Below are 53,860 nucleotides of genomic sequence, written 5' to 3'. Positions count from 1 at the left end.
TTCCTTTCCACAGCACCAATAATACTGTCCATTGATGTCTCCTTTAATAATTTCTTCGCTTTATATAGTTGTAACTTACTGCGATATAACTTCTATATATAACAAGTTAACAACTAATATACGCGATAAAAGGAGACTAAATTGAACAAACTATCCTCTGCTGGTGGTTGCGATTTATTTTCAAAAAGTAATTCTTTAATTACTTTCTAAGGATAAGAAATTAAATTCTTGCATATATGCATGATTTTTGCGATTAAATGAACTTAAGCAGTTAATTACTTATGATATGGAGTTCTGAATAAAATGTATTACGCAGTGGAAAAAACACTACTCCTTTAATTATTGTACTTTTTTGGTGTAGGTGAACCATAAAAGATATTTTTTATGCGGGATAATTCAAACACATATTCACACTCTTTTACTTTAACCAATAAAAAGCTAGTTAGTACGGAGTAAAAAAAAAAAAAAAACCACAGTAGTTAACATTCACATTTTTCAAGTTCAGTTTGATTTTGGAATGGTTAGGATCGTTTTGTGATTGTAAACTAAAAAACAAAATTAGTATTTTTTTTCACAAAATTGTTAGTAATTGCTATATTCTCTAATTCCTATATACACGTAGAGTAATTGTTAAACAAAACATATTCATTTTTCTTACTTTCAGGTATTAAATTTTTCAAAAAACCGAGTCATTGGCCTTTGGACCGCAATTTTCCAATAGACCAAATCGAACAAAAAAATTAAACATCAAAATCAAGATTTTTTAAAGATTGGAGAATAGACCGAAATCCTTCATAGTAGAATGAAATGAGCAAACCCTAAACATCAAACATGAGTTAATATTAGGCGTTGATATAAAAAAAAAAAAATTAAAAAGGAAAAAAAATAAATAAATAAATAAAAGGTTTACCAGTATCATTTATCAAGGGGCCGGGCAAAAGTTGCGGAGTACGACCCTGCAATTGCTGAGGAATAAAACGATCAATATGCGGTGAACTGGTGATGTAGTCTTTAATTTATTAACTATTTTAAACAACTAAGGGCTTGTTCTAATTGAGTGAACTGAACTGAATTGATTGAATTAAACTGAACTTATTGGAGCTGAACTGAACTGAACTGAATATTTTATAAGAAAAGGAAATTATTAACTGAAGTGAACTGAACTGAATATTTTATGAGAGAAGAAAATTATTAACTGAACTAAACTGAACTTATTGGAGCTGAACTGAAAATAAGCTAAAGAGGACAGGCTCTAAAACAACAACTAAATATCATGTCCTTTTTGATGCATGTAAATCACATACTTGGACCACTTATACAATAATTAAGTGTTCAAATAAGCTGGGAATAGTACGATGGTCAACACGGAAATGGAGTTATGGTTAAAAAAATCATTAATTTAGGTCCTTTTAATAGTTATTTATCAAGTCAAAGAACCTAATAATCCATCAATTAAAGCAATATATAATAGATAATGTATGTTATACCACTCTTTACTTCATCCTCTGATTTATGTCCCTTTTATCATTTATTTTAAATTGTGCTTCATAGTTCATATCAGATTAATTTTAAGAGAAAAATACGTCATTATTAATATTTTTTCTTATACAGAAATGAAAACGGGGTGACACATATTAGAGAGCGATCAAGATCAAAATTAATCCCCGTATGGCCGAACCTATAGCTAGGGATCATATAATAAGGGGTAACTTTCAGTTTCTCTTCTTGATAAACAAGATGCGTTTCTCATGGGGGTAATTTGGTCCGTTTTTGCTGGGATATGAGGGTATAACTGACATTTTCGTATGACTACATATTTTCATTGACAAAAGCCGTTAAGTCTCAATTTTGACGGAATGTTAAGTGTTTTAACTTGTAATTTTTACCCCCTTGTTACCTACTCCCTTTCAGAGGTCCATATCTGTTCGCAAAACTTGGACAACCCAAAGCAGTGCCGTTTGTGGCGGTGATGCAAACTTCGTATGTAGGTGCTTCAATAGAGGAGGGAAAGCTCAGAAGCATTTAACACCTATCCATAAAGGGTTAAACATACCCTTAATTTCAATATTTTCTTTAGGGTTTTTTGTTAAATTCCGGCGGCGAAGCCGCCATTTAATGGAGGAATTCAAGCTTTAGCGGCGAAGCTTCAATGAAGGACGGTCACCCTTACCCTTTGGGTTGACCATGCCATAAATTTTACCCTTTCTTATAGGGTTTTTAATTTGATTTTGGCGGCGAAGCCGCCTATATTCGCCGCCGATGATGATGGTTGTCGTTGGTGGAGACGATTTAGATGAAAGAGGAAGAAAATGGTGTTGGTGTTTGTTGTCGATGGAGGTGAAAGACGAAAGAGGAAGGTGATGGTGTTGTCGGTGGAGGTGAAAGATAAACCTTCAGATCTGGAATAATCAAGCCCATCTCAGATCTGGAGACTACTACATACAGCGAAACAGCAATTTCGTTCGACTTCTCCGACTGCTCCATCCTCCGATCAAATTTGTTGGTTTGCTCCGACATTGAGAAATAACCTTGAATAGTTGAATATGAATGATGAAATTTCTATTGTGGGGTAATAATAACTTTGACAAATGTTGAACAAACGTTGTTAATTTTACCGTCTAATGTTGTCTACAATGGTCCACCTCACCAGATCAGTGGAACCCATAGCCAACAAATATTCAGATTATAATACTATTTGTTTACAATTCTCAAAGCGTTTTTTTTTACACAATTGCCACTAGAGAAACTCTTCTTGTTTATCAAGAAGAGCAACTGGGGTGCCCCCATAAGGGGTAATTCGTTACTCTATTAGAATTGTTAACTAGAGCATACACATACAGGATAGTTAAGTTAGTTAACTTCAATATTGGTGAGGGTTTCCTTACCATGCATATACGCAACCTAAGGGTATTAGTAGTTGTTAAAGGACCATCTCAACCAAAAGATTAAACTGATGATTGAGGCTCAAAAATATGTTTTATACTCTATCACACCCCTCATGAGATTTGAATCTGCGACCGTTGTGTCACGATGGCTCTGATACCATGTTAAAGGACCATGTCAACCAAAAGTTTAAGCTGATGGTTAAGGCTTAATAATATGTTCTATATATAGAGTATAAAACATATTTCTGGTATTTAACAGTACTATATGCATCCGAGTGAAGCATACAAGATTTGAAACTTATATTATTGACTTCAGAATAGTTCGCGTCTCACTATACATACTCAGCTTAAAACATTTTCATGATTTTATTAAATCTGATTATTCTAGTTTACCATTAAATATTTTCTAATTTTTTGGTAAATAAAGCTAATACGAGTAACTTTATTGCATGCCCTGATATATAATTCATAATTTTCTTCTCATAAAATTTTTAGTTAGTATATTTACTATTTTAGGCCTTATTAAAAGAAAAGCTACCCTAATTTAAATAGGGGTGTAGGTAAAATGTAGTGATGGCCCATAATAAGACTAATTAACTATTACCGTAATTAATAACAAAATAGTCCAGGTCATGTTCGGATAATGATTCTCAATAGCCTCCATGCAGGCACGTAATCAGCACCACAAATTTATAAGATCACCAGTAATCCAGTATACTAATAAATTATTCGCATAATTTATATTTTATAAACTTATTTAATAATAATATTATACTAAAAGTAAAGTTTAATAATATTATTGTAGGAATAAAAAAAGAATATAAAAACAATTATGCTTTGTAGATGAAGATGCAATGTAAGCTGGGAGCGACATATTGGATTGAGAATCTGAGGCACACAAATGCAAATTAAAGTTAGTGAATTATTTGTCATTTCCTGCTTCCGTCGTCCACCCATTTTTCACACATATTTTTTTTTCAATCTTTAATTAAACTATATATTATGCAACATGATTGTATAATAAATTATTACTATTTTTTAGAGCATATTATAATGTTTTATGATGATGTGGGTTGATTCAAGCATTACTACCCTAAAGTATTGATGCTGTTTTATTAGAATAATTATGTTTTATGAGTCAACCCGAATCGATCCATCCAGTTGTAGTCCGCTGAATTTTGTTGTACGTATTAGTATTAATTAATCTAACCTATTTGTATTAAAGACAAATCATGTATTTTCAAAACTTTAATTTTATTTTTTTCATCATCAATCCTTTTGCGATTAAGTATAATCACATATATAAACTCTTAAGTGCGTGCAATTAGATTCGATTGTTAATATTATATTATAAATTAATGGACTTGTAGTAGGAATCAAACCGACTAATTAGCGCAAGTTGACTAAGATCATCAATACCAAAATTATGAATTAAGAAGATAGTACTAGTTCATGCTGTTTATGTACGTCAAATACTATCTTAATTGAAGAACAACTCAAACAACCATGCATATATACTAACTCCTTATTTAGTACTCCGTACTAATATTTAGTTCATTAAATAATTAATTGTAGTAAATCAAAGGAACGCATATAGTTAAGAAAATTCGTTCTGTTGTAGTAAAGAATATGTTGAGTGGAATTTTTTGCTAAAATATGAGTATTTATGCATGTTCTTCTAGATTAACAGCATTTATTCATTTTAATTTGGGATAGTTTTCAAATGGCCACAGTAAAATTGTGGCCATTGTATAAAATCAAATCATATCCGTTTATTTTTATTGACTAATTTAAGCCGTTGATTTCTTTTATTTAATTTTGAAAAAAAAAACAGTGACAAAAAAAAAATCACGTTATCAGTTTCTCTTTCAGTTTCTTTATTGTTTACTCAATAATTTTTTCCCTTCACTTCTTTTTTTTTCGATCTTTGTTCACCCATATCACTCCGCACTTAAGAAAAATGCTGGAGAATAATTGGAAAAATCTGATTGTTTAGAAGATTTGGCCAAGGTCGATTTGTCGCTCGTCAAATTCAAAGGACTTAATGGTGGCCAATTGGTTTGGATCATTGAGATGCTTATTTCTTGCTCTGATCAATTTGCACCTGATTATGATCTATGATAGATTTAACTAATTGAATGGTATGATGTAGAATTTGGAGTATTTTCTTTTACGTATTTTTCTTTAATTAAAATTTTTAAAAATAAAATAAAATAAAAAGTAAACTATATCAGCGGTTCATGTTAATCAATAAAAAATAAACGGTTGTGATTTAATTTAATACAATGGCCACAATTTTATTGTGGCCGCTCAAAAGTCATCCTTTAATTTCCTTATGTATAAAAAGCTAAATACAAACTTAGGTCCCGTTCACTTCACCTAAATTTTGCTGAGCTGAAATTATTTTTACTAAATTGAAATTATTTTTGCTGAACTGAAATTATTTTTACTAATTTGAATTTTTGCTAAACTGAAATTATTTTTTACTGATTTTCTATTATATTTCTTTTTTAAAGATACTGAATTTTACTGAACTGAACTTATTTTTACCGAACTGAAACTATTTTTACTTAATATTATTTTTTAAGGTAAAGTGAACAAGCCCTTACATAGAACCAAAATGCAATAGTTTGTCACTTCTTATCTGCATTATATATGCTAAATAATAATTTTTTTAAAAAAAGTAGTATATAGACGTACTATAATAATAATAAAAAACTAAAAGTATTTTAAAATTTTAATAATTCAGTTCTCGTCCTATCAATTAGAAATATCCATATAGAAATGATACTCCATAGTAATGTAGAAAATTATACTATTGCATTTTCACTCTTTACGCATATATCCACACAGATGCTACAAAATTAAAAACTTTTCCCTTATTCCCCATTAAAAAGTGAGTGAGCCTAAGTGTTGTCTTTCATCCTTTAGAAAAGACGATGCTGCTTGTTTAGTTATAGTGTCTCAAAGTAGAATGACATAATAACGCTGCAAATTAGAAAGATATTTCTTTTTATGTAAATTATACTAAAAGAATACAATAACAAACGACAAACGATCTAGAACTTAAATAAAAGAATACATATTCTCTCTCTCTCTCTCTCTCCTTTTTTTTTTTTTTTTTTTTTTAATTGTACAACTATTGACATTTCTCTCCTATTTTCTAACATAAATAACGTTTATATCTAACTTATCTAATCAATCTACTAGAACTTACTTTATGCTATTTGTAATTCCAAGTAAGTTAATTAGGCCCTATTATACATTCACCTTATTTTCATAAATTTTAGTTCACATAACTTAGAATATTTTTTTTTCATGAATTTATTTTATCTAAACTTATTACTCCGTATTATAATTAATCCAACAAGTGGAATTAATTAAGATGCATACATAGAATAGGACATTATTATTGATCTTAATAGGATTATTAGTTATATAATTATATTGGCAACTTAAATAGCTAGCCCTTAATTATTAATTTTAATTAAACCTTCAATGAATTTAGTTTTCATGAACCTATTAAATGTTATTTGAACTTATTTTTCCTAATTTATGTGAAAATTATACAGGAGGCTAAGAAGTTCCCATTACTTGTATCATTATAATATAAATCAATTTCTTTTACTTATTCAGAATTTTCAAGTAATTAACATGAAAAAGTTTATTATTATTATTATTATTATTATTATTATTATTATTATTATTATTATTATTATTATTATTATTATTATTATTATTATTATTATTATTTTGATAAGGTTCAAATGTTCTTATAACGCTAATTATATTCCAATAAATAATCTACGACGATGCATGGACAAGGACAATTATGTAGCTTGCGTCTAAGCAGAGATTTCATCTTTACACTGAAATTAGAGAGACAAGAATATAATATTATTTTAGCATGAAATTTTCATCAACCTTCCGGTGATTTATAATTTGGTCAGACCAAATAATCAACAGATTTGGTTTACGATATATGTAGCTCCTTTATTGTTCTTTCGTAAAATTTGTGAATGCCTTTAAATGTGCTTTCAAATGGATGAAAGAGATCAACATCATCGTCTTTTTGTATGAGTGGACGACATAGGCAAACTATACGTAACACTACCCTACACATTACTTTTTTTCGTTTGAGAGAACGACAAAATAAATTAGAAAACAATTGAAAAAGTCTGCCATATAGAGTTTATGTAACATATTAAACATATAATTAGTCTAAATACTGGTATTAAACGCGCGTGTAATTAAGGTTTAGAAATCAAAAAGTGGTTAAATTTCATGACTATTAAAACTTTTTGTTAGTTTTTTAAATATATTGATAGAGTTGACCTAATTTATTCATACTCACACCGTTTCTCTAATTAATGATCGAATTGATTGAACTACCAGCATGTGATGATTTGGGTGATGTTCATGTTAGTTTTTATATCCATTATAGCGTATTTTAGTGATTTAATTAAGTTTACTCGTGTGAGAATGACATGCAAATTTATTATAGATTTTGCATTTGTTATAATAATGTTGAAAGCTCGTATAAATTTTAACTATCTAGTTACTTCGTTTATTAACCTGACTAAATTAGAAACGAAAAACAAAACTAACTAAAAGCCTTCGAATATCTCAATTTTACATATATATAAATGATTTTGACACATATATTTCTACAGGTATGTCTCAATTTGAATGTCATATTAATACGTATTATATATACAAGTACAACAACAATACACATCAACATAACATCTACTTTGAATTGATATATGTATTTCGGACCAAAAAAGTAAAAATATTCCCTTTAAATTCCCTGCTAGCTAGGGTTATTCCATTTGCATATTGTGTAGTGCTTTATAAATTTAATCTTTAGTATGACATGAGAGATTTGGTACTATACTATTAGCTAAGCTAAAGGGATTAGTATAAATTTTATGGGAATTTAGCAAGGTTTGATTCTGTTTGTTAGGTCATGTGTCCATGGATATAAGCCGCCCAATCATGTTGTCCCGTTGAAAGTGATTCTTTTGCTTTCTTTTTAAGCCATTTTCAGCCAATCAGAGTCCTTCTTTTTCTCCTCCTTTTCCAAAATCCGTAAACGAGAGAATTTGTAAATTAAAGCTATCTTGCATACGTGTCCTCACCTGTTCAACTCGACTATATTTGCATGTAATGCTCTTTTGGATTATCCATTTTGGTAGTTTTATTTTTTAATTAATTCAATTTTATCTATGTGAATCCATTTATCTCATCATATTCCATATTTTGTGAACACACTATTTTAACTCGGTAAATATGTTATACAGATCATGTTCTTTTGAGCTGTTTTGTTCTATTCTGCGAGCTGTTTTGTTCTATTCTGCTCTACTAAAATCTATTCTGTTATGCTCTATTAACTCAATTTACTTTACTGACACATCATCTGTTAAAATTTGTTCTCCCCTGCTTGTCCAAAAACTCAAAAGAATAGACCTTTAGTATAGTTAGGATTGATAAACTACCATGCATGAGAAGAATGAAGTATCACATACATGTACGTAAGGTAGGATAAAGTTGAACTCTCTTTGTTTTTCTCTTAGCTTACATACATGTAACATATGCTTAAGGTAGGATAAAGTATCACATACATCACGTACGTAAGGTAGGATAAAGTTTGTTGAACGCTAGCTCTTCGTTTTTCTTTTAGCTTACACTGCATAATCTAGATTTATGTTTCTAAATATACACACATCTGACCATTTCTATTTTTAATTTTTATAATTATTTTAAAAATAAATTATTGCGGAGTATTTTAAAATAATCAAAGTATATGTCAAGACAAAACTAATAAAATTCTGCATAAAACGTTTGCACACATGAGATCGATCCATCTATATCTCTCTCTTGTGAGAAATATGTAGATTAGTTAAAATCCCTAATTGACGAACCACATGTTCCTCATTTCCATGGAACAGCTAACCTTTTTCTTTAATGATAGTGATCGAAAAGGTTGCACCTAATTGACCCGTTATCCAAAATACAATAAACATGCACTAACTATTTCTCAATAAGAAAGAAGCCTAAACAATTTAATAAGCCATTTGCCTCTATTGAAATGGACCATACGACTATCATTATAAAGATTTCCTAAATCATCGTACTAATTTTGTTATTATTTACCTAAATCTACTCAATTAGAGTTCTAGAAGCTAGACAAAATGCGTGTGATTTAATTAAATAATTAAGTACGGAGTACATTGCATTCTAAAACTTATCTAAATTTCACTATAGATTGTAAAGTGTGAAATTGATCAAAATCATTTACTACTGTAAATACTAGGAGTATACCCATATTAGCAACGGTAGTCTTAGTAAATCATGAGGTTTTTTTTAAAAAAATAAAAATAAAAATAACTTATTTCAACCCATTGATAAGCGTCGTGTAAAGAAGCTAAAAATCACTACTCTCTTGTAGTACAACGTTGTAACGGTGTATGAATGTTAACTAAAAAATGAAAAATTGAGACACCAAGCTTAAGCAATGAGTTGTAGTCTTGTAGATTGAGAAACTGAGGGTGCAAGTATATGTTGATTATGGCCTAGTAAAGTAGTAATATCATTATTGTAACCTCACTTAAAATCTACTATTTTAATGTTTTACTTTATATTTTACCGCAAAGGGAATATATACATACAAAATTACAAATAAAATGACACATCGAGTAAAGTAAAAAAGGTTATTAATTGGGCAGCAGGAGTAGAACACTAGGCAATTACAATGATAATAGCGTGGACGACGGATAAATGACAAATACTCAAACTATGTAGCTTGGCTTTCATGCCAAGTACGCAGTCATTACACCCTTTTATTCAATTTTCCAATCCACTTCAAACAAATTATGGATACTACTAATTTTAAACTCTATAATTTATTTCAATTGGACATACCACAGTCAAATTATTACATAGTCTAAATTCGTATTAGGGTTTGTTCTGATTTACTGGACTAGTTGAAGTTAAATGAATTGTTTATGAGAGAAGAAAATTAGGAACTAAACTGAAGTAAACTGAACTGAAATTAAGTTGAACAGAACATGTCAAGTTTCTACATTATTGGGCTCAAATTTCCATATAATCATCTAGGAGTAGCTAGTAACTTTGTCCCAATGTTTTCTTTCACCTTTACTATATCAACATACCTTTTATATACATTCTCGATCTATGTGCTCCTTTGGCCTAATAAATTAAAAATTCTAAAAAGTGTCTAGTTAAATAGAAATGACAATATATATTACTCTTCACTTCAGGTTAAGTGTAATACTTTGACTTTAATTTATTTACATGTTTCACTTTTATTGTAATTCTTACCGCATATAAAAATACATGTTAGGGTATGTGATGTTTTAAATTTAACTAATACGTAGTAGTTAATTAGGGATGTCGTCGGTCCATAGTTGAACTATAGATGAGTTGGTTTTATCACAATATTAAAACCATGTTATATATCCTATGTTCAATGCCTACACCACACACTTTTGTTTTCTCAATGCTTTTGTGTATTGTATAAAAATAGTACTTACTACAAAATTTTCTAAGAAGCACTTTGTAATATTGTAGGATATAACAGTACTTTAGGAAATTATTTCTCTTTTCCAAGAAATTATTTCTCTTTTCCAATTTTTTTCCCACTATATAGTTTTTAACTCCTTTTTACTTTTATATTTTAGTGTTTTCTTTTTTTTTAAAAAAAAAAAAAAAAAAACCTTACTTTAATTTTTTAGTTTTCAATACTTGATCTCACTCTTTCTCGCTGGACCTTTCAAAACTATTATATGTTCATGAGATACTAATACATACACATTATATAGAATTTGGCCCCGTTAATAAAAAATTTCTAATTCCGCCACTAATTATAGCGCTCTGATCCTTATTTATTATAGTACTTTATAGTGTATATGAAATGAAGATAACATAAATAGCTAGCCACGAGTTATTAGATTCCAAAAAAAGAAAAAAATGAGTATGTTGAGAGAGACACGGGGGAGAAGAGAGGGGGAGTTACGAGTTATGACAATGCATGCACACTTATGGAAGCTACTCAGAATAAGGATATAGTTTCCTATTTACTTCCCGTACGGTTGTGTTTGTATTAATATGCTATCTGACAATTTCATAGCTGGACTTCTCACACTCTCACCTCTCGTATTAGGGGTTAATTATTTTATTAATTAATTATATTCCAATCTAATCTTGGATTGGCCACATTATTAGCACCCTCTTTCCTTCTTAGACTCCTTTTTTTTTTTTTTTTTTTTTTTTTGACGGGTTCCTTATTGTTACTTACAAAGAATTGTTTCTATTTTTATACGTAGCATGTCAAGATTTTTACTGTACATATATTTACAAATAATTCCTTTTTAGGACAGCTAGCTAAAGTCTAGTATAACAATTTTCTACGAGGTATATAATTTTAAAAGAATGATATCGATGTCAGAATATGTGTTATCTGAATATCTGTGACTGGTCTTATGAATATAATATTAGAAGCAAAATAGAGAAATACAAAGTATAAATCATATATATATAATCCCTTCTAAAGACAAAAGTTTTCTAAAATTTAACTTCTTATCTGGGATCAATTGTAACTTTTCATGATTATCAATACAACTAGTTACCATACTTAGCAATTCTAATTTTGAATGACTTTTCCTATTCTTTAACTCAAGTTGAAACTCTCACGACATAGAATAATTATCTAAATGAAAGAAGAATAATATAGGGTGACCGACCTAAATGTTCCTAACATCAATTGATTAGAGTGGTAGGGGGTGATTAAAAATTAAACATCAAGGGAACCTAGTATATTCTTAAATTGTTTATCCTCCCAAAATTCACACTTAATCCCCTAAAAAAAAACAAATAAAGGGGAAAAGGGAATCTACATTAGTAGAAATGGTTTGTTAAAATTTACCATATACTACTTCTACTAATAGAATAAAGGAATTAGTGATTATAAAAATACAATTAAGGAGCAATTTCTTAATTAAATGAGAAAGAAAAAAAAAGGTACAACTTTTAAAATTGTTGCGTTATGTGGGACCCAATTTCATACTTTACTGGCACTACAAATACCTCCTCCCCCTCATACTTCTCACTCACATTAACCAAGTTTCAAAAAATTAAAACCCCACAAAACTCACAAAATTCAACAAAAAAAAAAAAAAAAAAAAAAGAGAAAGAAAAACAGAGTACTCTGTATTATTACAAGAAGAGAGAAAAAAAAAAGATAAAAACAGAGGTTTATTGTTGTTGTTGGTTGTTTATGATCGAAGTAAAATAAAAGGTAATTCAAATTTGACTGCCCTATGATTGACACCCATGTCCCAATTATATCTCTATCCCACTTGCATGTTTTTCAGAATGCTTTGTAACTTGATACTTTTTTGTTACTTACTTCTTCTTACAGTTGGCTCTCTTTAATGTTTGTTTTCCTAAATTCTAATTTAATTTTTATAAAAGTTTTCATCTTCCTATCTCTAATAAAAGAATCTGTTTTTGTGTTGCAGGAATTCAGAAAAATTGTCCAAATTCAAACAAAAAAAAAAAAAAAAGAAAAAGAAAATCGAACATCTCTCTAAATTTCTCTGCATCTGAAGTAGTTGCAGAAAGAAGAGAGAGATGTCAGCAGGGTGGTTTGACAATGCCAGCTGCCTTGAAACCCCTTATAAAATGGTCATCAATGAAGATGATTCTTTCACACGATCAAAACAGGGCATTGTTTCTTTACTTAGCTCTGATTTTAACAACTCTTCTTCTTTCAACAACAATTCTATTCGGAGAACTCTCTCTGCTGCTGACATGTCGTCGGCACAAAAATGGATCACTCCTCATTCTTCCTCCTCTTCTCTCAAGAGGGTTCATTCCTCGCTCGCCTTAGGCGAGCATCATCACAACAACATTGATGATGATAGTAATTATGATCATGACAACAACAACAACGTGGGTGGTCAGGCATTTGAGGAAATCTGGAGTTCTATTCAAGCTGACAAGAAGAGTTGGGGTTCTATTCTTTCTCCAGGAAAGACTAATGGGTCTGGGTTTAGGTCTGGATCTAAGTCTGGGTCTGAGCCGGGTCAGCTTCCTCCACCGTATGTTCACCCTTTGGCGAAGCGTTCGAGCTCGCTTAGTGAGAAGAGCCTTGAGATTTGTACTGAGAGTCTCGGGTCGGAGACCGGGTCCGATGGGTTTTCCTACCCGCCTTCGGACCCCGATGACGAGCACGAGCAGGTAGAGGAAGAGCAAGAGAAGGAGAAGGAGAAAGAGCAAGAAGAGGTAGAGGAGAAAGGAAATGTTAGTGTAGAAGTGGGTAATTATAATTATAAGTGCAACAACAATAGCAGCAGCTTGAGGGGTCCCACTGTAAAGAGGTCAATGATGGTCCCTCTTGTAAGGCCGTCATTCCCTCCTCCTCTTCCTTCATTGGCTCACCGAGACGATGGGTCCAACCTCCACATCCGGTCCCACCGCCAAGACGGCCGCCTTGTCGTTGAAGCTGTCGCAGTTCCTTCTCAGAACTGCTTCCGTGCGCAACGACAAGACGGGCGCTTGCTTCTAACTCTCAGTACGAGTACTACTACTGATGAACATGAACTGGAACAAAGTGAGGAGATACTCGAGGCTGCTATCGTAGAGAATTATGATCACGATGAAGAGATAGACGAGGAGGAAGAAGAAGAGGAAGGAGGAGGTGAAGAGGTGTTGGCTATACCGAGGGGGGTGATGAATGTACAAAGGTCATGCACGGCATTTACAATGAGTAAGCTCATGGAGTTAACAAATACACGGAACAACTCCACATGGCCTCGCAAATACAACAAAACAGTCATCAAAACTCTTGACGACAATGAGGAAGATATAGAGGATGAAGAGGTGGATGAGTTGGCAGTGACGCGATCACTGCCACCTCAACCAAGGGTGAGCACGAGCACAACCACTGCTGCTGCTGTCGCCCTGAATGCCTACGAGTACTACTGGCGACGGAGCAATAGCCCCGCGGCAGCAGCAGTGGCTATGCTCAATCCACTTGTAGGGCACAAGAATAATAATAATAATAACAAAAATTGTGCCCCGCAAGTGGAAAAGGATGATACCAAAAAGAATAATAACAAGTTGCTTTATGCCGCCCATAATAGAAAGGGAGAAGCATTAGCACAACAAGAGGTGGTACTACTGAAAGCTGCAGGAACAGGTAGAGGAGGAGCAACCGCGGCCGAAAAGGCGGAGTATCTTGTTCCCTTGATGCTTAGAGGCTGTAAAGAACCCAAGAGGTCACTCTTGTTCTGGAAGCCTCCTTGCATTGCTACCTCGTAAACACCCACCTCATCACCTTAATTTCCTTCAATAATCACCATTTTCCAACATCACTAATCACTTAATTCCACCATTTACATAATCCCTAGCTTATTACTATCCATTGCAATTTAAGCCCTCTTTTCAAATTAGTTGTAATTTTATTCCAACCTACGAACGTGATCACTTTAATTTATTGCCATTTTTAGAATTTTTAATTTATTAGGCCATCTCATTGGAGTATCTTATCATGTTGTAGTTCAATAAATTTTGCGAAATCCTTTGTAAAGGAGAAGATTTAGTTTTACATACATATTACTACGATTAAATTTAATAGTACTCCGTAGTATGTATGTATTAATTCTCCGATTCTAAGATTTTAGTTCGAGGCTTGGACAAATATGAAAAAAGTGAGATAATGATTTTTCTTAGAAATTTAAATTTTCTTCTTTTCATTGCATTAATAAGTTCTCTTTTTTTTTTTTTTTTTTTTTTTTTTTTTTTTTTTACGATGATTCAACAATATCTTTGACTCTTTAGGGCTCAATCTTGGGAAGGTTTTATGTGTCCCCTACCCTCCAACCCTAAAGATTTTTTTTTGAAAAATAAATAAAGTGAGAATTAAATTTAAAGAGCTTTATAATTTAAATTTCTTCCATAAAATAAAATGAAGTAATGAAATAAAAGCAAATAATGGAGGTTGGTAATTAAATTGATGCATGTGTGGACCAGTTAGATGCTATTTAAGGAGCATCAAGATCCACCGTCTTCGATTTGGTGCCTGGTCTTGTTCCACTTAAGGTTGTGACTATGACGTTGTAGTATTTTTTTTCTTTCCTTTTAATCCAATCAAAATTTATGATCTTCTTACTGTTAATTATTCTAGATTTTTGGATAGAAGTTCATCTTTTTATTCTTATAATTTAATTTAATCTACTCCATATAATCATTTCCTCATGCTTCATTTAATTGATTTCTTATTGTATAGTAAGTCCAATTGATCAATAAAACGATGTAATGTTTTTGAGATTTTCATCGAATTAAATAAAAGTTTTGAAATTTGAATCTTTTGAATTTGAAATCTATGTCTACGTCCAACACATTGTTTTACTAATAATGTTTTTTCTTATAAAGTTAAACGTCGGTAGATCATGTTTTCAAAATTTATTGGATCCCTGCTCCTTAGTCAGATCTCATACATAATCTCTACGTCATTTTTTTTTACATATATCACGGACTTGTATAATACGAATCTATTTTCTCTACACTTTATCTTCACGTGTGTATCTTATTTGTGCAATAATTTAAATCCACTATTTATCATTAAGAACACGACAAAAACACCGGTTAAATTTATATATGTATTTTTTTCTAATAAGGTTTATTTTAACATTTTCTTTCTCACAAATTTCTATTAAGAGTAATATAAATGATCCAATATCATGATTTCTTATAATTATAAATAATTTTATATTTATTTCATATGTCATCTAAGACTATATACTTCCTCCATTTTTTAATAGTTATAACAGTTTGACTTTTACACTATACATATATTTTGCTTTGACTAGCTTTATCGGTTTATACTTTAGTAAAAATATAGTCATGTGGGATCTTGTTAGATTCATCTCAACTTATACAATTTTAATATCAAATGTTTATAATTTTTACATGTCGGGAATTAAAAGATATTAACAATTGAAAATATACATTGACAAGCGTAAAAAGAGAAGTGTTGCAACTAAAAAAAAAACTGAGGAAGTATATAGCATAAAATCTTGTTATTTCAAGACTTTAGGAATATGTAAGAAATTAAACCGCACAAAACGCAATATCAATGGACGACATAAAGTTATCATGATATGTTTGTGCTAAATGTAGTAAATCTAAAGTTATTTAATGCTTAAAAAAGAAATTGATGGTTCTCATAATATCGATCACTACGAGCTAATGGAAATAATGAATAATACAGTAATAGTATAGAGAATGTTTGTGTATTCTACCGAAATAAGAAAAAATGAATACTTTTTTTAGAGCTCACAAAATAGAACCTTACAATAATAGTACGCAGAAAGATGGACAGTTTTCAATTGTGACCATTATATTAAATCAAATTACGAGTGTTCATTTTTATTGACTAATGTGGAGCTTTGATATGATTTACTTTTATTTTATTTTTAAAAAAAATTGACAAAAAAAAAAAAAAAAAAAAATTCACATTCTTATCAGTTTCTTTGCAGTTTCTTCTTTAATTACTTCTCTTCGATCTTTATTAGTGATCCATGTATACTGATTATATATAACAATTGGCTCCAAGTCCAACCATTCATATATATAGAGTTGCTTGAATTCAAGATTGCTTTTTTTTTTTTTTTTCCAGATTTACAGGTACTTGATGCATGCGGCAATATTGAAAAGATAAGGTCCTTAAAAATGTAGACAACTGGTTTGCAAAAGAACAATGAAGATTAAATTATTTCTATCCACTTCAAAACAAAGAAAACAACGAAGAAAGATTGAAGAGAAGTAAAGGGAAAAAAATACTAAGTAAACAAAGAAAAAACTGAAAAAGAACGTGGTAGTTTTTTTCTTGTTTAATAAAAAAAAAATTATAAATAAAATTAAAAGCGAACTATATTAACGGTTTGCATTAGACAATAAAAATAAACGGTTGTGATTTGATTTAATACAATGTGGCCACTCAAAAGTCATCTCAAGAAAGATATATATTAGATTCTTTTTGATAAAGACATATTATGTAGAAATCACACCGTAAATAAGTTGCGTGATTCACTTAACTATTTTGCCATGAAGAAAATAGAGCTTTGTGGCCAAAAAAATATTTCTAGAGCATCTTATATTCTTCGGCTTTCCACTATAACTTTTAACATCATTATATATATTTATATGATTATTATTAAAAAAAACACAAAAAAAAATTGACAGGGAAATGGATAGAAACGGACCTTTGCTTGATCAAAGTATAGCCAAATTAGGAAGTGGATGTGTGAGAAATGATGTCGTTGATGCTTCATGCTTCACTATTTTGATTGTTAATATCTTAGCTTAGTTTCGACATAGGATTCGAGAAAGAAATTGATGATATAAGTAAAACACAAGTTTAAATGATAGCTAAAAACACCTTAAATCATCATCTTTGTACTACATGTTATGACACCGCCATTATTTAAAAAAAATAAAAAAAATAAAAAAAAAAATAAAAATAGCTCTAAGCCTCTAAATAAATCTAAGGAATTAGTTCAACAAATTTTGGCACAATCACCAACTTTTTTTTAACATTAAATAAAATTAAAATAACAATGGCAAACATACGTAGTAGAGTAGACCTATTAATTCTTGACCCAACTCGATTCCAAATCCGTTTTAATGAGAGAGCTTCCGACCCGTTTGACCTGATTTGACACATTTAACAAGCAATTCAAATCACTCGAGCTAAATGACCAGAACAACCAGAAATTTGACCCGAACCCGACCCATTGATCCGAATTAACAGGTCTATAATAAAGGCTTAAAATTTATAAGTGCATACGTCATTGCCTTTTGTACCTTCTACCAAAGATTAATAAATACGGCGTACGTTTCAAAAAATAAATACGGCGTAAGTATTTTGCAGTTCCTTTATTCCTTTGGAAAATTTGAGAGAATTGGGTTTTTTTACCTTATTCTTGTGAATTTTAGACCAAATTAAACTAGACAATATATTAAGGATCTTGCTAACGAGTGTCCTGAGGCGTTAGTTAAGGAATAATTTTATTGGTTGGAAGAGTATTAAGTTATGAATGTATGACAAAACCACGCGTCGTTCGGTGTAATTAATGTTAGTTTACTCTAATATTTCCACTTTTAATTCTCTTATCTAACGTCCCGTGGACGCTCATTAGCTTTTAAGGCCATCTTTTTAATTTTTATGTCAGGAAAAATAAGTTTAGCGTATGATCAGCAAAATCAATTAATTCCTCGAAAAAAAATGTTCAAATAATTTTATTTTATTTTAATTTTTTTTCAATAAGATAAAGTTCTATAAGAGTTAAATCAAATTTAATTTGAAGGGCTTTATAAAAAGGTCATGGGCCTAACAGGTTAGAAACATAGATTGGGCTTAACAGGTTAGTAATTTTTTAAATTAGTTCGATTCGGGTCGAACTCCCTGAAATCGGCTCATCATTAGTATTCAAGTCGGATCCTTTCTAACCCATAATCGGAATGTTTGTTTGTTGTTCGTTGTATCGATCAAGCAAAGGTTAGAGAGAGAAAGTGAATATGGGAGAAACTGTTTTAGATGAAGATGCTCTTCTCAAAGAATTCTTCGCCGAAGTTGGTGAAGTTGAAAGAGATAACGAAGTTGTCAGGTTCCTTTTCTTTTCAATTTATATACAGTACATTTTTTTTCGCTATTGAAGTTTTTAATTTTCATTTAATTACTAATTTAGTTTATTTTTATTGTATTAGGTTGTTTATATGTGATTGATTTGATTTTTGTTTATGTTCAATTTTAAAATTAAGAAAATTCAGTTGTTAACAATGAAAAACGAATTAAGGTAGTTAAATTTGGTCAATTTGGGTGTAAAAAAGTTCAATTTGATTAGGGTTTAACCCCTTTATGCCTTTCATGTGTGCAAATGGGAATTAAATTGAAGAACTCTATGATTTGTCGAGGTTTCGAGGATGATACTTTGTATTTTGATAGGTTGTTATGATGAATTAAGGTGAATTGATAGATGTTATCGTACATGTGATTGCTTATGAAAACAGGTGAATTGCTTGTCTAATTGGAAGGTACAGATTGTTTCCTAATTTTTGATGCAATCTTTATTGCGTAGAGTTGTTCATTTGGGAGGGATCCCGGATTAGTCCGAAACTAGGGATTGCAGGTTTTTTATTTAATTTGTTTTGTTTCGTTTCGTGAAATTATTGATATGAGTTTTATGCAACTAGTAATTTTAGTTGATTGAAAAAGGTGCTGTTAAACACTGTGTTACATGTTTGAAATGGAGCTCTTTACTTTTAAATGTTTGTCATATTGTCATTTCTGTAGACATTGAGAGAATTGGAGTGAAGGTCTGAAGGATATGATATCAATTCATGGACAATTGGAATTTTATTTACAGCTTGTAGTTCTTTGACTAAGTTTTTTACTGGAAAGATACTGTAAATTGTAGAGTATATGTTGGCTGGCCTGGCGTGATTTCGGTGTTTCGATCTTGTTGCAAATTTATACTGTTTAGCTGGAAGAATTATAAAATAGTGTTTATCAGTTTCTTTTTTCTCTATGACTTACACTGTTTAGGCTACAGGATACTCTCGTGCTTCAAGTTGAATCCATTTGAGCATCTAAACCTATCGTTTGATTCATCAGTAGAAGATGTGAAAAGGCAATATAGAAAGGTTTGCTTAGTATACAGACTTTGGGAATATCTATTTTATACAGTGATTAGTTAATCTTGTATTTTCCATGATTAGATGCTCATTCATTGTGTGACATGCATGTGCAGTTATCATTGATGGTTCACCCTGACAAATGCAAGCATCCACAAGCGAAGGAGGCATTTGGAGGTTTGTCAAAATAACATAGTATAGTTTATATATATATATATATATACCTTGTGGGATTGTAATGAACATATGTGAGGATTATTAGTTATTCATCTTATATTGTGGATGTTTACAATGCTCAAGGCAAGAGGGTGGGGAAAGGAAGGGGTGGGGTGGGGGGTTGTGGAGGGGGGAAGGGTAGAGAAAGCTTTTCACTTTTCTTCCTGGTACAGCTTAAGCTTATAATCTCATATGTGTCTTTCTCTTTTTTAGAGCTTTTGCTACATTGATTTTGCTCTTGACTGTGAAGACTTTTTACTTGTGCAGCATTAGCGAAAGCCCAACAGCAACTTCTTGATTCACAGGAAAGAGAGTATGTACTTAGCCAAGTCAAATCTGCAAAAGGTCGGCAAACAGCTTATTTATGACATCAACATAGTGGCTTTTATGTTTGTGGTGACTCTTTGCCAAAGTAGATTTTGGAGTTAGTATATGGCTCTTAATTCATCATTTGTTGCGTTTCAATTTTTTTCTTTTCTACATGATTCTTTGCTCTTGTTTCTGTATCACACCTTTTGTATATATCTCCTTTGAGATATCCAATATTCAGACTTCTTTTTGCATCCATCAAAGTCAAATGATTGAATTGTTCCATTGGAATTGCAGAGGAACTTCTATCAGTGAGAAAGAAAAAGTTGAAGAAAGAAACTGCTTCAAAAATAAAATTTATTGTTGATGAGGTAAATACACTTGCCATTTTAACTTGACTTTTCCTTCGACGATCTTTTCTAGTTGAAGACATTTTTTTCTAATTCACTTGATGATTTTTTGTTGCTCTATATACTTGTATTTTCGCAATTCCTTTCATTTGCATTTGATAGTTCATATTCATGCATGCTATTGTTTGTTGCTGGTTTTAGATGACAAACAATTATTGCTTCTTCTTCTTAGCCTTGATACATCTTATTGTTGTTTAGATGGTGTTACATTGCTTCTAGTGCATCACATTAGCGACGTGTAGTTTGGAATTATGTTACTCGGACTCTTCATTTCACCTCACGTACCCGTGTCGGACCCTCGACACTTGGACATGGCCCACATGGGTGGGACACTTGGACACTTCATTTTAGTTCAAAATCATTAAAAAATTTCAAAAAATAGCCGGGTCGGACACTTGGACATGTATCCGTGTCGGACATGGGTACCTGAGTCCAAGTAACATAGCACTTTGGATTTCATCTTAAGACCACCCTCCCTCTCGAACTAGTAATAGTAACCACCAGAATTTAAGAAATCGTTGATTTAGAGTAAAAATCGCGAATGCTTTGCGATCATATATTTCAATGACATAATCTTCCTTCTCAACTCTCATAGCCCCTGAAATGGACTCAAAACACAGAAGCACACACACAAAAATATGCTAGCAATTAAACAGAAATGAGAGGGAAAGATTGAAGCTTTCATTAACAAACAAAGGGTTTACACTAGTGATAGGTTAAGCCCATCAATCTCCACTGTGAGTTTAGCTCACAACTCTCCAATTTACACTCAAAACATTGCCTGCCTACTCTATCTCCTTTCTTTCATTATATATTACAAATCCCAAAGGTGATTCTTCTTGATTGGCTTTTAGTGCTCAGCTGGCAGTTGCTCTCCCTGCTCCACTATGGTGTCTGCTGTGACTTCTTGTTGTGCCACTGCTGTGGTCTGTTGCTGCTGTTCCTTTTCTAGCTTCTCTCTCTTTTGTCCCCTTCTGCGAGCGTACGTAAGGATCACTTGTGGGATGCTTCGAATCATTACTTCCCCATTCAACTATTATACATAGTTTGCATATGCTAGCCTCTTTTGTTAAGGGCAACTAGATATTTGTCTTAATCATAATAGACTGATTTGTTTGGCACTTATCACTGTGGGAGTAACATATTTACTCTTGCAATTTGGTATTAAGATTAATTTTGACGATTTTTAATTTATTTATTTTGGTTAAAGTGAAATATGATAAATAGGGTAAAGGGGAAAAATAGGCCATGTATATAAAAAGCTGCAGTGCTAGGAGTTTTGGGGGGGGGGGGGGGGAGTCTCACTCAAAGAGGCGCACTTATGGTGCACTTCAGTCGCTTTCATTATATCATTCTCATTTGACAGACTTTCTAGACTTATTAGTAGGTCTATTGTAGTTTCAAATCAGCTTTTAAGAACCCATGGGACACTCCACCACAAACCCCCCCCCCCCCCCCCCAATTATTGATTTTTTTTTTTCCTGAAACTTTGGTCTAAAAGTGTGGAAAACAACCTTCAGTTTAGAATATTTTTTTTTTTGTCCTTTTCTGTGCCCAGTAAAGAAAGAAGAAGAGATGATTTTCATGGACCTCACAAGATTCTAGGAATCTAATTGGGTGTTTGAAACCTTTCACTTTGTCTCTTAAGTGCATATAATTGATCAATTTTGGGTGCTTGGAACTATTCATTACAAAATATTTCCGTTTATCCGTATATTTGTACCAAACTCATTTTTAGGTCTTTGTACACTTATTGGTATGCATGTTACGTTTTTAAACTTACTTTTTTATATACCTTGGGGACACCCTCCACATCCATTTTAACTCTTTAAAAATTTCCCAAAATTTGTTGAAAAGCGTGGATGCCTTCTTTTTGGACAACTTTGACTTTTTTGAATTTGGAAAACTAGGGCAAGATGATTCCCATGGAACCATCCACTTTGGGTGTTTGCCTCTAGCTATCAATTTTATCTATGTATTCAGTCATTAATTCAATGCCACCATGGGTCTTTATGTGACTAACTAGTTGCCGTATATGGTTTTGATCAATATCTTATGACCCTGAAAATATCCCTTACCATTACTAGAATTTTCGACACCATGTCCCAAAATTTCCAAAAATGGTCTAACATTGTGTATTGTAATCTTCAAATTTAGCCACCAGAGAACATTTTCGTATCTGGAAAGGTTAGGCATTGTGGTGCTTCCTAAGGTTTCCAAAAGACCTCGGGAGGCCTATTTGATTCCTGGAACCATGTAACTCATCTCTTTTGCCTTCCCTCACAATCATTTCTTAAGTTAAGATGCCTTGCCTTGTCTTGGCCTAGGCCGAAGGTGAGCCAACACGCTACCCTTTATTGCCATAAATAGGTGGTTTATAAAAATATGAGGTGTTATTATGCCAGTCTTTGTGTTCAGGCCTTATTTGTTGAAAACATCCGCTGACTTTTTTGTCAGTTTTTGCTTGATTTAATAATTGATATGGAACTAGGGGTAAATATGATATGTACACAAAGAGAAGGGACCTTGAGTGGTAGTATCTTATATTATTCATAATTGATTTTTCTATGTATACAACAGAACAACACTTATAGGTGTCTGACCACCTTACCTAAGTTTTATAGGGCCCATATCTTCAATTTTCTATATTTGGTTTTTGTATATTTTACATTTACTCTAAATGTTTGAGCTACTTAGAAATATGCTATATATTGACAGAAATTTGATAAAGAATACGAGCAGTCAGAGGAGTTTAAGCAACAGCTGAAATTGAAAGTAAGAGAGATTTTAACTGAGCAAGAATGGAGGAGGAGAAAAATGGCTATGAGGGTAATTTTCAAACAAACATGATTTTAATTGTCTCAATTTGTTAGTTCTTCACACTATCATGCTTATCCCCTCTCTGCCATTGCTAGATATCTGAGGAGGAGGGCAGGCTGAAGAAGGATGAAGAGGAACAAAAGGACGTTTGGAAAAGGAAGCGTGAGCATGAGGAGCAGTGGGAAGGAACAAGAGAAACTAGGGTTTGACTATTTTCCTTTCTCCTATCTCTGTGTTTTGTTTAGATATTTGCAATAGTTCTTGTAAACCAAATTACTATGTCATGCCAATAATTTATAGCTATTTAGAGTGCACTATTATTATTATTCACACCGAATCAACTGCTCTTTGTTTTTCAAATCTAGTTCACTTGATTGAGTTGCTACATGCCATTATGCTCAAATTTTTATCTTCTCACTGAATGAGCAGTTGATAAGATTTTATCTTGTTAGTTTTCTATAATATTTGGGATGGCCTGGAAAAAGTCAAGTGTGACATACCTGCTGATGATTGATTATCCTCTGCTTTCTTCTGCAGGTTTCTAGTTGGAGAGATTTTATGAAAAGTGGAAAGAAGGTAAACAATGTTATTTTAAATAAATAAAATAATCTACAAAGTATATTATTTATTATAGCTGTGGTATGAGAAGGATGTTTTTACTTATGCAATATGTTTACATTACTGGCTATGCAGGGAAAAAAGGGTGAGATTCGGCCACCAAAGCTTAAAACAGAAGATCCAAACAAATCTTATGTTCAGAGGCCAGTAAAACGAGGTTAATGTGTCACCTGGAATTAAAGCTACTTTGCTTGGGATGAAAGTTACTCTCCTGAAAGGCTTTTCTAAGTACAGGACTTATAGGCTGTAATTTGTATTCACCCACCATACCCTTGGTAGAGCTTTGTAGAGAATCCATTCCTTTATGTTGAGCAGATAATTGATATGGTTTAAGTTAAACTCAATTCTGTAGATTCTTTTGAGCTCTGACCAGGTATAGCGTAGTAGTGTAGTTGTGATTTGTCACCTGGAACAGAGAATCTACGATGATACAATGTGTTACTGATTTATGGCAGCACAAGTTAGATTATCCATTTATTTGATCTTTGCAACCTTGTACAGAGTAATTACATAATTGCACATATTATTACTTTTTGTTTGCTTGGAAAAAGAATTCTTTTAACTTAATAAGATTGCAAAATCCATATAGAAGGTAAAAAATCTTAGTTTACATATTCTGATTACCATCTCAGCTGTGGAGAAGGTACAAATTACAGTAAGTTAGCTTCTTACAAACTGAAACCGAATAGGAAGTTTCTGTTTGTATTTCTTCCCCTCATCTTTACAATGGAATTGCTCAGATGCCACTCCAAAGCTCTAGAACTGGCATGTTGTTCCTGCTTATCCTATCGGGCTATCGGCTACTGCAAGTCTACCAGTATCAAAACTCTTGACATCCCTGTTGACATCAATCCTACAGTTTAAGGCTGAATTGATTACATTAACAGATAGTACTATTTTTTTTACCCTAATCTGAGCTTCAAAATAATTTACATAGGTCTTTCTTAAATTCTAAGAACCTAAACATGATTGTTATGGACTCAACGCTCAAGGAAGAATTTCTTTTTCTTTTAATAGCGTATAAAAACGATTGGGGCCAACAGGGAAGCCTTAAATGTATAAGAGAGCAACATCTGTTTTTGCATGGGGCACTTGCTAGGCAAAAAACTTTCATACCTCTTGATAAAAAAAATTAAGTTACACAGAAAAATGAACAGAAAATTACAAACATTACCTCTATTATACAAGGACATCTCACCATGGATCTGATATAATGTTACCTCACCAATAGCATACACCCAACTTGTGTGACAAATACACCCATACACCCTAATCGATGACCAAACCAAAAAAAAAATAATAGAAAACTAATCAGAAGAATACCCAAAACTATCGACCTGACTAAAGAAATAACCCAGATTCTGGACTTTCCACCAGCATATTTTGATCAAATGTACACGGGCCAACTCCCTAGGATACCCATGCTGGCAATTCTTATAGCACATCCCACTGAGATGAGTGAACTCCCATTTGCACTGAGATCCATACATCCATCATCAATTGAAGACCTCCGAACGTGTGGTTATCCCAAGAGGGTCTTCAAAATTTTCATGGCTTAAATTGAGTTCAGGACATTCTATATACAGCATCCTGCGATACCAAATGCCAAAACCCCCAGGTGGAAGCAAGATCCAATATGAGTGGCAAACCATTACACTCCAATTAGATCCAAGCAAGAGAACCCCGATCATTTGCAACTTGAGGACGGCCTCTAGTTGGTGTCGGCGGTCGGTTAGCATTAAGCTCCTGCAGCCATCAAAAAATGAGAATGAATTCCAAGAGAAGAAACTAACTGTAGATATCTACAACAGGAAATTGAACAAAATCACCAAACCTGCATCCAAGTATCCTCAATATGTCGATCCGGAGATGTCTCCGGTGATGAAATTGCTGGAGGCAGGGGATGAATAAGTTTTGGAACCACTACTAGATCCCTCCCTAATACCAAGATAGCTCCTGCGTTATTTGCAGTACCTAAGAAGAGAAAAAAATGAAGCTTTCAGCAGACTAGTTTAATGTCAAAAAATAGACTTAGCAAGGCTCACAATATGACGCGAAAAAGTCGGGACTTGAACTTACCACAATAGTTGGTAGCTGAAAATAAAGTAATTAAATGCCCTTGAGCGAACCGCTCAAAACCATCCATAACACATTCGTGTGCACGTACAATCAACTGAAGATCATTGTTGTTACAAAATTCCATGACACGATCAGGCTGCAAAATGAGAACACCCACACCTCAAACACTGTACAGATCTAAGGTCACAGACAAGCTATAATCAGGCAAAAAATAGCATGATTGATCCACATTTTTTAGATCATAGAATTTTATGTCATGATCTGATGCTCCATTCTCACAGGAGAATAATAAAAAAATAAAAAAAAAAACACACACACACACACACAAATTGACAAAAATAAATAATAGGGATTAAATTGGGACAGAGGAAGTAATTAACAAAACCATTGACAAAAATCTTACGTCAAACACAATGCTTCAAATGCACTGGAAACAAATTTAACATATGAGAACTTTGAAAAAAAAAAAAAAAAAACAAATGATAAGACTAACAAAACCTGCACATATGTTTCTAACATTTACAACTGCTAATGCAGCAAAAACAGATAAACAACCATGAGTGATCCCACATGTTAAGATGAAATGGTGATTATTAATGTTGAGTACCTATCCATGGTGGAAACCAGCCAAAAATTAACAAGATAGGAACAGAATTCAATGTGACCATGACTCTGAATGACAGCATCTAAAAATGGAAAGAAAACTGCATGTTTCCGTGCACCTGACCAGCAGTAAACTCAACCTCTGTATGACACATTTAAATACAAGCAACCACCCTATGCCTTTCCCACCAATATACATGAAATGAGGAGACTAGGACAGAATAAAGTAGAGGGAGTATTGTTTTACAAATAAAAGAATTGAACCAAGCAACAAGATTTGCTAACCAACATTGAAGATCTACTCAAACAGATTACACAAAATTACTCACCCCAAATGTGACTAGACCAGGACCTCTGGCATTCGGACGCAAACCCTCCACGCTGTCATTTTCTGTTGGATCCGACCTGCAAAAATTCATTTTATCATAATCTTTCCTGGCTAAACATAGACCCAAGAACAAACTGATCATCTACTTGGATTGGTGCGCCTAACCACAACAAATCCATCAGAACAATTGAACCAGCTTCCATTGTAATAGGGCGTTGAATGTTCTCAATCTGTTCTACATGATTAATTGATCGTCCAATGCCACCATGCATACATATAATTTTCTTCTCAATAAGAGCTGCCAAAGGAAGCCAATTGAATAATCTGTTGAACCGATGCCATGCCCAGATACCATCTCTTTCACCCTATTCAATGCGTATGTATATATTATAAAACCTGAAATTCTAGTAAATAGACATTATACAAAATTTTAATGTTCCATATGCACAAAGGGCTTACCATGCGCTCAATGCACTCAATTCTGAAGCCAAAAAGGGCATTGATATCAGCTGCTTCATGATTACCTCGAATTAAATGTACATTTTGAGGATACTCAACCTAATAAATATAATGACAAAAGACGGCAAATATTAGATAAATACATTTTGAGGATACTCAACCTAATAAATATAATGACAAAAGACGGAAAATATTAGATAAGTAAATTTTTCGTCCCCTGTTCCCCACCAAAAGGGGGGAGAGAGAGAGAGGTTGTACCTTCAATGAAAGTAGGAGTGTAATAGTTTCCAAGCTATGCTGTCCCCGGTCTACGTAGTCACCTAAGAAGAGATAATCTATGTATCTGACATTATATAAAGAAGCATAATCAGCACATGAATGATAAATCCCAGTACATGACACAGAAAAATCACATACAAAACAGATAGACTACACCAACAATTCAAAGCAAACCCCTCGTTTATAAAACAAACAAGTTTCTATAAAATCTATGCATCATTTTCATCAGCATTTTTTAAGACAAATTATAAGGCAAAAAAAAATGCGAACCCTAAAGCTCTACTGAATCTGAAGTCAGTTATTGCATGGCAAGAAATAAAGGAATGTTGTAGACAAGATCTTTAGCAACCACAGCCGTAGAATTCTGAAGGACCTTCCATCTCCCTCACCCCACATCCCACTTCACTAAAAAAATATAAAAATAAATAAATAAAAGGATTGGCCTATTAGGAAGTAAACAGAAGTTTTTTTCAGAAACTCAAGACTAAGCTATATTGCAAACACATTTTAGAACTCCATGTTTTAGGCTGCTAAACATCCGAACATAAATAAAATTAAGATACAGATTATTCAGCTAAATTGAAAATAAGCTACTTCCTCTGTTTTATTTAGATGCATCATTTGTATAAACACGGACTACACGGACTCCTAGGCAATTTTTGGAGATGAGAGAGAAAGAAAAAAAGGGGACCCATGTGATATGTGAGAGATAGAGATAATTTATTAACTAAAAGGAAAGTGATGCATCTAATTTGAAACTTCCTTGTTTAAAAAGTTATGCATCTAAAAAGAAACGGAGAAAGTACAACATTAACACTTACGCTATATCCCCAGCCGTTGATGGAGAACCATATTCATCAAAAAGTCGCATAAGATCCCCAAACTGTCCATGCAAATCACCAAAGATTTTTATAGGAGCTCTAAGTTGAAGGACACTCGGTTCACTAGCAAATATTCGCTCTGCACTGTCACATAGATCCGCTATGTCGTTGCAGTCCAAGAAAAACTGTCGGCGGACCGGAGGTTTCCACCCTCGAGGTTTAAGGAGATGTGCTACAACCTGAAAAAAAAGAGAGGTCAGACAGATGACCAAAAAATCAAGAAAAATGAACACAATCAGAAAGCTGAAATTCGGCTAACATGATTAACATCAGACAAAATCAGCACACACCTACATGACAATCAATTCCAAAGCGTATGTAATGAACTAACTTAGGGGAGGGTATTATGGGCAGTTTAGTATGTTAGTAGTTATCAAATGTAGTTTGGGCAACATGGGAATTCTAGAATTATTAGGTTAGTAGTTGTAGCCTTAGTATAAATAGAGAGAGGAGAGAAGGAAGAGGGTAGGCAAAAATTGGATGAAACTTGTTGAGAGTTGTGACCTCAAGTCACTCCTTGGAGAGTTGTGAGCTAAACTCACTTTTGAAGATTGATAGCCTTAAGCTATTATCCTATGTTTTGTAACCCTTCCACCATTATCAAACAAAATCCAAGCTTTAACCTTTATTTACTTGCATTATTAAATCAGATTATAATCCCAGAGAGTCAGTACATTACAGCGTACTTATGGCCGCAGGGAGTTAGGGAGGTAATAGGAGCTAGGGAATAATAAAATTGGGCTTACTGAAGCATTTAAACTAAATTCACATTTTCTATACACAATACTCAAAGCCAGACTCCCACTATAAATAATATATACATGCTTATTGTTTATCTTTTGTGTAACAAGACAAACCTTACAACAGTAATACAAGGTTCATGGCTTACCCCTTATAGGCTGAACATTAGATACATTGTTTTAAGATAAAAGCAATATATTCTCCTGATGGCCTCGTAATACTACCTTTGAAAGTGGCATGTACTATGAAAATATATTTGTATCATCTAGGGAAGGATAATATGTATATGAAGGCAAACACGAAGCAGTGAAAATTTATTAGTAGAAATATAATGTGTTGCATGTGAGGTCAAATGGGAGTCAGAATATAAAAACCAGGGTTATGATGGAGATCAAAAGGTCAGAATGTGTTTTGGACTCATGTACTAAAAACACATCTTTCCCTTATTTCTAGCAAATGTGTCTTGCACATCTTGCTCTTAATTCTAGCAAATGTGTCTAGCATTTCATAAAAGCTTACCCAAGAGACTCAGACACAATGAGCACTCCGTTAATCACACTATATAAACGCAGACTAAGATGGATCCGGATTTACTAAATGAATGCATGTCATAAGTAAGCAGGGCATGCATGAATTTAAAACTTAAACAAGTTCTGGGATTAAAAAAAAAAAACGCCAGTCTCATGGACTCAATAATTGCTCTGATTTCACTGCTTCTTTATTAAAAGCTTGTAGACTCTGTGGGACTTTCAGAAATCAACTCTTTATTTTATATGCACTTTTATGAAATTAGAACAGAGATATACCTTTTTTGGAACACTGTTGATCGACATTTGCCTATCAAGTAATTTCCTTGCCGCAGTAGCATTCTCTGGCGTCCCATAACTTACACGCCTGCCTTCATTCTCAAACTGATCAATAGATAGTTGTCTAACCATGCCACCCAAAGCACCGCCAGTCTCTGCAGCTACAACTACCTAAAAAACCAAAAGAGGTTATTCAGCACTGATTCGTACATATTGCAAACAGAAAGCTCAGGGTCATTAAAGCACCATTTCTCAGTTCAAAACATACTCCTTCTAACCAGAACCAATAGTCGTATACTAATTCAGGATGTCGAGAAAGATGAAAGATTTAACAACATAGCAATGGTTTATGCTTCTTACATTTTCAGAAATGCCACAAATTAAATTAGATGGAGGGAAAAAAACAGAAATGGCCCTACTTATATAGGCTATTATTTGTAAACTCAGGTTCCATAGGGAATGGAAAATTTGACAACTAACAAAGGAAGGTATCTAGAGAAAAGCAAAATCAGTATCTTCATAAAGACAGGAGATATTTTCAAGTAATTAATTTCTCTTTTAAGCATGGAAAAAGAACCATGAATAACCATTGAAACACTTGAGCAAGATTGGGAATGAAAAACTCACAGCTCTATGATGGAGCCTGACCCCTGGGGGAGGGGTACTAATTGGTACAGAAGAGTCTGGCTTGATCATAGTTGGTATAGGTTTTCCACTAGGTGTCGCCTCAGCACCACGATCACCCCTATCTGGGAGTTCTACTTCACCATTAACCTGACGTGCTTTAGCAGCAGCCAATGTAGCACTGATAGCCTCTGCTTCAGCTGCAGAGGCTTCAACCAAATACTCAACTCCTTTGCTGAGCCTCCTGCAAATACTTAGTGTCAGTAAGTCTCTTAAATTTACAAATATTAAGTGGCCATCTTACAGCTTAAACTCAAGCCAGTCTGTAAATTTGACATTAGCTCACCGGCTTCCCTGCAACATGGCATTTTCATGGTTTATATCTGTATACATGTCACCATTTACTGGGGGGGCAACAGGACTCCCCAGCACAACTGCACCATCAGCCACTGATTCAGGATCATTCTCCCGTAATCTGTCATCGGCAAAACCATACCTTCCAGGTAATCTTCCTGGTGGTGAATTGGAAGCAGCAGCTGCAGCTGCAGCATGTGAAGCAGCACTTGTGGTTTCCGCAGCAGCAAGATCTTCAGCAACAAGTAAGTCATCAAGTAGCACACCTAAAACAAAAATAGGACTCCGTCATTCAACCTATAAAGATATAAGATTAAAAAGTTGACCAAAGAAAATAACACATCAAACAAGAAAACAGAGAGGTGGAAACCAGTAGGAAAACTTCATAATTATAGCAGTATAACTCACAAGGATACAAATACAATTGATTTGGTGCTCATTTCAGCAGTAAAAAAAATAAATAAAAAATAAAAATAAATAAAACACCATCATAGAAACTAAGCTATCATACCACCACGTAGACCACCATAAATAAAAATTAGGTCACCAACTGCAGCAGCAGCATGCCTGCACCGCCTTGTTAACTCAACAGAAGCATCTCCACCGGCTGCATCAGCACTATACCGACCAGTTCTTGGACTAGTAACTACTGACTTTGTATCACACCAAACGCCTGCTGCTGTATCCAACACTGCAATAGCGGGTAAAAGTTGAGAGAGAAAAAGAAGCAACATTTACAAAGAAAAAGAAACGAGACAAATCCAAGTACCATGTAGATGGCAGAAAATCTAGAGAGTACTTAAGGAGGAGCAGAACTGTCAAGGACAAAGCATCAAATTCTTCTGAATCATAATTTGATTAACGAAGAATATATATATATATATATATATATATATATATATATATATATATATATATATATATATATATATATATATATATATATAATATATATAAAGCTTAACTTTTAGCCAGGTCATGAGGTAGCGACACTTAGCGTTCCAACTTTTCACCAAGTGCCGCGCCACGTTGGATAGATTTAAATAGACTTCATAACATAAAAAAGTTAGTTTAGAATTCTTTTTGGATAGAATTTTGGATAAAATTGTTTGTTTAGAGTTTTATTTTCGATAAAATACCAATATTTCAGATGTATCATAATTTTATTCAAAAAAATTATTAGATTATAATTCTAAGAAATTATCATATACATTTATTTTTTATATAATAATATATTTTGGAGCGAATGAAGTAGTTCAAAGCGTAAAACATCCATTTATAATATATGCTAGTCAATTAAAATGATATACTTTACAACCTAATAGAATTTTATTACTATGTAGACCCGTCAATTAGGGTCGGGTCATAAGTCATGTCGGATTGGGTCACTTTAGGTTACGAGTCAAGAAATGTTCTACCCTTGCCCAAAGTTTTGGGTTCGGGTCAATCCAACGGGATTTGAACATTTATTTTATTTATTTCTAATTTTTAATTTTTTTTAATGTATTAAATCGAACGTTTCCACCAACATTATTATTAGTCATTACATATCTACTAGATAGCAAATTGTCACAAAACCACATCAATTCCTAACTAATTTTGCATCAATGATATATTTTATAATTTGATATATAGATTAAAAATTTATCTTAAAATTTAATAAACAACCCGGGCATCGCACGAGGCACAAAACTAGTATATATATATATATCAAGATGTATATGTTGATAAATAGATCAATTCACAGTTGTCAGCTTGAAAAATTATTACACAATATATTTATTTACTCTCCTAGGGTAGAAACAGTATTGCCATATTACCCTTTAAATCAGAATATCAACTTGTAGGACCAACTTAAATATATACAATCAGAGTATGGTCTAGAATAATAACGAAGGCCCACACAGCAGTAACAAAGCAATCTCAAGAATAGTAGATAAAATAACATGTACCTGCCACACTGGATGAATCTTCCACCATACGCCCCCCACCAAGTGCACCTCCAGACACATGCAGTCGTGCATTCACAAAAACCTATAAGTAAAATAAATTTTAGTGGCTGTTTGATAAAAAAAAAAATATACAAAAATAAATAAACGATAAAAAATAAAAGTTAAAGATGACAACAAATCTGAAATGAGATGGCAATGAAACACACCGCAGCATGCTGATATCTAGCAGATGGTGAAACACCAGGAGCAATTGCCCATTCCCACCGACCATCTCTATGCTTAGCAAGTCCATATGCACTTGCCAACGGCTTCAAAAAAAAACAAGCAAGACAAAATTATAGCATAAGAATGAAAATGTAGCCATATATATCAAAAGGTTTTGCAAATGGCCTAACAAGTAAAAGAAGTCACGACACAAAGCACACCAAAGAACAGAAAGAGTGACAACAGCATTAGTGGCATTCTAAATTCTATCAATTTAACAAGACTGCAGCACTTCTAGTTCTTTCTACCACCAGACAGAACATTCATGCAACTATAAGCAGTTTAAAATTCAGGCTCAAACAATCTCATACTTAACAGCTTCTTGAATGCATCCACGTTGTGAAAGTTTCAAAATTGTTGAAAGGTGAGGTCATGGAGGAAGAACAACTTCGCAAAATCCAATTTTGATTTACATAGGTACAGAGTATACAAAAACAACAACAACAACAAATCCTTAGTCCCAAAATAATGTGGGTAGTTTTTAAAAGAGAGAAAGAGAGAGAGAGAGAAGAAAAATCTGCCATATATACAGCTGAAATTGTTCAAGAGTAACATCAGTAAAGGGCATGAAGTAATAAGCAAGTACATTTTCAATATTGAATCATTTGTCAACAAAAATTCCTTTTACTTCTCTATTTCAGTTTACCCCACTTTATTGTCCTCTTTGGTTAATGAAATATATTTAGCCAACTTAGGAACCATTCTCACTATAATGTTATACCTTATACTAATGGTTGCTTTCTATTCAATATTTACACTCTTATCTATTTGTGAAAAGTCAAGACGAAAAAAAAATTAAACTCAAATTTTAAACTTACCACACTGTTCGCATCCCTCCCTCCACAGAGTAGAAGAAGACCATCAGAACGCGCACTGGCAGTTGCATACCTAAACAATAGCACAAAGGAAGTAAGTCAAGCAAGTAAACCCGGAAACACGGACAAAGACGTGATGGAAAGTTGGCAAGACTTAATAGATATATCACGCAATGGCAAGACAGTACATACTAAGTCTAACATCATTCAAAAACTCTGTATAAAATTCAAAAGGTGGTGATTTCCAATCAATGATGAAGTGAACACATTGCTAGCTTCAGCTATGCATAGTACACCACACCTGTAGCACGCCCAAGTTTAAAATAGCTGACTCAATTTGTTAAAAACGCAATGCATGTGGACTGAGGATGCACATTCTAATAATTTTAGTAATCTTTTAATTTTCTAAGTGGGACACCTAACCCACAAATAACAAAATGGAAGGCACGGTCCTAACTGATAGACAACAAAAGATTAGTACAACTTGATATCATATCAAAAAGCAAGACATCAAATCGGAACCATAAAAGAAAAAGAAAATTGTTTCACATATTCTTTATCAAAGTATCCACAAAAGGCAGGTCATTGTCAACAGGTTGTGAAATTGCACCTCAGGTTATCAAAAGAGCTCAAACCAATGCACCTTAAAGTAAGTATTTCCAGCTAGTTGCATCTTCATATAAGATTTGACAGTAAACTCACTACCTCCCCCCCCCCCTCTCTCTCTCTCTCTCTCTCTAAGCCGAATCTAAAATGCATTTGACTTGTACGGCTCTCGTCTTTGCCTCAAGAACATACCCTTTTGTACCTTCTCAAACAAATTCAATGCGAGCCATACAAATGATACAGGCACACTATGTGCATCGAACGATACTAATTCATTCCCAATAAATTTTAATACTAATGATTGTTACGCAAAAAGACTTTTAACTTTTTTTGGGCAAAATAGCCTGTTAATAGATGGATCGTAACCTGTGCTCTGGCATCAACCTTTTTGGCCTTGGACATATAATCCTACATATCTCAACCCCCTCCTCCCCCCCCCCCCTCCCTTCTCTCTCCTCAGTCTAACTCTAAATTAAATTTCTCTTGGCCCATATTCATCCCAATCCAGCACTATTATTTCTAATTAATTTCTAGAAAATCAGCCCTAAAAAATTCTCTTCACCTGAACAATTAAACCCATAAATACAGCACGATATAGATAGCATCTTTCTTCTTACCCTCACAATGCAAGATTTCCTAGAAAATCCACCTATAACCCTTATGGAGATCAATTCACACAATTGCAAGTATTCTGACTCCAACACAACTGCAAATTACTCTACATTCCGGTTTTGCTTAGATTAGGACAAGCTTAAATGGTCTTTGACACAGTGATTGGAAGGTTACTAGCGGGAGATTGATGCACCAACCATACACATACCGGACTCCAGTTGGAACATTCCAGTTCCCAAACCATCTCATTTGCTAACTTCCGTGAAACTGTGAGTATTAAGGGCTAAGTGGCTAACTACCCCCTTTCCCCATATAATAAGGTTAAGGGTTAGGGACAAGCATGTAAATACCATCATACCCCCTCATCAGAATTGTTAGTACCATCATACCCCCTCATCAAGTATCCAAAAGAAAGGAGAGTAAATCATCTTCAAAGCGCCATTGTCCATATCAATAACAGAGCTCATTTGTCAGGAATCAACAACTGCCGCAACGGAGGCCAGTTTTTGTTGACAGTCAGTCAGTCATCAAGCGGATCTTGCCCTCCTTCATTATTGAACCACTGTATCTTTCTTAAACATTTCAGAAAAATCAGGCCCAAAGCATTATCTTTGGCTTAAGCAGTCAAGGCCTTAAATACAGGACAATGTGGATAGCATTTTCTTTTCTAGGCAATAGCATACCCCTCACTGCCCACATGCCATAACCTTTGTAAAAATCAAATTGTGAAATTGTAAGTGTTTTGGCTTCAGCACAACAGCTGTAGGCAACTTTTGCCATCCCAAAAGCAGCACCTGGTGTCAGATTTATTATAGAATGGGTGTTAAATGTTAATAATCTCTACTATCAAGAATGAAAGGTTACCCTTCCAGGAGCATTAAGAACGTTATATTACTTTAAAAGTGGCGTAGAGGATTCTAGTTTGAGCTTCCCAAACTATCTTATTCACACTAACGAAGATTGCCAGTTTACGCTGACTTCTGTACAGCAAAACTCATCCCCTTACCCCAAATAAAAAGGAAATGAATTGGAGATAAACATATTGCCTTCCAGCCCACCCCCTCAAGTACCCAAAAGTTAAGGGAAAAAAGTCAACATGCAAGCAAAACTATGTATAAAAATATAACAGAGTACAATTACAAAGAATCAGACAATGCTAATTAGTTCCTGTTGACAGTTATCAAGGGGGTCACACCCTTGTAAAAGAAGCTAAGTAGCTTTGGTGACAAAAAAAAAAAAAAAAAAAAAAAAGGGGGGGGGGGGGGGGGGGGGGGTAGGTAGAAGATTGATCTTACATGCATGGAGGTGGACCTTCACCTTCAGGTTCCAATTTCCTCCACTCGTATGGTTTTGCTGCAGTATCTAATGCCCACACATCAGCCAATGGTCGCTTCCCTACACCAAGTCAATATTTTGTGTCGCATGAGTGCCAGGTAAGAGCACAAAAAACATTATACAAGTGTCATATTGAGAAAAAGGATCGCGGGAGAGGAAAGGGGGGAATTAAAAAAAAAAACTCACCATCATTCCCACCAATGCACATAAGATATCTTTGTCCCACAAGGGCCATGACATGTCCATAACGTGGCCCAGGTCCAGGACCTTGAACCACCACCCTAGTCAAAACCTCTTAGTTAGTCACAGATATACCTTAGCTAAACAATCTACAGAAACTAAATAATAAATGAAATCGTCATTTAGACACCAAACCTATGCCAACGTGGCCTTTGTTGGGTAAGATCAAGAACATGTAGATCCTCAGCAGATAAACCAGCAGGACCAATACCACCCTACACAAAATTATAGGTGGCAACAGTCAATAATGAGAAGGACAAAGTATGTCATGGCCACAGGTACAAGGTGTAAATAATAACCTACCTGTATAACCACCATAGTGCCAACAGCTGTAGCAACATGAGCTGCCCTAGGTGTAGGAGGCTCTCCAATGGGAGTAATCCTGGATGTTAAAACACACAAATATGTTAAATTTTGTTCAGGTATGAACTTTCATCACTTCATGATATCCCATAATTTGGTCACAGTCAACCCAAACATTAATATAAGACTGCATTCTTGATTAAAAAGCCAAGAAAAACTCCTCTTACCTAGACCATTTATTGGTTAACACATCGTAACAATGAATATCCGCTGTAGCACCTGCCAGCCCTGCAATGCAAAGAGGCATAGTTTCAATCACAACAGACTCACAAGCACACAACTTTTGAAAGTAAAATAACAAATGACACAAAAAAAAAATGATGATGTCCTATTTTCCGATTGAACCTCTTAATCTTTCTATTCCAAGATCAAAAACAGTATGTGCTGGAAAATGACTCTAACTAGTACCCATTCCTGAAAAAAATAAAAAACAACAATGGTCTAGAAATCCTATTCTACTTTAAACACCATCATTGTTCTATTATTAGGGAAAACAGTGTAATTGTTGTTACTGGCTCCTCGGCATCAGAAAATTGATACAAATGGTGATCAGTACAATAAATCCTAAGTCATCAACATCCAAATCATCTTCTTTAAACATGAATAACCCAAGAATCAACCCCTAACCACTAATTAAATCTTTTAATTTTTTCCATTTCCAGAAAGGCGTAAAGTCGAAATGTTGAATAACTAACAACTCAACAAGTTCACATCTGCTAACTTTAATCTCAAACAAGCAGCAACCCTGACTTTAATCTAACAGTATAACCCAAGTAAACCATATACTACAATTATAATACATTAAAAAGAAAGGAAAAATAAAAAAAATAAAAAAAAATGTTGCAAAAATAGAAAGAAAGAAAGAAGCATACTGATGCCAGCACTTCCAGCAGAAGAAGGAGTTCCAGCAGCAGCAGAATTTCCTTCAAGAGCAGTAGCACCACCAAAAAGGATCAACCTCGGCCCAATATAACCTGGACTACCTTCTTCCCCAACCGCCGGAACCGCCGTCAAAGTATGTCCGCACCTTGGACCAGCCCCATCCTCTTTCTTTTCAATTATCGCATTCACCACCGTATAACTCGGCGCACACCGAGGCCCAACTATCTGCCCTTGCCCTTGTCCCTGTACTTGCTGTTGCTGTTGCTGTTGTCCATCTTTCTCCATTGGAGAAGACGAAGACGGCGTCGTTTGAGAAACCGAAGCCGAAACCGAAGAAGAAGACGAAGGTGGCGGAGATGGAGATGGAGATGGAGAGTTACTGCTATTGTTCTGTGTTGAAGAAGGATCTTGATCGTTCTCCATTGATGAAGACGAATCTACCTCCATCTTCTCCCCGATTTCAAACCCAAAAAAATTAAACCCAAATTAAAATTCAAATTAATAAAAACCTAATTGCTGAGATCGCCGAGATAATTAAACATAACTAAAATCCCTAATTTGAAACCTGAATTTAAAATTTAGAAAAAGGAAATGAAACCCTAGATCGTTCCTTCTTTCGATTCAAAATTAAGAAGTTCCCAAATTGAGGAGAGAGAAAATTGGTAATATTATCACACTCTCTTCTCTCTCTCTCTAATCTCTAACAAAGCCACGAAAGTCGAAAGTGAATACAAATCTTTTCTCTCTCTTCTTCGCTGGATTTTTTCTTTTTTTTACTGGTGTTTCTGTGTTTTTCTCTCTCTGTAAAATACAAAGTTTATTTAATTTTTTAAAATGAAAAAGAATTCTTGTCCAATCAGAAGAAGAGAGAGACGGGCTAATTTGACGGCCGACGAGCGAGACGGCGTCAGGTGAGTGGAGCGTGAGAGAGAGTGAATGTCACCGCCTTGTTAGATGAGCGTGGGAGTTTGAATTTTGAACAACGTGAGTTGTTTTGTTTAGCTATTCTTCCTTCTTATACGGGTTATTTTTTTGGAAGTTTCACCACTCGCGTTTATTATACGCGCTCGTTTCTACTTTGGGTTGGTTGTGTCATACTGTCATGTGTGATTATGCTTAGTGACTTCATCACTATATTTTTTTAAAAAAAATTCTATTTAACTGTTCTTTTGTGGAATGCAAATCAAAAGTGTCTTGAGGCAAAATTATCTATTTCGCAATTAATTTTGATCTCGATGTCTCTAACAAATGTATTACTCCGTACTTTACTGTGATCACTAAAAATCTACGTAGAATATATATTTGGTAAATAGAGTATATGTTATTTTTAAATATTCGTAATTAACATCACCATTAGTAAAACTGATTAACAAAATCATCAAAAGGTGTTCCAACATATGCTATGTTGTGTACCCTGTCATATTCACTTGATAGTTCGTACCAAGAGTAATGCATAGATATTGCACATCACTTTGTCACCCAACATTTTGCAAAAAAAAAAAAAATAAATAAATAAATAGTCAGTTTCAGCCTTAATATGACATGATTGGTGTATGTAAATCCAACAATTTTTCTAAAATAAAAATTGCACATCCAACAAATCACATAATCCAACATCCTCGTTATCATATTTATCATGAATTATGATAAACATCATCAAAACACTTAATCAAGTTCTAAGCTTGTGACACTTTCAACATTTCAAACATTACATATATGCATCAGGTCTAATCTCTCACAGTATCTAATAGGGGTGAGCATAACAATTTACTTGTTAAAATTCTTGAAATGAGAACCAAAATCAAAACATGCCTGTCTTTTTATATACTTCGTACTTTTTTGCAAATATATGTATATATATGTAAATATTAAAATTCAATGGGATGTCATGAGCTCATCACGTGTCATCATGACGCACCGATATTATTCCATTGTTTGTGAGATTATGTTTTTGATCTTACTTAAATATTTTTATATGTTTGTACTAGACTACTTCTTTATTTATAACAAATATAATTAATTTAATCTATATTTGTATTTTATCACATAATTTTTATTATAAAACCTCATTTATAATATACATATAAGGACCCGGGGCATTGCTCAGGCCAAAAACTGGTTTATCTTTAAAAAAAGGTTGAATGGTCTTACAACTCGAAATTACAACTAATAAAAATAGTTCTTTAGCAAATTTAATACATATATTTATAACTATAATAATTATTTTATTTCAATAAAACTTAGCCTTGATTTGATGTATGATAAAACGATACTTTTATTAGGTTACATGGTATCCTTCAGGTTTCGGTTCCAAAAATTTGAAAACCCGTAACCTATTGCAACAAGTTCTCCATTTCACTACCAAAAACCGAAACCTTTTGTACAAGTTCTGATTTCGAAACTGACGATTCCGAACATGTTTCAGTTCCTAATCAAGGTACCTTGATTTTTTGCTCATTCCTAATATCAAAGACGTTTGCCATCATGTTTTTTTTTTTTAAAAACATGGCCATCATATGTCCTTAAATTAACTCAAACATAACTTTAATTACCCAATATTATAGATATTGTTAAGCATAATAATACTTATAGAATTTATTATTAGAGTCTCATAGTATAACAATCTTATATAAAATGCTGATTATTTCTTGATAAATTATCACAAATGATGCTTGGATTGAGAAATACAAAGATGATGCTTGGTCCAGTATTTGTGGCCCAATTACTTGGGAGTAGAGGGGAGAGATTAAGAAGACCCCCCTAACGACGAACTGAAAGACAATTCATCACATCAAATCAATTCCTTAGTTCACACAAAGTTTTTAATTTACCTCTTATATAGGTTATATGCACTAATTACAATTTCTAGGTATTCTGATAAGAGGTTATAAGTGTTTTGATATTTCGAGTAGCAATCATAGAGGTTATCCTCTAATGTCATCAAGTCATTGCCATAGAGCTTGATCAGAAGTTTCAAGAGCCTTTTCCTTCTTGTTTACAACCGGTGGTATGATGTGGTCGATTACTAAATTCGTGCGGCAATGGAGTTGGAATAAAGTAGACCATTGTTGTATTGAGTGCCATTGTAATCAAGAACAGTTGGAATGCATGTCTTGATGTTATTGACAAGGGTGGCTGGGTGAAGTTTCTGATCGGCCATGGAGGATGTGATAGCCGAAAATAACAGAGAAGAGAGGAAGGAGATGAATTAAAGAAAATGAGCGGAAGAAGATCGAGTGTTAGGGTTCGGATTGGAAACCTAGACTTGTGATACCATCAAAGAATATGAGAATATTTGTCGTGCTTTTCTCATTGATTAAACATCAATATATAGTACAAGCGTACACTAGGGTTAGGATTAAGGCTACACTAGTAATTTATAAACTAATTATATACTAGATTATTTACATAACCTAACAACAGGCAAATCAAGTACTTAGTTTGAAATGATATTGTCAGACTTAAAATTTCATGCCAACAACTTCTTGGAGCTTCCTACCCAAAGCAAAGGCCAAAGGTGGTGGAACTACATTACTAATTTGCCTGTGCCTGCGTAGGATGTTGCCAACAAATTTATAGTTGTCTGAAAATCCTGCAGAAGCAAATCATATAAGTTAAAAAGACTTTAAAATACGAACAAAATAATGAAAATGAACTTTCACAAATCACAAACATTGATTAATCCATCTTGATCAATATTAACTTTTAAACTAGTGTGTCACCCGGGCGTTGCCCCGGGATGTTACTTTAAGTAATTTTTTTTTTAATAATAAAGTGTTTAAAGTATTAATAATTTGGAATGTAAAGTTGAATATTGAAGAGAATATAGAGAATAATATGTGTCTCTTTGTTTTTGAGTTTAGATACAATTTTGTATTATGTGGAAGAGTTGAGCATAAATTATTGGTAGTTAAGATGGTAAGACATGTAGTGTAATTCCATGAGGTTAAGAGTTCAAACCTCTTTATATGTGTTTTTAATTAACATTGCCATGAATTATCGAGTGGTGATGTGCCATGAATTATTGAGTGGTGATGCGGCACGATGATATGGATATTGAGTAGTGATGTGGTACATGTGGCGCCTAAACGTTTTTAGGAACGCTTTTTAATATTTAAGTATAGAGTATAGATATAGATATAGATTGAGGAATGTGTGTGTGTTTTTTTTTTAAAAAAGTTTATAATAATAATAATGCTTTCTCCTTTTAGGAGGAACTTTTCTCCCTCGAAAGAAGGGTTTTCGATCTCATTTATAAGATAAAGATTTTTCAACCTCGTTCGAAAGACAAAGTTTATCTCCTATTTTCTGGGCAAAATTTTTTAAGTTTTGAATACACGATATTTGATCTAATGGATTGTCGTGAAATTATTTTGTTGGTGAAAAATAATGTGAGATCACAAAGGTTATCAAATTTTCGAATACAATCGAATGGATCAGAAAGAAAACATCCCCACAACTACAAAGGATTGTTAGATTTAGAGGTGAACATGGTCTGGTTTTGGTGCGGTTTGAGTCCAAACCAAACCAAACCACAATATACGGTTTGGTCAATTTTCCAAACCAAACCAAACGGTTTGGTTTGCGGTTTATAATACTAAATAAATTTATAATAAAGTTTAAATAATTAGCCCAAAGGGATTAAATTGTACTACAAAGTTATAATAAAAATAACAATCAACTAATTAAGTGTTAACACAGTAACACATAATAAATATAATACATAATATTCATAATACATTTGTCCAAAAAAAAAATAATAATTCATACTACATTATAGTCATTAATAATTGGCAACAACAACAAATTGGCAGCAACATGACAAGATCCAGAACTCAAAGTTACCAATTACACAAATTATATACAGGGTCTGTTCGGCAAAACTAGCTGTAGTTGTCGGTAAAAGTAGCGATTGAAACTATAAATATAGTTAGTGTGACGTGTTATGTATCATATGTTTGATAATTTCAAATATTATATAGTATAAGATATATTGCTAATAAATAATCAATTTAAAAAATAAGATAGAAAAAAAAATACTCCTCATAAAGAAAGGAAAAAAAAAAAGAAAAAAGGATATGGAATAGAAAATTTTGATATTATGGTTGACTGAAACAAATAATACTAAGTCAAAAAGAAAATAAAAAAAAAGTTCATTAGAAAATAAAAAAATAAAACAAATAAATAAAAAAAAAGGGTTGAACGTTACTTTACAATTTCAAAAGCTATCTTTTTAGCTTTCAACAACAGCTACTTAAAAGCTACCCCTACCTCTAACATCTAGTTAAAACACTAATTCACCAAACATTAATATTATTTTAAGGTAGTGTTTTGAATAGGTCTAAAAGCTAACAGTTACCTTAAAAGTTAATGCCGAACAGGCCCATAATTAGTTACATAACCAATTACTACATGATTAGAAATTTAGAAGACAAAATTACCAATTACCAGTTACATAACCAATTACCTATTGAATTTGAAGTATTGAGAATGAGTATACAGTCTACTGACCGCATAGTTTTCTTTTGATTTTTCATGTTTTTTTTTTTATTTTTTTTAATTTCTTATTTTTTTATAATATATAATAATTATTTAAATTTATTTAAAAATTATATAAATATTAAAATACGGTTTATTGTTTACGGTTTGGTTTGGTTAATAATTTTTGAAAAACCAAACCAAACCGCTAACTTTTACCAAAAAATCGAAACCAAACCGTATTTTTACAAACTGTAAACCAAACCAAACCGTTAAACCGCGTACAACCCTTAGATTGTCTCTCCAACAAGGTTGTATTTTCCAGTGATATAAGCGGGAGATGTTTCACAGTGCAAAATTTATTCGACGATCGTACTTTTTATCAACCAATTTTTTTTTTCTTATGTTTTTATTAAAGTCCAATCTCTTTTGAAAATGTCGCATGACTTTTTATTAATAAATTATTTTTAGTATTAAAAAAAAATGATATCTTGTTGATTAATCCAAACTATAGGAGCACCGAGCGCCATGGGAATATGGTATGCGTAACTTTGAAGAGGCCCATGTTGTTATATATAGTGTATGAATTTACCTATAATTGTATGTATTTTTGAAAAGTCCCTTTTCAGCTTACATTATACATCTCTTTCACCCAATCACTTCCAATCTCATCCACACTACTCACCACTGTTACAAACCGCCAGCACCTAAGCTAAACCCAATTTCTCTCATGGCCCTATTCTGCTATTCAAGCCAATACGAGACACATGTGGACGTGGCAAATTTTTTAGAATTTGTTTTTTTAATCCTCACCGGTGTACAATGATAAAATAATAGAGGATTTCTCATACGATGGTTATAAGTTACGCTACGTGATTATACAACCTTTATAAATTTTTTTTTTTGAGTTTGTACTACCCGGTTCACTAAAGCTTAGCTCTGATTACATCCGAATTTATAGTGGGTGAATATTTCAATAAGAGTTTTCTGCATTCGACGAGGCTCGAACTCGAGACTTCCTTTACGACATAAAACCTTTATAGAAATCTATCTATCTATAACTATACTAAAACAGAGGACACTCAAAAAAATAGCTCCACGTGTCACTTTCCCATGCAAAATTTCCCCGCCCTTTTCCGCTATCCTAATTCTAGCAATTATTCACTAAATAATCTAAGGTCTTCTATTTCCTTTAAATATTACGTATAATATATAAAAAAAATCAGTTTATATATATACTAAAATAATATTGATTGATCTTATATAATATTTTTTGCAAAAAATAATATGATTTTTATTGATCATATGTACAAAATATTTTCATTAACCTTAAAAGTAGAAAATTTCACAATATTTTTCCACTATATATAATAAAGAATTAATTATATTTGATAAAATAATATTTTTGACAAGATAGTGAGAAAAAATAATATACAATAACAGAAGATAACAAAATATTTACATAATCAAATTGATTATGTCAAAAATATTGGTTACTTTGTATTGTAACGTATGATATAGATACCAAATCTTTCCCTCAAAAAAAAAAAAAAAAAAAAAAACCAAATCTAGCTAATTATTTCCTAACATTTAAATTATTTTCCTTCTCCACATACATTTTTTTTTCCTCTAAAGGTAATTGGTCTAAAGTTATCAATACCCAAGACTATATTATACATTAAATTGATCTTATATAATATATTGGCAAAGAAATATAACTTTTATTGATCTTATGTGATACAATTATTGTCTAATAATTTAACTTGCATATATATGTACATAATAGTTCATTATTATTCTTAAAATAAAAAATCAACATATCAAATAAATTTGTCAAAATTAAATATCATTACACAAGAAAGTTTATTATTATAACTTGAATATAGTTTTGATATTAGAATATATATACTAGAATAATGATTATTGATCTTATATAATATTTTTGCCAATTTAGAATAATGATTATTGATCTTATATAATATTTATGAAAAGGATAATACGGAGTATAATATAAACTTGTATACTTATGGCCATCGTTTTATTTATGGGATCAAACTAAAAAAATATGGCCATCGTTTGCTATTTATATACAAATAAAATTTTCATGTATAGTTATTATATTCATTTTAATGTATACTCAATATTATCCATGTATAAAAATATCAAATTTACATACATTCATACATGCTTAAAATATTTGGTGAAATATTAACGCTGGATACCTTATCACAAACGTAAGTGAATATAACAAAAAAAAAAAAAAGTACAGAGGTAGTATAAAATAAATACTACTTAAATATTTACCCAAAAGTAGGGATGACAATTGGGTGGTGCGGGTACCCTAACCCCTGTATCCACATCTGCCAATTTTTTTTTTTTTTTTTTTATACCATGTGACCTACCTGGCACCCGCAATGGGTAAATTTTTTTGTATCCATTACCCGACTACCTATTATCTGCTAACCTAACAAAATTTGTTTGATAAATTTCCTATAGAACAACATGTCATTATGCTATCTTAAATTGTTGTAAATACATATTTTAATAATATATTATATAAGTAAGTAGTTAATTTGTATAAAAGTAGTCCTTCATCGTTACAAATACAAAAAGAATTAATTAAAAAATTAGTGGTAGTAATAAGCCGACAGGTTGCTTGGCAGGTAGGCGTGTAACTGTCGAATAAGCGGGTAATAGGGGGTATGACATCAAATTCACCGCTTATCCACTACCCGCGATGGGTATGACTTTTGTACCCATACCCGCCTACTTACCCGTCAAAGTTGGACCCATGCCCGCTCTAACTCTAACGAATGATATGCAGGACTTACATTTTTATACCCGCCCGTCATTCCTAATTTTAAGTTTATAAATAATTTAATAAGTAAAATAATATTACAATAATTATGTATACAACAGCGTTAAATCATGCTATGATATTTCTAGGAGCTATATATATTAGAGCGTAACTTTTGATTTCCACTTCATCATTATTAAAAAATTTCTTTGACAAGTAATTTATACATATAAACTAGACCTGGTTATTAGGCGGGTCGGGTTAGGGTCAGTGTGGGTCACATTTTATAGGGTCAATAGCGGGTTGGGCCAATGCAGGTCGCAGGTCAATAGTGGATCGATAATGGACGATACAATAAAATATCAATTAAAATAAATATTAAACATATATTAATACAAATTTATTTATGTAATTACTTTTACATTATTATTTTGTTTGTCTATTAAATTGGAAAAACATTTTGACCTTATATTGACCCTACCTAATAAAGGATCTATTTGTTAAATGCCATGTCCATTATCATTGGGCTACCCTACCCAATAACCATCTCTAATATAAACTTATTATACCGTGCAATTGCACGGGTACTATACTAGTTGCAACTCTTTAAAAAGTAAAATCCGGTTGGACAAAGAAGGCCCGTATGTTAACTTAAACCGGCTTAAGGAAAGCCCTAAAACAGCCGAAGTCCAAAAAAACCAACTCTGAACCTCCATCTTCACCCCATTTCAGTGAAAACCAGAGTGTTCTCCAAAACTCAAAATCACTCTTTCTCTCTCTTCTTCGTCTTCTTCACTGAATCTCCATTTTCCTGCTCCTGCAACTTTCTCTCTCCTCGTTGAATTAGGGTTTTGTAAGAAAAGAAACAATCGAAGATGTCGTTGAGAGTGCTAAACCCTAATGCAGAAGTGCTCAACAAATCAGAAGCACTTCGTATGAATATCAATGCTTCCAAGGGTTTACAGGATGTTCTCAAGAGTAATCTTGGCCCTAAAGGCACCATCAAAATGTAATCACATCTTTCTCTTTATTTCTTTCTTCATTTGATTTCGAATTTGTTTTGTTCTGATGAAACTTTATGGTGTTTCGTTTTCAGGCTTGTTGGTGGTTCTGGTGATATTAAGCTCACTAAAGATGGCAACACTCTTTTGAGAGAAATGGTACTTTTATTTGTTTGATTTCTGGATCATTATGAATTTGATTTTTAATGTTATGGGGTTTTCTGGGTTTTAGATTTAATAGAGTGTTATGTTATTAGATTTGAAAGTTACTAGGGATTCATACTTAAAGGGTACGGCCGTGTGAGTTTATGATACAGTTGGATTGTAGCCATTGCAATGCGATTGGTGTGTATTGGGATTAGGAATTTAGATCCAAAGCTTCAGTCTTTGTAAATTCTTCCTTGGTAGGAGTGTTCATTGGCGTTGTCTATGGTACGAGTAAAACACTAGTAATTGATAATTCAATGCAAAAAATTGCGAGGAAGGTATTGGTTGCTTGATGTGAGCTCTTATGGTGCTTCTACATGGCTAATTTTGAGCTCATTGGGTGGTCGTGTGATAATTGTTAGTGATTCATGAGCTTAATGGCGAAGATTCGGGCAATTAGAGATTGACAATAGTACAGGAGCTTGTAGAAAGCGTGTTGTTATATCATAATACGCTTTTGATTCTTAACTTAATGTCAATCATCTTATCGCATATGTTCTTATCAAGGAATATTGCTAGAGCATTGTCACTTGTGTTAATATTATTCAGAATACTCAGATTTAAATAGTTAATCCAATGGCTACTAATTGTGAATAGTGACACATTAATTACCACTCTAATCTACTCTACCAGTCTACCTTCAACTTTTTATTTGTTACAGTTTTAAACTTTTATCTTGTTATTTCTTATCAACTCTCTATTACTCTATATCACTTAAACTGCCTAATATCCTAAAAGAGTTAGAGCTTGTAGCATTTACCTCTCTGTATTTGATATTATTAGTGTTAAAGAGTATTAGGTTTGGTTCCAAACTTTTTCTTCCATTGTGTCTGTTCTCGGAGAGTTATGTCTCTGAAGTTATGAGTCTTTTAGTTGTATGCTGACTTACATGCTTTCAAATGCAGCAAATTCAAAACCCAACAGCAATTATGATTGCAAGGACAGCTGTTGCACAGGATGATATCAGTGGAGATGGGACAACTTCCACAGTGATCTTTATTGGAGAGCTCATGAAGCAAGCTGATCGCTACATTGATGAAGGTTATATAATGTCTAGTTGTCTATAATACAAAGTATAATTTTGTGTGTGACTTGTGAATATTGAATTTGAAGTCCCTATTTGTGTTTTTTTTTTTTTTTTTTTTTTTTTTTTTTTTTTTTTCGTTCCTTCATATATTATAAAACACAATGTTCTAAAGTATATAAAGTTTTTTGTGTGACGTGCATAATGAATTTGAAGCACCTATTTGTGTTTTTATTTCGGTTTTTTCGTTCCTACATATAATATAGAACACAATGGTCTTACTCAATGCTAAGATTTGTGTGCGTACTACCTCTTGAGTGTGTGTATGTGCATTTTGTTTTCCTATCTGCTTTCCGATGCCTTTATGCCTTCATTTCCTCTCTATCTTCTCCATTACCTTTGACTACTTTCCGTGTATTTTTACACTACTAATACTTGTTGAAATTATTAATTTATTCTATGTTATTTTTAAGCTGTGAGTTTTCAGCCCAAAGCTCTCTGCGTTGGTGTACATGATATATCTGACTTGCCAATAGCTGTACATATGTGTTGTTTAAGACTTGCCACTGTTTATTCTCTATGTCCCACATTTTTATCTGTGGTTTTATTCTGCTCAATTTCCAAAATGGACTACCAATGACAACACGCTAAATGATTTGCTTCCTGTTTCCTCAGGAATGCATCCACGTGTCATGGTTGATGGCTTTGAGATTGCTAAACGAGCTACTCTCCAATTTCTCGAGAAGTTTAAAACTCCTGTTGTAATGGGAGATGAACCTGACAAAGAAATTCTTAAAATGGTTGCAAGAACAACTCTTAGAACCAAGGTTCTTTTCATGGCTTTGTATCTTTATGTTTATGATTGAAATTTTTTAATCTATTGTTAATTAACTTATCTAGCTGAACAGCTATATGAAGCCCTAGCAGATCAGTTGACAGAGATCGTTGTGAATGCGGTTAGTCTCTATTGCATGCATTCTTTAAATTGATTGATTGCTCTTGAGTTATATGACTGGAAACTAGTATTTGGGTTTCTAAATACATAAATTCTTGCAGGTGCTTTGCATCCGCAAGCCAGAGGAACCAATTGATCTCTTTATGGTGGAGATCATGCACATGCGCCATAAATTCGATGTTGACACTAGATTGGTATGCCAATTGTACTCTCTCTCTCTCTCTCTCCTATTCAACTTGTCATATTTATTTGAATCTGTAGAATATCTTCCAAATTTCAATGTGCTACTGTTTCTATATTGTATGTAGCTGATTAAATTTCATAAGCTATTCATCTGTTGGCATAAGTAGTTGCTAGGGACTACCTTTAGGTGTTTTCAATTTGTGGTTTTTAATGTGTGGTGGTAGCCTGGTAGGCGTTTGCTATATATTTACTGGAATAGAAAACTTTTTATCTTTTTGATTAGAATATATGATGTAATCCATTTGATTGTGTAAATAATTTTGTTTGGCCCATGTTTTATTGGAATAATACGAGGCTTATGTCCATCCTTATAGGTTGAGGGCCTTGTCCTTGATCATGGTTCAAGGCATCCTGATATGAAGCGAAGAGCAGAGAATTGTTTCATATTGACCTGTAATGTATCGCTAGAGTATGAGAAAAGGTATGCCTTCCAATCCAAGAGCATAGTTATAGTGTTTTGTCTTAATTTCTTTAGCATTATGGCGTGGCAGTGGAGCATATTTCATACTTGAAGCTGGAAGGATATCTGATTATGAATTGTACTAGATTTATGTTTACATCTAAATTATGCACTTTTGTACGTGTGACATCCATTTTTTGGCAATTTTTTTGTTCTAGTATAGATGAAACCTATAGGCTGATTTTATCTTAAAGGTTGAAGATTATGTGTTCTTGGGGTATTTCTACATGAAGTTCTTATTTATTGTTAGAAAGCCAATATAGTCTGACTCTCTGATGCTTTCACCTGGGAACAGTGTGCCTTGCTCATTGCTGCTCTGTTTTGGCTATATCAGAGGATTTTGATTACTTAATTGATGCCTGCCTACTCTTTTTTCCCAAGGGCCAGGAGACTGTTAGATTCAAGTAGTCTTATTATGAAAGCAAGGGGCAAATGGGCAATCTTGCGTTACATTTTATTCAATTATTATAATTCAAATACGAAAATATGCCAACAGCTTTCTTCACAGTGTGTTTAAAAGTATTACCAGTAATAATCTATTTCTGGTTGTTTTCTCAAGACTCTAGGGTGATTAATACTGTACTAAGAATTTTTCTGGTTGTTTTCTTAAGGCTCTAGGGTGACTAATACTGTACTAAGAATTAATGTGATTGCAGTAGTTTCCTTTATCTATGTATTCATGTAGAACATGTGATAAATTTTTGTTTTTGTTTATGTTGAAAAGGCAATTTATTATATGTCTTAGATTGTAACATGAAAATTGTGTTGTATGCAGTGAAGTAAATGCAGGCTTCTTTTACTCAAATGCAGAGCAGAGGGAGGCTATGGTTGCTGCTGAAAGGCGCTCTGTTGATGAGAGAGTGAGGAAAATCATTGAACTGAAGAATAAGGTAATATTTTTGATGTCTAATTATTTTATTATTATTATTTTTTATTTTATTTTATATGCACTTGTGAATGGCAAGTTGCTTTTGGTGGCACACTGGCATCAATTTTTTGTAGCAGAAAAGAAGTATCCTGGCTCTCAGATGCATCTTGCTATCATCCATGAAAGATCTGGTTATTTATTTAACATTTCCTGTTGATTTTAGGTTTGTGCAGGAACTGAGAATAACTTTGTAGTCATTAACCAAAAAGGAATCGACCCCCCTTCTCTGGATATGCTGGCAAGGGAAGGAGTAAGTTTCTTCAACATTTGAATTTGTTTATTTGTTTCTTTCTTGTAACCTAAACTTGATGTAGTTGTAAACTCAGATAGAATTTTGTGAGAATTCTGGCTTAAGTTCAAACTTAAGGTCTTCTCTCTACATGGATCAGATGCATTATAAATTGCTGCCATTATTCCAGCGTTCAAAAATTTAACTGTTTATTGGTGATGAAGAAGTCACAAATCTATGCATAGACTTGTTCTGTAGGATTATGCATGTCATAGGACCTCTATTGGACACTTTCAATGATTAGGATACTGGTTTAAGAACTTATTACCTTTCTTAGGCAGACAATTATGATGCCCTGGTTCTTTTTTTTTTAAAAAAAAAGAAAAAATATTATTTTGTGTGTTTTGTAATTATAAAATGTGTATCTTGGTCTCTTTTCATTCCTGGTGCTCTTTCATTGCTGGTTTTCAAGGCCTAGTTGTGTAGAATGTTTCTTACTTGCTTATTTTTGTAGATAATTGCCCTTCGTAGAGCAAAGAGAAGGAACATGGAAAGGTTGATCTTGGCTTGTGGAGGGGATGCTGTTAATTCAGTAGATGATATGACACCAGATGTCCTTGGATGGGCTGGATTGGTGTATGAACATGTCCTTGGAGAAGAGAAGTACACATTTGTTGAAAATGTCAGGAACCCTCATTCATGTACAATTCTTATCAAAGGTTTGTGATATCCCATTATCCTTATATCTCATCCATCCAATTGGTTTTGTTCTTTCCTATGGACACATTACTGCTATTATGTTGTTGGTTTTTGAATGCTTGTAGTTTTAAAGTGGTTTTAAGTTTTAACTTTTTCTTCCTGTTGTTTCACACCACAGGCCCCAATGACCATACCATTGCCCAGATAAAGGATGCTGTTCGTGATGGTCTCAGGGGGGTAAAAAACACCATTGAAGATGAATCTGTCATATTGGTATGTTTTTAGCAATCATGTCCATTTCATCAGGAAACTTGTATTGGGCTAGAGCAATATGATTCTGTGCAGTCATGGTTCTTATCCTTGTACACCTTACCAAATGTACACTTCTTACTTGGGATAATATTGTTCCATGTCTTTCAGGGAGCTGGAGCTTTTGAGGTTGCAGCAAGGCAATATCTTGTTAATGAAGTTATGAAAACTGTACAAGGGGTAATATAATTTGGCGCGCTGACAATATCTCTTTTAGATCAATTTACCCAAAGTCTTCCAAATCTGATCTTATTTTTTTATTTATTGTTTACAGCGTGCCCAACTCGGTGTGGAGGCATTTGCTGATGCTCTTCTGGTGATCCCCAAGACCCTCGCTGAAAATGCTGGTCTTGATACACAAGATGTGATAATTTCCCTCAAGGTATCCTAGCCCATGTTTGTTTGCTTGCAGCTAATTTAGAGTTTATGACAACTTGATGACTCAAAATAGAGCAACTAAATGGATTTGTGTCCCATTTGTTTCAGGGAGAGCATGATCGAGGAAATGTCGTGGGACTGAATCAGCACACTGGGGAGCCCATTGACCCACAGATGGAGGGTATATTTGATAACTATTCTGTGAAGCGCCAAATTTTAAACTCAGGGTATATCCAACTCTCTTTCGTTTTGATATTGAAAAGCATGTCTTTGCTTTTATTTTTTTTAGCTAATTGCTTATCTGGTAATTGCAGGCCTGTAATTGCATCTCAGTTGTTGCTTGTTGATGAAGTAATTCGTGCTGGGCGTAACATGAGGAAACCTACCTAGTTTCACTTAAGCCGTAGGGTTTTGTACTGAATTTGTTTTTTTTGAATTAGATTACCTTGAGGGCTTGGGTTTATTCTTGGCATTTGTATGATGGCAAGAGGAATTTTGTGTGAAATTTTTGTATTTAGTCAGACACTTAAGTAGGTAATGTTAATGTAAGATCGATCTTGGGAAATGAACTAAACAAACAAGACAACCTGTTTTCACAATCATTCCACTCTATCAAATTGTGAAAGATGAGCTACTTAATTGAGCAGAAGATTAGAGAAATGAACTTTGAAAGATATCAAGATAATGAAACTGAGCTTTTACAACATTTTGCCTATTCTGTTTAGCTGCATTAATCTACAGAAACATTATGTTAATTAAGTTGATTCAGTCTTTCCTTAACTTAAATCAAGGATGTCTTTGTATTTAAGTAGTGTTAGATTACTTAACATTTACTTTTAACTACGAACTTACAAAGTATATTACCAGCTAAACTTGGAAGTATATTTGCAAAGTGATAATATTTTGGCTTTTGTTTTTTTTGCAAGATTTGAAATATACAGGGAATATG

The 53,860-nt window shown here is 33.2% G+C and overlaps 4 protein-coding genes across 4 annotated transcripts; 3 read left to right on the top strand and 1 right to left on the bottom strand.

The window, feature by feature from the left end:
• The first annotated feature begins 12,031 nt into the window (after positions 1–12,031).
• LOC145570124 (uncharacterized) lies at positions 12,032–14,645 on the top strand. The gene is made up of 2 exons (XM_081629122.1): positions 12,032–12,204; positions 12,428–14,645. Exon 2 carries the CDS (start codon positions 12,540–12,542, stop codon positions 14,229–14,231), a length of 1,692 nt encoding a protein of 563 aa, XP_081485248.1. The 5' UTR covers positions 12,032–12,204; positions 12,428–12,539; the 3' UTR covers positions 14,232–14,645.
• Positions 14,646–18,440: 3,795 nt separating this feature from the next.
• LOC145571731 (J domain-containing protein spf31-like) lies at positions 18,441–24,474 on the top strand. Its single transcript, XM_081630763.1, has 9 exons — positions 18,441–18,580; positions 19,526–19,616; positions 19,724–19,784; positions 20,091–20,168; positions 20,430–20,503; positions 23,261–23,371; positions 23,458–23,565; positions 23,900–23,938; positions 24,056–24,474. Exons 1-9 carry the CDS (start codon positions 18,492–18,494, stop codon positions 24,140–24,142), a joined length of 738 nt encoding a protein of 245 aa, XP_081486889.1. The 5' UTR covers positions 18,441–18,491; the 3' UTR covers positions 24,143–24,474.
• Positions 24,475–25,076: 602 nt separating this feature from the next.
• On the bottom strand, positions 25,077–39,010 carry LOC145570123 (serine/threonine-protein phosphatase BSL3). The gene is made up of 21 exons (XM_081629121.1): positions 38,194–39,010; positions 37,489–37,549; positions 37,262–37,340; positions 37,094–37,173; positions 36,905–36,999; positions 36,679–36,778; positions 34,169–34,238; positions 33,293–33,394; positions 33,087–33,168; positions 31,646–31,825; positions 31,127–31,400; positions 30,784–31,024; positions 30,157–30,327; positions 28,550–28,788; positions 27,708–27,792; positions 27,450–27,548; positions 27,156–27,355; positions 26,992–27,067; positions 26,060–26,195; positions 25,815–25,954; positions 25,077–25,726 (listed from the first exon to the last, which is right to left on the bottom strand). Exons 1-21 carry the CDS (start codon positions 38,648–38,650, stop codon positions 25,643–25,645), a joined length of 3,051 nt encoding a protein of 1,016 aa, XP_081485247.1. The 5' UTR covers positions 38,651–39,010; the 3' UTR covers positions 25,077–25,642.
• An 8,148-nt stretch (positions 39,011–47,158) lies between these two features.
• Positions 47,159–53,505, top strand: LOC145571730 (T-complex protein 1 subunit zeta 1-like). The gene is made up of 15 exons (XM_081630762.1): positions 47,159–47,487; positions 47,575–47,638; positions 48,592–48,727; positions 49,386–49,537; positions 49,619–49,666; positions 49,767–49,859; positions 50,223–50,329; positions 51,144–51,258; positions 51,460–51,546; positions 52,040–52,244; positions 52,403–52,497; positions 52,645–52,713; positions 52,808–52,915; positions 53,020–53,138; positions 53,226–53,505. Exons 1-15 carry the CDS (start codon positions 47,354–47,356, stop codon positions 53,299–53,301), a joined length of 1,608 nt encoding a protein of 535 aa, XP_081486888.1. The 5' UTR covers positions 47,159–47,353; the 3' UTR covers positions 53,302–53,505.
• Positions 53,506–53,860: the final 355 nt, after the last annotated feature.

The sequence above is a fragment of the Chenopodium album genome, chromosome 12, assembly GCF_948465745.1.
Source record: "Chenopodium album chromosome 12, dcCheAlbu1.1, whole genome shotgun sequence".
Classification (NCBI taxonomy): Eukaryota; Viridiplantae; Streptophyta; class Magnoliopsida; order Caryophyllales; family Amaranthaceae; genus Chenopodium; species Chenopodium album.
Note: the sequence above shows the minus strand (reverse complement) of the source record. Positions and strands in the feature narration are given on the sequence as shown.

What these genes read in the sequence shown, in the direction of transcription:
- LOC145570124 (XM_081629122.1), top strand. Translation starts at nt 12,540, where the DNA reads ATGTCAGCAGGGTGGTTTGACAATGCCAGCTGCCTTGAAACCCCTTAT.
- LOC145571731 (XM_081630763.1), top strand. Translation starts at nt 18,492, where the DNA reads ATGGGAGAAACTGTTTTAGATGAAGATGCTCTTCTCAAAGAATTCTTC. An exon ending in TGAAAAGGCAATATAGAAAG is followed by an intron (nt 19,617 to 19,723) that starts GTTTGCTTAGTA and finishes ATGCATGTGCAG; the next exon opens with TTATCATTGATGGTTCACCC. An exon ending in GGAGAAAAATGGCTATGAGG is followed by an intron (nt 23,372 to 23,457) that starts GTAATTTTCAAA and finishes TGCCATTGCTAG; the next exon opens with ATATCTGAGGAGGAGGGCAG.
- LOC145570123 (XM_081629121.1), bottom strand. Translation starts at nt 38,650, where the DNA reads ATGGAGGTAGATTCGTCTTCATCAATGGAGAACGATCAAGATCCTTCT. An exon ending in TTAACCAATAAATGGTCTAG is followed by an intron (nt 37,341 to 37,488) that starts GTAAGAGGAGTT and finishes TTTAACATCCAG; the next exon opens with GATTACTCCCATTGGAGAGC. An exon ending in TTGAGGATACTTGGATGCAG is followed by an intron (nt 25,727 to 25,814) that starts GTTTGGTGATTT and finishes TGATGGCTGCAG; the next exon opens with GAGCTTAATGCTAACCGACC.
- LOC145571730 (XM_081630762.1), top strand. Translation starts at nt 47,354, where the DNA reads ATGTCGTTGAGAGTGCTAAACCCTAATGCAGAAGTGCTCAACAAATCA. An exon ending in TCGATGTTGACACTAGATTG is followed by an intron (nt 49,860 to 50,222) that starts GTATGCCAATTG and finishes CCATCCTTATAG; the next exon opens with GTTGAGGGCCTTGTCCTTGA. An exon ending in TTATGAAAACTGTACAAGGG is followed by an intron (nt 52,714 to 52,807) that starts GTAATATAATTT and finishes TATTGTTTACAG; the next exon opens with CGTGCCCAACTCGGTGTGGA.